The sequence below is a fragment of the Jatropha curcas genome, chromosome 11 (assembly GCF_041381405.1).
Source record: "Jatropha curcas cultivar XTBG-Jc1 chromosome 11, XTBG_Jcur_1.0, whole genome shotgun sequence".
Taxonomy (NCBI): Eukaryota; Viridiplantae; Streptophyta; class Magnoliopsida; order Malpighiales; family Euphorbiaceae; genus Jatropha; species Jatropha curcas.
The window spans coordinates 10221528-10293616 of record NC_143161.1 but is presented as its reverse complement, the minus strand read 5'-3'; the positions used below and the strand labels follow the sequence as shown (position 1 = coordinate 10293616).

At 33.0% G+C, this 72089-nt stretch overlaps 4 protein-coding genes and 2 long non-coding RNA genes across 7 annotated transcripts; 4 read left to right on the top strand and 2 right to left on the bottom strand.

Moving 5' to 3' along the window:
- Positions 1 to 2667: 2667 nt before the first annotated feature.
- On the bottom strand, positions 2668 to 9438 carry NPSN11 (Putative plant snare 11). Its single transcript, XM_012219981.4, has 10 exons — positions 8850 to 9438; positions 8377 to 8469; positions 7973 to 8066; positions 7828 to 7865; positions 6935 to 7026; positions 5648 to 5727; positions 5345 to 5401; positions 5150 to 5242; positions 4985 to 5059; positions 2668 to 3118 (listed from the first exon to the last, which is right to left on the bottom strand). Exons 1-10 carry the CDS (start codon positions 8924 to 8926, stop codon positions 3029 to 3031), a joined length of 789 nt encoding a protein of 262 aa, XP_012075371.1. The 5' UTR covers positions 8927 to 9438; the 3' UTR covers positions 2668 to 3028.
- Positions 9439 to 40439: 31001 nt separating this feature from the next.
- LOC119371003 (uncharacterized) lies at positions 40440 to 41833 on the top strand. Its single transcript, XR_016318767.1, has 3 exons — positions 40440 to 40678; positions 40895 to 41024; positions 41750 to 41833. It is a non-coding gene; the product is annotated as an uncharacterized LOC119371003 (long non-coding RNA).
- Positions 41834 to 47202: 5369 nt separating this feature from the next.
- On the top strand, positions 47203 to 47672 carry LOC149492548 (uncharacterized). Its single transcript, XR_016318902.1, has 2 exons — positions 47203 to 47244; positions 47290 to 47672. It is a non-coding gene; the product is annotated as an uncharacterized LOC149492548 (long non-coding RNA).
- Positions 47673 to 50681: 3009 nt separating this feature from the next.
- Positions 50682 to 57092, top strand: LOC105636961 (SNF2 domain-containing protein CLASSY 3). Of its 2 annotated transcripts, XM_037640354.2 has the most exons (5): positions 50682 to 50964; positions 51149 to 51377; positions 51468 to 52285; positions 53532 to 53693; positions 55009 to 57092. In XM_037640354.2, exons 2-5 carry the CDS (start codon positions 51149 to 51151, stop codon positions 56920 to 56922), a joined length of 3123 nt encoding a protein of 1040 aa, XP_037496282.1. In that variant the 5' UTR covers positions 50682 to 50964; the 3' UTR covers positions 56923 to 57092. The 2 variants fall into 2 exon arrangements, with proteins under 2 accessions (XP_037496282.1, XP_012075760.1); XM_012220370.3 differs by having other exon boundaries at positions 51149 to 52285.
- Positions 57093 to 59771: 2679 nt separating this feature from the next.
- LOC105636669 (large ribosomal subunit protein eL43) lies at positions 59772 to 60911 on the top strand. The gene is made up of 4 exons (XM_012220005.4): positions 59772 to 59817; positions 60301 to 60389; positions 60500 to 60582; positions 60672 to 60911. Exons 1-4 carry the CDS (start codon positions 59772 to 59774, stop codon positions 60733 to 60735), a joined length of 282 nt encoding a protein of 93 aa, XP_012075395.2. The 3' UTR covers positions 60736 to 60911.
- A 1206-nt stretch (positions 60912 to 62117) lies between these two features.
- LOC105636683 (uncharacterized) lies at positions 62118 to 66225 on the bottom strand. Its single transcript, XM_012220019.2, has 3 exons — positions 64994 to 66225; positions 63672 to 63930; positions 62118 to 62683 (listed from the first exon to the last, which is right to left on the bottom strand). The coding sequence occupies exons 1-3, from the start codon at positions 66070 to 66072 to the stop codon at positions 62507 to 62509; spliced, it is 1515 nt and encodes a 504-aa protein (XP_012075409.1). The 5' UTR covers positions 66073 to 66225; the 3' UTR covers positions 62118 to 62506.
- Between the last annotated feature and the right edge of the window lie 5864 nt (positions 66226 to 72089).

Below are 72089 nucleotides of genomic sequence, written 5' to 3'. Positions count from 1 at the left end.
ATCTTCCTTAGATTCTAAATAGAAAAATGTATTATTGCTATTTTGGATTTTATGTCAAATATCTATTTAGTTCCTATAATTATGAAAATTCTATATGTAAGTTACAAATTAGTCACTGGTAAATATTTATATGCTATCAATTATAATGATTTTTAAAATAATATCGAAATAGAAAATTATTATTTTTAAATAACTATAAATAAAATGATAAAAAAAATATTAATTTTAAAAAATAATTTTATTAATAATTATTTTTATGAGGCTAACGAAGTCTAAACATAGCATAAATATATAAATCAACTATTAACTAATAAAAAAAATCCAAAATGTGATTGATGAAATTAGCAGCTGATAGAGACTTTTATCGATTATTAGTTGCTGATTACAATTCAGTCTTGGATACGAATCAGTTATAAGTTGTATGAATTAGCTAAATGAAACGCAAAACTTCGAAATGAAAGATTGACTTTTAATTCAAATTCCATATACATTATCTATATTAACAAAAGTATTAAATTTAGTAATTACGATGAGCCAAAAACAGGATTCAGAATTTGTAACATTAATCATTCAAATATAAATCTCTTTTCAGTTCTATTATATAAGATAAGCATTTAATTGTTTATATTCTATACAGCTCACCAAATGAAACATATATCATTGGATTCTAAGAATGCTTTTGCGTATGACAAAAGCTGTCATCTCAAATTGATTTTCAAAAGATTATTTCTAAACATAAATCGTCAATGATATCCTTTTCAATCTATCAATCTCCGCTTTCATATCTAAGAAAATGCAAATTAGCTAGAGGAAACAGATCATGTGGGAAAGCAAAAGGGGCGCAGGTAAGAATACTAGCACTTGTAATAAAAGGAAAACATGGTATCATTATTTAATTCGCAGGAAGGTTAAATAAGTCGAAATAAAACTACAGACTATACAATAGAGGTAATCCTTTCTTTAACTCATTAAATTAATAAAAATTCTTATGATTGACTTCTCACATACCACATCTAATTGGCACACTAATAATATCATTCAATCTTGAAAATTAAAATTTTTTATATGGTTTTCAGTGTTATCAATCAGCAGTTCATTAAAAAATAAAACAATTATGCGTTACACCTGAAATAATGAAATAGAATTCAAAGAACACAGCATTCTTTCAAACTGATAATAGGTAGGCGGACAAAGCTAATGATGTAAAAGATGGGAAAACTATAAAATGATGTACTTCTATTGTTTTTGTTCATGTTTTCCATGAGCTTCACATATGTATATATAATCTTCCATGAATCACAGCTAAGTTGCCAATATTTAAATAAATAAATAATCAACTCCTACACATGTTTCAATGCCTTCCCAAAAATTTATTTTCAATGTTGTGTTAGGAAAACAAAAGCAACTAAGGAACTGCTTTGGACCATTGATAGTTGACCTTTGGATCTCATTATAATAAAATAAGAAAAAGTTCTTTCAATTTTGACTGGATATTGATATTAAGTTTTTAAATTATGGTATAATTGGTGTGAAAAAAATACATTCACAAGCTAAAAATTATTATATATTGGAGATATGTAACCTTAGTGTTTTGAATGATTTGCGACCACAATCTAATAAAAATACAAACACGTGTGAAAAAATTATGTATATGAATTAAAATAAAGTTTTAGAATTTTGAAGAGACCTGTGTTATAAAATTGCCCATAAACTTTAAGATTTTATAATATGTCACTTATCATACAGTTAAAATTTACACTCATTAATTCCAAAATGCAAAATTATACTACTAAATTATAATTTCAGAGACACGATAAATCTCTCAAAAGTTAGGCCAAGAGTAGGACATGTGACTCATCCATTCAAACTTTTCAAAGGGATAGATATTATTAGATAGCTAAAGGGGTGGCTCAACTCACTTTGAAAGTTGGAATGAATTGATACAAATGCAATTGAATTGAAAATCCCCCCAAAGCTTGATCACTTTCCATCCTTTTTCAGTAATATGACGTTTGAACTAGTTTTTAAAAATTAAGAAAACGTTTTATAAAAAGTTAACGTTTAACTTTTTAATGTTTTATGAAAAACTACTCAAACGACTAATAACTAAACACCACTAAAACAGCTAATACCTACAAAAATAACTAATTTTACTGAACAGATCTTATATACAAAACAGCTCGTTCATCACTGTTTAGAAGTGCTACAAAAGTAAAACCTACAATTCAAGAGCAACTTTATACATTTTGGCCATTTTCTCTCCATCTTTATTTTTAGTTTTAATCACATAATGCTTATGGCACTATTTTGTCTTTGTATCTAAGCAGCTATTATCTGTTATAGTAATTGTTTTAAATTTTAGTAGCTATTAACTGTTCCAGTGATTATTAGCTGTTAATGTTAGTTGTTAACTGGTAGTTGGAGAGAAAAAAAAAAAAAAACAATGGATATGATTGTAAAAAAAATTTATGAGCTCTAAAAGTTATTATAAAGCTATATTACCGAAATCTTACAATCAATAAAAATAGAGTTTTTACTCGGTAAAAATGTTAAAAACTAGTTCAAAAGTTATTGCCCAACATGCCATAACTTCGCTATCTGCTATCAATTACAGCATGCGCCAAATGGGCACCAACTACTCATTCAGTAGCACAAACTGTATGCAAGTTTAACGAATCAATCTCAAAAAGAATATCATAAACAATATGAAGCTGAAACAATTCATACAAGGGCAATTATACATGGTATGAATCAATACACCAAGAATACATATTTAGGTGTCCCTCCTCTCTTGGATTTTTTTTTGTGGCAGGCCTCTTCCATTTTAAACTACTCAATGAACTACAACAATAATTCTGGAGACAAGCATTCGAAGAATTCAACTTCTTTGAGAAAAAAGAAAATGTACCAGTGCCGTCATCAAACTGATTCTGCAATGCTGGATCCTGCTAAATATTGTCCAGTACTCTTGGATTGCAAATTATCCTGACAAGCTCATGAATCGGCCCATTTCAAACTTTTGTTTTTCTTAATTAGGTTTCCAAAGTAATCTACGAGCCTGGGCAGGAGGAGCTAATCCAGGAATATCCCGAATGTCCTTGTTATTAGGGTTCACAAGCTGATAAAAATCAAGGAAAATTATCAGATAATCAAGCAAAGTTACAGAAGACATATATGACAGATCACATTTGGACGAGTGACTCCTGAAAGCAACAACAATTGGAAAATTCAACACTGCAAAATAGAAATAATTTACCAGGCGAAGTATCTATACATCATAACTAGGTAAGTTAAGATTAGCAAATTCCTTATTCAATAAAGACAATTTTGACCAAGGAGTTGTTCATCCATGAAAAAGAAACAGTTGAGAAAGAAACCTGTAGGTGAAAAGATGGAAATTTTATATATATATATATATATATATATATATATATGCAATTTGGATAGTTGTCCTCCGTTCTATAAAGTTTAGGGATACAACTACAAAAGTTTGAGCCATAAACAAGTTCGCGCAGAATACACTTTTTTTTTTTTGTGGTATTATCTTCTTTGTTTCTATATTTTCTGTTGTATACAGTTTGGTACAAAGACAAAAGATGGTCTGTTAATAGCACTGTATTTTAGTCCTTACCTAAAAAAACATAGAGGTGAAACTAATAGTTTGTTTTATGATACTGTAGTTCCTAAAATTAAAACTAGACTGCACCCTAGTCCTTGAAATAATAGAAAGCAAATTTTAATTTAATCCTTAAATTGTTAAATTATATAACACTTTAACCTCTCAAAATTGTCAATTTAAATAGTACGGATCAGAGTTTATAAATGTCAAACCTCATAGGAATGGGTTAAATAGTACGGATCAGAGTTAATATAACTTTGCATTCAACTTAGTAGAAAGTTTGGGATTGCATAAGACCTTAAAAATTATTCTGTTCAAGCCATTCTAATTTAACCTACAATTTACACGGACATTAGACCTGTTCAAAATATGGAATGGGTCCAAGTTAGAATTTTTTAATTGCAATTTTAGTGGGCGCTTTGGACCTCAACCTTTAATAAAAAAACAACCTAAAATAACAAAAAACAATTAAATGCAATCAGGTGAGCTGATATTGGTCATCAATAAACACTCGCAAGTTCCCTAATTACTCCAAGTCACATTAGGCCACGGGACAAAAACGCCACCTAATTGTAACTTTCTAGTGAGTTGGGCCAAGAAAGTTCCCAAGAACAAGTTTTTTCATTTTCACCATAGCTTTATATGATATAATGTGACGTACTGCTTGCTACATTTTATGTTCACAGCATGGCAAAAAGATTTCTAAGACGCTCTGCATTCCTAAAGTGATAACTTAAAATATAATTTCTTGGTTTCTATAATCCTAAAGATTTATTATAATGATAAATATGAGTACTAACTTGAAGCATCAATTTCAACTTTTTTCTTTTTTAGCAAATGAACTCTAACAATGCAATTTATGCACATCAACCCAACATTCATGGCTCCAAGTAAACTTAGGGTAGCCAGACTTCAAGCAATCATCAGCTACTCCGGAGCATAGGTCAACTTTAGCTAAAAGATAGTAAACATATGTGTATGAAACAATGTTAGAATTACCTTTTCTTACTCTATTTCCCCTTTGAGTGGCATCACAATAAACATGAGTTTAGAAGTACAATATCATAATGCCAAATTATGAATATGCATTTATTAAGTCATGCGACCGAGATGACAAAAGTAGCAACCATCAATGAAGCTCATGTTTTCATAACAAAAAAGCAATTGAACTATTAGAGGCACAAATATTGTGGGGAAAAATAATAGGAAAAGGTCTTCCAATAAAAGATTATTGACACTCACTAAAATCTAGATTAAAAAGAAACAAAAAGGAACTAACAAAATTTTAGTGAAAATGGGTTACGAGCAAATTCTAAAACTTCCATGCTATAATTTACAGAAAAAAGAAGCACAAGTATGAAATACCTTCACAATAATGATGGCTACAACCCCAGCAACAATAAGGAAGAGCATTGACATAATGCACCTATCAGTTGCAACCTGAAAGGAAAAAACTCAAGTAGGTAGTGTGAACTATAACTAGGCTTAATATATGAAATAAAAAAGGAAGTGGATTTTTTAGAAATTGACCTGCCTACCAATTTCCTTGACCAGTTTAGAAGCTTTCTTGATCGAGAAATGAATAGAGTCAAGCTCGTTAACAATCCTGCTCATTTGCTCAGTCTGCACATGGAAATACTCTTAGTTTCAGCGCCATTGCATGGTCATAAATTTTAATCTTTTTCTTGAGGATCCATAAAACAAACTGTTATTATGTCAGTGTACCTGAGCCTTAAGAGCTGCTGCAGTCTCTGTTCCAACATTGATGGTCTCTTCAACAATCTAGTAAAAACAGCAACACAAAAATTACTTCAGGAACAGAAAAGGCTGATAATAAGCCCATAAATCTACTAAAAGGCAAGATAGCTTGATTCTACAATTTCCACTTTGTCTTCTGTTATCTCATTCCATTATAATTTTTCTCTTTTAAGCTGAGAGTAACAGAAGGTTTGTCTTTTGGATCTATAAAAACTTCCCATAGCTAAACATATTATTACTTGGCCATTTATATGGACACGTCACACATACCTTTTTACCCCTCTCAATTGCTTGATCAGTATCATCCATCATTTGGTTCCCATGATCCATTAACTGCTGGTTCGTCATAGCTGCAAAATATCAAGCCTGTTAGAATTTAGAAATACTCCAAAAAAGGATCAAACATTATGCCTAGCATCCAATTTGCTCCACACTACTGCTGAATCATATAAAACGCAAGATAAGATCCTGTACCAACCAACTATACAGAATACACTAGTTCGTTGGGACACAAAAGGAAGCAAGAATGCCTATATTACAGAATTTGTTGAGTGTATTAAACCAGTCAATACAGAAATAGAATGATACACATTCCAATAAGGGAGCAAGAGTCCGATCTGCAAGTTGGTATTCCATCCTCACTGAAGCGACATTCGAAACACAAGATTTGAAGAAATTTATTTGTAATACCATATCTGTTAAGTTCAGAAAGCAAAAGGAATTTATTTGTGAGTCCATGATTTTATTTCATTCACTTCAATAGACTTAAAAGATTTTATCAAATTAGTGAAATTTTATGATAAATTTCAGACCACTTGGGTTAAAGACTTGATAGGACTACAATATCAACATGGAAACTCATTACTTGGATCTCTTAGTCTCTCACTCCCAATCTACATCAACCCTGTGTCCCTATCTCTTATTCAAACATGATGTTGAACTAAAATTCAATTGAAAATAGAGGTGTTAATTTATAGTATAATAAACATAAGAAATCATCCATACTGAACTCTATAGTAGAAATGTTTTTTCAAATGAAATAAAATGTTTGTCCAGTTGCTTAAACACAGTATAAAATTAAGTATTTTCAGGAAATACATTTCTGTAACATAACATGTATCGTATCTGAATATATAAGGGAAACATCAGTCATGCAATTAAAGCTTCTCATTTCCAGCCTTCCATTCCCTTGAATACACAATTAGACATTTTACAAAATCCTGTAGTAAATCCATCAATTATAATCAATATCTCAAATTCCTTCCAAAGTAAAAGACGTACAATCACTGGTACCAGTTACCATACTGTCACAGAAGTGTCACCTTAAGCACCATAGACATTGCTATGAACCATCTATAAGGATAATGAAGAGGAGAGGACAAGGAGAGACAAGAATAGGGAAGAGAACTATGGAAAGGAAAGAGAAATAAGACAAAGGAAAAGTTGAGTTATGAAACTCTACTGAAAGTATCGATCAACTTAGAGCAACTTTGTGCTCCCAACATGACAAAAAAAGTTCATAAAAGAGTATGCATACTACAAAAAATGGCAACTCACATGAAGCTAGCAATACATTATCTTCATTTAACCCTTCACCAGGCCCTTCAAAGAGATCAACTCTCTTGTTGTTTTCAAGAGTGGCAGCATATCTGTATCACAATCACAACAGCGTTGAATTAGTTGTTGCAGCAAATGCTACACGTACGAACAAAAGATCTCTAATATTTAACCCCAAAAGGTCAAATGTTATTCAATTAGGTAAATAAATTAATTTACAATAATAATAGACAATTTAACCCTTAAGGCAAACAAGTTCCTTGTCTTGATGATCAAATCACTAAAAAACAAAAAATTTAACCCAAAAAAAAAAAAAATCTTAATATTCATCAATCTTCTAAAGGAGCTGAAATGAATGTCATATTTAGGTCGAGTCAAATACATCAATTAATACCAAGTGAGAGAGTCAGAAGATTAGATCCTTGGGAATGTTATCAACCATGACATATAAAGTCAGTGAAAACTAAGATGCAGGAGGTGGGGGGATGGACTCACCAGATCAATAAGTATAAAGAACTATTCATATATGCTAAAAAAGTCACTAAGTAACTATTACGGAGAAAGGAAGATGTTATTTTTAGCAGAAAAGCCAAGCAATTTTATCATAATTTTTTTAGACATTGCTGAAGAGGATTAATGGAGAATTAACCAAAATACCAAATAGAATTTAAATAGTCAAAAAGTTGAGCAACACAACAAGTACTATAATTTATAAAGATTTATCAGGACAGAGAAAGAAAGAAAGAGGAAAAGAATCAACATTATAAGAAATGTGGGAACAACTATCCTACTGCCAATATAAAAATGACTAGGTTCTTATAAATGCACAACAGGCCTATCTCTTGGTGCCAAATGTATCTAAAATAGTAAATGTTGATAAAATGTTAACTTACTGCTTTTTTAGAGCAACATATGAATTCAACTCTTTTATCTGCATTAAAATGCAAACAACTCTCAGAAACATTGCAAAACAAAAGGTGACAGGTTCAAGAATTAAATTTTTTCTTTTATAAAAGAATAAAAATGAATAAAACCCACCATTGATTGCTTTTTCTCATTCAGCATCCTATTAGTGTTTGGATCATTTCTACCTTCCATGTCCTTCACTTCTCTATCAAAATCTTTGATAAGCCTGAAAGACGAGAAAACATTGAAATAGGTTTAAAACAAAAAAAGAATGAGTGAAAAACATATAATATTTCTAGAATGCTTAATCAATAATGCTGATCAGAAAAATAAAATCTCTAAGCCAACTGAAAAAACAATGAGGTGTTGCCACTTAAATGATTCATATTATTTCCAGATTACAATAATCAGCTTAACTGGGGCACTTTGCTATCACCCAATTTGTATATGCATGCATCCAACTGTTAAACAGTTGACACTACAAACAAGTGCAGCAAAAAACAATGAAGTCAGAGAAAGGTTGATATGCCAATTACCTCTTACATTCCCGCATCTTCTCAGTAAGCTCTTCCAATTGCCGACTCTGCCTATTGACATCCTTGACCTTCTCCAATTTCTGAAACCCATTTCTGCAAGATCAACATATTACATTTTTCACCATTAAACACACCAATTTGACAATTCTCCAGTCTGAAATCCCAGCTGATTCTAAACCCTAACTAAATCTACATTTTTACATTTCGCAATTTCAGAAAACAAATGCAACATAATTATATTTCTCGATATCAATATACATTATTAAAATATGCTAGCACATAAAAGCCGCACGTCAGATGAACATAATACACTCATTTAATTCTTTTTCCATACTCAAATTCTAGATCAACAACAAATATTGCAAATTTAACTAAAACCTGAAAACTTTCATAAATATTGAACAATGCATCATGATCTAAACTGCAACTAGCGATCAAAAGCAACTAAAAAAAAAAAGCCAAAATATTCTTACGATAAAGCTCGAAAAATGTCAGCTATTTGTCCATCGATCTGCCCCAGCTGCTCGCTAACTGCTGATATCGGATCCATCTCTGAAAATTCCCTCCAAACTTCTTAAAACCTAATGAAATCCCGATTCTATTAAACAAAATGCAGATTAAAAACACGATCTAGAACAACACAACCGCAAATTCCTCGATCTGATCCGTACAGCTGCACATTCATTTGAAATGCAGAGGATTTAAAATTCCGAATTTTTGATTCACACTCGCATTTGCTTCCATTACCAAAGAGATTTTGCGCTCCAGATTCGGATTTCGAATCCAGAGATTCTAGAATAAAAAAACAGAATTTGAAATCCTGGATCGGATCCGTTCAATGCAGGTTATGGAATTGATCAAGGAGACCAGAATTGAAGGATTTACAGTGTCTCCCGATCTTGATGAAACCTAAGTAACGTAACGCAATACAAATAACATTTGCTTCTTTGTGATATACAGACAATATTCCAATTTTTTTTTTTTTAAGATTATTTATTTTCTTTCTTTTATTTGGACTTTTGTTTGGAGAGAGGGTTTTTGGCTCTGAGATTGAGAGGTTTAAAAAATTACCGATTTGTGTGGCCGTTCAAACCGCTAATTAGGGGCTTTTTACCTTCCTCCGCGTGGCATTGGATTTGTAAAAAAATTGATTTTTTTTTTCTAAATTTTTTTATAGAAAATTTATTATTTCATTCTTCAAGTTTGACCAAATTATCTAAATACTCCCTGCCATTGGTCGAATATACAACACATCTCTGAGATTTGAATCCGTCGACACAAATAGTCATTTCGTCCAATATTAAAGGGTTTCAACCGTCGAATTAGAGTGAAAAGATTAAAATACCTTTAAATTTTGTATGCCTACTTTTCCAATACAGTGTCATTTATTCATTTGCTCACTTCTGGAAGTACAAAACCCTCTAGTTGCACCTCTTTGCTGGGTGTATGACTGCTTCTGTTCAAATTATACGGTGGGTCATGGTCCGGTGGTAGCCTGTAAAAGTGAATGCTTGGCTTTTGGATCGATGAGCTTTGTTGCTGAAATCATTATAAGAATCCACAGATATGTAGAACATTGAGTTATTCACCGCATGACATATGGAGATGAAGCTCCAAACTTCATTATCTCTTTTTCATACCTCTTTAATACATCTTTATCAATAGCTTCTGCAGTGATTATGAACGTTGAATTGGTAAATCCTAGCATATTTAAAATGGTGTCAATGAAGGCAAAGAGGTAAGAGGTACTTCTTTTATTACACATAAACTTTAGTCATTCAACCATCCAAAGATTGTGCCCGAAACCATAGGAACTCAGTTAAGCTACAAACAAATCTTGCAAATGGCACATGAGCAAATGGTAGAAACCGTGGACTTGAAACTTACCAACAAAAATATAATTTTGAACAATTATAAATGTTGTGAACCACCATTAGTTACTATCATTAAAATGAATGCAATAAGTGACCCCTCTTTTTGCAGTTAAACAAAATTGTAAGACAGTAATCAGTGTCTCTAATGAAGTAGTATGTGTATTTTATGCAGTAGCACTTAGTGTACCAATGATGTACAAATGTAGTAATACACATATTTTCAGCAATAGATGTTCTCGTTCACAGATTTCTCTATATGACCACCCATAATAATAAACTCTTGTCAAATATTTCAGCATTCCAGTGTTCAGTGTTTGTAATGTTATATTGTTGAACACATATTGTGATTTTTTTTTAGATTTGGGCTTCATATTTCGGGTTTGGGCTTATTTAGATATTTAATTAATATAGCCCAATTAATATTGTTTTATGTAATTAATTAATTAAAAAAATATATAAAGATTGTGTGGATTGCAGTTGAGCAAAACAAAGCACTCCTCAAGCGGTTGTTCACGTACAGAAGGTGAGAGACCAAATGAGCTAATGATGGGATGATGGAAATATACGTTAGTGGATCCTTTTGGTAACTGTCTGTGGAGCTTAAAAAAGGATGCAAGGGAACAACGTAGAAGTCTCCAACCAAATTCTTTGACGAATTCAACAAATCAAATCAAACTCTCCAACGAATCAAGCAATTTAATTTTTAAAGTCTTGTCTTTATTTTTCCTAAGCACTATTTATTTACATTTCATGTAATTACAAGCTCTCTTTTCAATACAAGCAAGCAATTTACACTTCAAACAATTAAATTTCCTTTACATTTCAAGCAATCAAATCTTTATTTACAAATTCATCTATCAATTTATTTTAATTGCACAATTGGTGAAATGTCTACTGTGGATCAAAAGCCACATCCTAGAAGTCAGATTGATAGGTGTTACTTTTATAGTATTTTTAATATAATTTTTATTAGGATTTTTAGTATTTTTAATTACTTTAATTAGTTTTATTTATATTTTTGTTCAAAGCTTCCTTAAATTCTATTTTACTTGATCTTGAGGAATTTTCTAGGATTTTGATACAAAAAAAAGCGAAGTGAAGCAAAACTCTCAGAGCGTAGCACACCCAAGCCGTGTTATCTAGCACGCCCATGATGAAAACCAAATTTTGCCTTAGGCAGAGAACATCAGTTCTAGCTCGTACCACTTGCATGGGTCCACATGAGATACTTTCCTAAACGTGCCAATCAAGTTTAAATTCTATTTAGATGCATGGAAGAGTCCTAATTGAGAAGAAATTAAAAGCCTAAACAGTCTCCTATTTCCAAAAGATTTTCTACTCAATAGAGATTTACTTTCCTAAACGAACACGAATATATTACAGAAAGTCTATAGAAAGAGAGAGACTAGCCATGATTGGGGAGGATCCATTCATTGTAAATTCCATCTCTGGTTCTATTATTTTCTCTCTCTCTCTCTCTCTAAGACTTCAAGTGCTCAAGATTTGTGTCAAGATTCAAGAAAGCTGCCCACGTTATTTGGTGACCAGTTTTTATCTCTAAACTCTTAATCTTGTTTTACTTTTCATCATTCATATTGATTATAGAATTATTCTCAAGTTTAATTGAGTTTTATTTAATTACTATGTCGAACTAAATTCTCATACTAGGGATTTGATGTAGCTTAATTTTCTTGCCAATTTATAATATAGATTTGTTTTTCTTTGTTCAAAGTATAATTTATTATTAAACTTAATGCTTCCAGGTAGAGTTTCTCTCCTGGATTGATTTATTTCATTAATCACTATCGGGAGATGGGTTTTTGATATGAAAAAGGTAATAAATTACATTAGAATAATAACTTAATGCGGAAACTATATGGTTTGACTCATGGGGGGGGGGTTTGCATAAGTTAATGACCTTAGGTTATGAATTCACAAAACAAACCATAATTTAATTCATGTTTGATTATGCTATTGGAAGATAGGTAATTAGATCGAGTTAAAATAGCTAACAATACATCGAGAGAGCTTGTTAGTGATTTTAGGGTTGTTTCCCCTACTTAAACAATTAAAATTGATTATCAAACTAATAAAATAAATTGAATAGAATTAAGTGAAATCAAAACGCCTAGTAGCTTTATATCCTTGATTTCTTTTCACCAAATATTCTTGCTTGATTTCTTTATTTGTTTAATTTAATTTCTTAAAATAAATCTTCTTATTGTCGTTTAAATAATAGTAGGTTAACATAATTTTGGTACTTGGTATACAATCCTCATGGCAATGATACTCTACTCATTCTTTATTACTTGTTTGCGATTTTGTACACTTGCGAAAAATCACTGTCATAGATCAAGCACGATATTAATTTTCAGTTTGTACACTTCACACACCTGACACGCCCGCAATTCACAATTTAAGCTGTCAACTAGTGGATTCGTTGCTTTTTTCCCTGAAAGACCAACACATATAAAGAACAATAATGATATCAGCTTTCTAGAAACAATTTTATATTTTGTTCTTTATTGCTTACGGTTAGAGCATTGGATTTTTATTTATTAATTTATGATTTGTCCTAGCATCGTAGACTTAAGGATCCAAATCAATTTGCTTGAATTCAATGGAAAGCACAACACCAAGATCTTAAGAACCTCCACAATTGGAATCAAATGATGAACATCTCATGTTATTAAATGTGAGTGGTGCAGAAGTGAGTTTTGAGAAGTTCTAAAATTACTGCCACATTTTACCATTCTTCCTTCTAAACCTCGAAAGAAAATCAAGAATGGTCTGACTATCTATACAAAAGAGGAATTAGGTATTAATAATTCTAATACTAGATGTACCCCACTTAGCCTATTTGATTACGGTTGTTGCTTCTAATTATTCATATTGATGGGTACAAATCAACTTAACTTTGGTGAATGCACAGAGAAAGGAATTTAAAAGAAGAAGAAAAAGGAAAGATGAAATTGTGGAGAGGACATTTCGCAGTTCGAACTCTCTCTCCGCTTCAATCGATTCCACATAGCAAGAGAAATTTTATTTTAATGGAAGAAATAAGAAGAAGAGATTGAGTATCACTGAATAGAAGCTGGTTTTGTCAAGCTATGGCCTAAGATGAAAGTTGTTGCAACTATAGGTGCTTGAGTTCTCTTCATCAAATCACGGCAACGGGTTGATGAATAGAAAAATTAAGGATTTTAGTTTGGTATATCCACAAGCTTCTATTTGCAATCTTTGCCACTATTAAGCAATTATAGTTGGCTGACTAGATGAGGGAAGGAGTGTAGGTGGCACACTATCGTGGAAAAGAAGAGGAGATGGGTATTCAATCATTTTTGTGATTTTTTCATATGCTAAAATATTAATTTGTTTAATGTGATTCATTTTTATCAAAATGGTTTATTTTAGTCTTAGGTTACCTTAACCAAGGTTATGTTGTGGGTCCCATGTTTATAATGTTTTAAAACCCCTTATGACATCCTACTGAATCGAGTCGTTGCATTTAGCGAGTCGAGTCGAGTCGGAACGAACCAGAACCCGGTTCGAGCCATAAAAATTAAATAAATCAAAGACTTGGACTTAATTGAATGAAACATAAAGATGTAGACTCAATTGAAATAAAAGTATAAGGATTAGGACCTAATTGAAATAAAGTATAAAGTTTACGTATTAAATGGTAAAATATTGAAATTTAGGTACTATTTGGTAATTTTTTAACATACTAGAAGATATATTTGGACCATCTTCTCCTTTGTCTTCTTCCTTCACTTTACCTTCTCCATCTTCTCCTAAATCTTCCTCCATTTTCTACCTTAATATTCAACCTTTCAAGCATTAAATTCAACCTATAACTCTATCCAAGTAAGTTGAATTTCTTGAATTTCATAATTTAGTGAGATTTTGGATGATTAATAAGATGTTATTATGTATAGGAGAGGTGAGCTCAAAGTGAGAAGAAAAAGGAAGCTAAGAAGAAGGTTTAAAGCTTTTTGGTTGAAGGTTTGATATCTCTTTTAGTTTAACAAATTTTCTTTCATGAGAATATGTGTAGTGTGATGATAGTGATAAGATATATTTCTGAATGTTGAGTAATAGGTTTGAGAATGTTGATTAAGCATGGGATGCATTGAATAAATGAATTGGATATTGATTTCATGCTGAAACAGGTTTGTTGGAAAACTGACTAGTAACTGTAACTTCAATTTGAACCTGTTTACCGATGGAATTAGGAAGTGGTATAGAAGAGTTATTTGTTCCTTTATGTTTTAGCTGTCTATGAGCTTTGGAATCACCTAAATTGGACTTATAAATTGAAAGATATGCCCAAAATAGTACAAACTGTGCAGGCTGAAAATCAAAATCTGGGCGGACTGGAAGGTGCTACTTTAGCTCAATATTTGACTACTTTACCAACATATTTCAGAGATGTCATAAAGAAATATTTGTACCCTAATGTGTTAGCTAACCATAGAATTTAGAATCACCTAAATTGGCCTTATAAATTGAGAGATATGACCAAAATGGTACAAACTGTGCAGGCAGAAAACCAACAGCTGGGCAAACTGGAAGTTACTACTTTAATTCAATATTTGACTACTTTACCAACATATTTCAGAGAGGTAGTAGAAGACATATTTTTACCCTAATGTGTTAGCTAACCGTAGAATTTAGAATCACCTAAATTGGCCTATTCGACTACTTTACCAACATATTTTAGAGAGGTGGTAGAAGACATATTTGTACCTTAATGTGTTATCTAACCATAGAATTTATAATCACCTAAATTGGCCTTATAAATTGAGAGATATGACCAAAATGGTACAAACTGTGTAGGCTAGAAACCAACAGCTGGGCAGACTGGAAGTTGCTAGTTTCATTCAATATTTGACTACTTTACCAATATATTTCAAAGAGGTGATAGAAGACATATTTGTACCCTAATGTGTTAGCTAATCATAGACTTTAGAATGACCTAAATTGGAATAAGAAGAAAGAGTTATGCTAGAATTTGTGAAACATGTACAGGCTACCCTGGCAGATTTTAAGGCTACATTAGAAATGTTGTTGGAATGCATATGTAGATTCATTCAGCCTAAGATTAGTACTTCAATTAAAATCAAAAATTTCCTTAATTCGAATGTTCTAAATTAAGATACATAAAGATTAGTAAGAGTTGCGTTGCGAGTGCAACAGTTAGATTAATCTCATGCAAGTTCCTTTACAAGTTATCAATTGTTTGCATTATTACTCATTTGATATTACTTGTAGTTGTCTATGAAATCTTTTTAAAGCATGAAACAGGTTAGCGACGTATAGAATGAGACAGCATACAGGTAAACAGTATGATTTATGCATTTTATGAATAATACAGATAATATGCTCCACTGAGGTTAGGTAGAAACCACGTAGATAAGGCTATTTCGTGACATAGGATAGCAGATCTGTGTCCCATACAGTTTGATACTCAGGCTACAGGCCATTGAGTGGATATAATTTATATACAGGTCATAGCAATTCAACCATACAGTATTCATCCAGTTTCATACAGTCGTTCTTATTACTTCAGTTTCACTGTAACCTTATGGAGCCATACAATTATGAAATTGTGTTATTTATAAATTATACGATGTTTAATAAAAATTGCATAATTCATACAGCGTAATGAATAACATGTAAGACCGTGAAAGTATAATGATATGTGTGCTTACATGCTTATTTATTTAATTCTTATTAAGTCAACAAGTTACCTGTTTTAACTCGCAGGTTTTGGGTCTGGACCGTAGAGAGTCATCTTTACAACTGCTGCCATTCATCTTTTGAAGACCCAGTTTTCAGGGTAACTACTCATTTTGATATTTTGGTTCTGTGGCATGTACAGGGCACATAGTTGGACCCATTTCATTTTGGAAAATAGTGTAATGTATTGTATATATTAAATAAATGTTTATATATAAATGATGTATAAAGCAACAACATGACATAATATTTAGCATACAGGATGATATCAGCATGACAGGACTTAGGTTCAATCAGATTATAGTGTCTCGGCTCTGTTTATTCGGATTCACGGGTGGACCAGGAAGGGATGTTACACCCCTAATATATTTAAGTTTGTATACTGAAGTGGATGGGGTGAAAAGGTCAAAATAGGGTAGTTTCACAACAAGTTGCAAAGTTAGGGGTATTTTTTTGTTAGTTTAGCCATAACCATTTCTATATAAATATATAAAAAGGAAAAAATTCACTATTGCTGTCACAATTTTAAAATGTTAAGGTGTTGAGTTGACAAAAAAAATTATTATAAATATATAAAAACATAAAGAAATTCACAGATGCATCACAATTTCAAAATGTTAAGTGTTGAGTTGACAAGGAACTAATTCAAAGAGTTGAGTTGACAAAAAAATAAATTTTTTAATGTTCATTATTAATAAAATTATTAATGTAATTTCTGCATTCTCCTCTGCTGAAATAGAAGGAGTAATACAATCAACTACCGGATCATCAACAACAACATTTGTAGCAGCATAAATATCAGAGAAATAATTGAAAATAATAGTGGAGATAATATTTTGATCCTCCTGCCAGATTCCATTCTCATCCCGCAATCCATTAATACAATTTTGCCTTAATCTTTTGGATGCAAAAGAATGGAAAATTTTGGAATTTCTGTCATCAGAAGCTAACCACAACACCTTAGCCCGCTACTTACAAAATACCTCCTCCCGCAACAAAACATCATTCAACTGTCGTTGTAAATTGTGAAATTCATCCACACCTTCAGGAGAAGAATCATAACAGATTGTACTGAGTTTTGGCGAATAGCCATTGCCTCTCTCTAGTACTGGGAATTTAATCCCTTCCCCAAATAATTAACCAATCCGAACAAGCCTCCAATTTACCCAAAACATCATCCGAACCTGAGGAAACCCATCCATCCGCTACAACTTCAAACAAGCCCACCTCTTTTAACCAAGCATTTTCAAACTCGAAACGGGAAAACCTAGCTCGCCGAATAGAATTATCTCACTGTAGCCATAATGGCGAATGGTCCAACAAAGCAAGAATTTGATTTAAAAGAACAACATGAGGATATATGGCACTCCAATCATTGAACGCCACTGCCCTATCCAAACGCTCCTCCACCCTATGCTCTCCTCTTCCATGACACCATGTAAAATCATATCCTACCATCCCAATATCATGTAGTCCACAGTCAAAAAGGGTAGCTCTGAACCCCTCATGTAAGTTATTAGGTTAAGGAATACCACTAATATTCTCATCATTAGTCAAAATATTGTTGAAATCACCAATACAAAACAAGGCAATAGAGAAGCATTAGAAAGATTATGAAGTAAATCCCATGTTAAAGAGCGATTATTCATATTAGGATCTCCATAAAATCTAGTAAACCTCCAGTCCACACCACCCGCATAAGAAACAATAGCATCTGATTTATTGAATAGGAAAAAATAGATACAGAAAAAGAGTGGCGCTATAATAAGGCTAACCCACCACTACGACCAATAGAATCTACCACAAAACAAGAGTCAAAAACCTAACTGCATGCGAATTTGATAATTTATTATTATTATTATTATTATTATTATTATTATTATATATTTTGTTAAGAATCTGACATTGGCTAACTAAATCCATATAACTAAGATATAACAAGAAACAAATCATATAAAAAAATTACCTTACAATTTGAATTTCAAAAGTCAATCCCTTTTTCAATTGGAAAGGCCATAATTTAATGAAATTTGATGTTGATGGACAAAAAAAAAAAAAAAAAAAGAAACTAAAGCCAATTTAATAAATGAAAATTACAAAGCAAATCATATTAGGATCCAATATTGATCAGTTAATGAGTTTATTCAAGTGTTTTGTTTCTCTATTGTTCTAAGTTGCAAATTTAAAATAAATAAATAATTTAATTAATTAATAAAAAAAGATTATATAAAAGAAATATTCTATCATCCTCAAATAAACCCTCAATTTTTCCTATGAGCATACAAAAAAAAAAAAAAAAAGAATATACTTTTTTCTTTTTTATCTTTGACCTAGATAAAATATTATGTATATTCTATTTAAAAATTTATTTTTTAAAAAATATATTCAATCAAAACATACAAACATAAAAGAAATATTAAAAAATATACTTTTTACTTTTTTATCTCTTTCCTAAATAAAATATTTTAAATAATAATCAAAATCAAATCAAATACTTAAAAAATAAATATAAAAATTTTCAAATGTCTCGTTATCATATATTTTTTTTAATAAATTCTAAAAAGATAAAACTTAAGATTTCGAAAATCTTATTTATCTATATGCATTTATTTAAAAAATAGTTTTTAAAAATTATATCTAACCGACTAATAAAATATTATTTTTTAATTGACTATGATTAAGGTTATTTTAGGATATTCTAAATTTTATTAGGGCACTATCGAAAATCTAGTTATTCTCTCCTCTATTTTCACATTTATATCTAGTATAGAAGTATAGATATATTAATTGGATAAATTATTTTTCAAAATTTATTTAAATTTAATAGAAAATTAACAACATCTATACTATATATAAAAGTAAGAATGAGAAGAGGATAATGAGATTGCAAATATTGTTCTTGTAAAATTTAAGATATCCTAAAATAACCTTAGTTTTAATCCGTTAAACAATTTTAATGTAAAAATATAATAATATTTCTATAATTTAATTGGATGTTTTTTTTTTGACTTTTTTAATAGATAAATAAATATAGATAATTAAACATTTCAAGATTTTAAATTTTTACTATTATTATCTTATTGTGTCTAATTATATTTTATTTCATTATATTATTATGGAAATTATTAATAATAATTTAATAATATTTAACAATTTTTTATTATTATAATTTATAATTTAGCTTCAATATTATTATTTTAAATAATATATATAAATGAGGCACTTAGAAAATTTTTACACTTTTTTAAATTTGTTTTAAATAAATATATCTAGATGATTCATATTTGATTTAGAAAGGATCTGATTAAATTTCTTTAATTACATATTGCACTCTAATTTGATTCGCCAAAAAATAAGATAAAAATTATTATTTTTAAATATCTCGAAATTAATTAGTTATATTGGTATCTTATATAATTCAAATCCTATTTCTATTAAAGAATATAATTTTATTAATAATTTTTTAAAATACTTTCATGATTTTGATTGGCTAAAAAAATAAAAATAAAAATAAAATATTATTTATAAATATTTAATTTGATTTGTTAGATTGTTTTCTTATTTTATTATTAATGTATATTTATTTACCATAAGAGACAGTGAAAGTTATTAACAAAATATGTAAATTAATACTAAAACGTATAATATAATCTCTATGATGATTTTATAAATCAATTTGGTTTTTCCTTAAAAAAGAAAATGAAAGTAATTAACGTATAATAAAAATTGTATGAATCAGTATATTGACATAAAATCAAAAAAATATTTACTATATATATAAAGTTGTAATACCCTGAATTTTTATTTTCAAAAATTTTCCAATTAAATTTAATGACCCGACAGCTTGGAAATTATATTAATATTTTAGTTCGAATACTGTGATAAACCGAACCGAAAATCGATTGGAAAACTAAAAAACCAAACGAAATGAGACCAAATCACTGAATTGGACCGAACCGGTTTGAATCGAACCGGCCCGGCCCATTTCTTTTCTTTTCTTTTTCTTTCTCTTTCTCTTCGTTTATTCCTTCTCCTTCTCCAGTTGCGTCACCTCCTCCTCCTCCTCCCTCTCCTTCGATCTCCGTCCTCCGGCCACCAAATTCGGCAAATGAACACTCTAAAAACATCTACTCAACGCAAGGAAGAAGATTATAGCTTAGATTTGAACTGAAATTGCGTCTATTTTGAAGGGGAAGAGCTTGAAGTTTCGGCCACCGTGGTTACACTTTTTTTCGACGATTCACGGCGTTTCAGGCAAGCCTAGAGCGCAAGGTGAGTACCAAATGACTCCTCTCTTCTTCCTCTTTCATTTGATGGCCTCCTCATCGACTGTAATAACCGGAATTGGAAAACCCAAAATGGGTTTCACCAAACCTTTCCGGTCAATTTTCGGCCAAATAGTTCATACCCACCTTGATTTGAATACATATTAGTGATCCTCTCATCGAAACGAATAAAATGATATATTGTTTGTTAATTTTGGTGAAGATTTGACTCCTGTTGATAAAAAAATAAATAAATAAAAATAAAATAAAAAAAGAGAGAAAGACTGGAAAAATAATGAGAGGACTGGTTGTGTGAGGATTGAACCGGTCGGCCAGAATGGGGGATTGGCTCCCTGGTGCACACGTGAGAGGATGAGCCATGTGGGAGGACGGCTCATCGGGGTTCGGTGACTCCACTGACTAATTTCCACGTGATGTGATTATATGAAGGTGATAATACTTGTGATTGCTGTTGTATTGCCATTTGTGTGACAAATTGCATGATCATATAATTAAACGGTAATCGGATAAAAATATTTTAGCATCTGTGTGATTGTGTGGGGTGAGAGGGTTATCTAACCCTACTCATTGAGTTTGGCGCTCACCCCTGCCTACTATTTTTTTTTAGGTAATAGAAAGAAAGGAAAGCCCTATGAAGTTGAGACACTTATTGTAGAAGACGGTTAATGATAGAAATAACGATGTAAATATAAAGGTAGAGTTCCGCAATTGTATTCCAGTTGGGTTGTAAATAAATAATAAAAGTCCATATTAAACATATGAACTGTATTTTAGATGCATATGTATAATAAGTAAATGGGCCTGAATCCATAATTATGAATAGAATGTGAGATTTAAATAAGTTAGGCTTATTACGGGCTTCGGGGGCCTTAAGCCCATCCAGGTCCTAGTGCCGGTCCGGCCCACGGAAATGGGTCGTGATAAAGTTGGTATCAGAGCATAAGTTGGGCCTTAGGAATCAATTGCGGAACATAGGAAATTAAACATAGAGCTCCTATGTTGGGATCGGCCGTAACCAACAAAGGAGTTGTAGTCTGGGTTGAATTCCATTTTAGTGCCGGTGGACGCATCGTGCACGAGGATGGAAGGAAATCTATATGAAACTTAGGATGAGAACTGAAGGTACATAAAGAATAGTAAACTATAAAAAGGGTCTGGGTAACCGACGTTTATAAAATAAATATTGAGTTTTGCTAAATCCCCTCCATCTATTTTGAAGCAGAAGATCAGTTGGAAATTGGTGTAATGGCCTGATCATCCAGTACACCTTGATTCGACAAGAGACACTGCTTCGAAAATTATTTGAAATTGTTTAGAAAAGAATTCGGAGTTTTAAAGACTGTAAGAAAGTGAGTTTATTTGAAGTTGAGAAAAAAAATGTTTTATTATTTGCTTACTAGAAATTGTTTTGAAGTTGCAATTAATTGTTTAGTTTTCTTGTTTTGTCGGCATGTCAAAAATTTATCTGATTTTAGAATTTAAATTATTTACAATGATTGCATGTTTGATTAATTTTTATTATATTGTCTATCCAGAGGACTAAATTAGGCCTATAGAAATTAATAATGATAAACTAATAGAGATTAAATTCTAGAAATGTTACTATTAGGGATGCAAACGTGGAAATTGTAATTTACATTAAATCAAGGGTTAGGAAAGGAGGATCTAAGACAAATAATCATAATAGACAAGAAATCTTTACGTATCCAAGATAGAAGTTGTAAATCGCTTAAATATGACATCGAGGAAAAGAGAGACTTATTGGAATCAATAAATGGAGTCAGATGTTGTTTTCGCCGAAAATCCCCCCGAAGGACCTGAAAACATCTTTTTTGTGATTTTTGATGAAATATTTTTATTTGGATGCGATGCCGATAAATCGGTCTTATAAACAATTTTGAGTCGCCACCCATTGTTTAGGCAATGAGACCATTTTTATAAAAATGACTTCTTTTTAAACCCAATTTTGTTTTAAGGCCAAATTATTTTAAAAGACTGGTCAGGCGCAACAATGTGATTCTGGGTAAGGGAAATGGGTACGCCGGCCCGTTGAAAGCCGACGCCCGGAAAAACTGGCCTCTATTATTAACCTATGATTTCTAATTTATTTTAGTTAGAAAAGCCAAATTATTTATTTAATTAAACCCAACCCAAATAAATCGGACCGAGTTCCTATTTGGAAAATTGTTTAATCGTCCCAAACAAATCTAATTATCACATAACAATTATTCAAATTAAAGCAATTAAATCAAAGCAATTAAACCAAATAAATAAAAGACCCGCTCTTGCCTTATGGTTCAAGGCGGGCGACAAACCGAATCAAAAATATTAAATGGAATAAATAAATGACCCGCTCTTGCCTTATGGTTAAAGGCGGGCAACAAACCGAAGAATAAATCAAATAAATAAAATACCCGCTCTTGCCTTATGGTTCAAGGCGGGTAACAAATCGGATCCAAAAATATATATATAAATTGAATCAAAAATTAAATTCATAAACTAATAAAATAAAACCATACATAATTATTACATCAATATTTAACTCATATTTTAATTTTTTATTTTTTCTTAGTTTAATTATATTTTTGCATTCAACCAAAAAATAATAAAATTCGTACGGATAAATATATAATCAGTATGATGAATAGTAATAAACAGTGCGTAAAAAGAATACAAAATATAACTTAGGAAAATATAAAATTACCAAATATAAATAGACTATAATTTAAAGAAACATAAATTACTAAAAGCATAAAAATAATAAAAATACAAGAATATGTAAAAAAAATGTTAAGAAAATTACCTGATACTCAGATTGAGGTTTGTGAATGGATCAGATCTCCTAAAAGCTTTGTTTCCAAGGATTTAAATGTGTTTTCTTTATATTTATTTTTTTTGTTATTTTCTCTCTTTTTATATTTCAATTCACCTAAAATTAATATCTAATAGCAATTTCTCTTCAAAATTAATTCATAAGAATTTTTTTGAGAGAAATTTGAATATTATGAAGTGTAGTAGAAATTGTAGATTATAATTTATTTAGTAGTGTAGTGTTGAGAGAGAGAGAGAGAGAGAGGAAGGAGGAGCCGAGGGAGAGAGCCCCAGAGAGAGTGTTGAGAGAGGTAGTTATAGACAATTGGGGACGCGTGCTACAGTAGCACAGCTACTGTAGCTACACGTTTCCCCCTTTTTTTTTATTATATTTTTTATATATATTTTATTTTAAAGTAAGGGAAAAGCGTGCTACTGTAGCACGCGTTTTCCCTTTTTTTTTTTTTTTTTTTTTTTAAATCCTTGGATTAAAAGACTTTTAGATGATAATGAACCCGTCATCCTCGTATCATCATTGGATCAGGCAGGGCATAAAAAACACGCGTCAACAGTTTGCCCCCACACTTTATCATTAATTGTATAAGCAATTAATGTTAAAGTGGTCCACTGACGCGCCTTCAGTCTTGGGCTGAATTTGGTGATCATCTTCAAAACTCGGTTTGATTGGTTTTGAAGACACCTCCGAAGCACGGTCTGTTTGGCTCGAAGGATTTTGATTTGATTGCCCTGATCAACTTCGCAATACACCATCACTAATCAGGATTTGAGTCAACTTCGAAATACACCATCATTGACTCGAGAAAAATGATCCGAACAGCTTCGAAATACACCATCACTATTCGGTAGAACCTCATTGAAATTGGCCTGATCAGCTTCGCAATACATCATCACTAATCAGGAAAAGGATTGACTCGATCAGCTTCGCAATACATCATCACTAATTGAGAAAAGAAAACCCAAACAGCTTCGCAATACATCATCACTGCTCGGTGGGACCAAACGGCTTCGTGAAATCATCACCGGTTAGTCATTGAGATTGTCCTGATCAGCTTCGCAATACATCATCACTAATCAGGAAAGGGATTGACTCGATCAGCTTCGCAATACATCATTCCTAATCGAGAAAAGAAAACCCAAACAGCTTCGCAATACATCATCACTGCTCGGTGGGACCAAACGACTTCGAGAAATCATCACCGGTTGCCCTGAAAATTTTTCAAGAGAAAAGTGCAATTTCTGTGTACAAACAGATCTTGCCTTTGTTAAATGTTGGAGCATCACATGCCCCCATGCATTAATAATCATGAACTTTGAAATTTGAAATTTTGCATCAGGGCAAAAGATTTTATTTTTGGCCCCAGTCTGGAATTCCGTTCCGAGACCAAAAATATTATCTTTTAAGTAAACCTTGAAAACTTTATTATCATTTTCATTTCATTTTTTTTTATTATTTTTTTTTGTTTTTTTTTTTAAATTTTAGCGAATTTTCAGGTATACCTTTCCTGATGCGGTGTTGAGAGAATACTTACCTGAGGGTAATTTGGTAGATTTGGTAATTTTGCCCCATGTGTGGCGAGCCGCACACCGACTCCAAATTGATTGATTGATTTTTTTATTTTAAATTTGCTTTGTTCCGCTTTATTCAGCTCCTGGATGCCAGTTGTCCGTTTGTTATATCTTAGGATGCTTTCAACGCTAATTTCCTATCCAGTGGGGCCTATTCGCATCCTATCATCACCGAAAGCGGATGCCATCCAGCTGGTGATGAGTATCATTTCAACCTCGTGGGGCCTTTCCCCTCCTATAAGTAGGGATCCCATGCTTCATTCTTTTCTCATCCCATAGCATTTGAAATAATTTTTCTCCCATGGCTTTCAGAAATCAAGTTTCGTCTTTCGTCCAATCCATTCCTGAAGATCTATGGCAAATTCCCCCCATGAACCAACTCGCCTGGCTGAAATATTTCAAAGACTTAAAACCTGACTATGGTTTCTTATCTTGGCTCGTTACTCATTTTAATCCTAGCACCATGGTTTTCCGGTTTGAAGACTCTGAAGTAACTCCGACCTACGAGGAGATGTGTGCCGTGATGGATCATCATCCAGATCAAGACGAAACTCCGGCTTTACCCCCAGGTCCTAGGTATGTCCTAGCTGAAATTGCGGCCTTGTGTCCGATTTACCTTCCTGATGGTATAAACGTGGATCAAGGCCTTCCTTTGGAATCTTTCTTGAGCAGGGTTTTGTCCATTGATCTAGATCTCTCTTGGATTCGAGCTTGCTGCTTCTTGTTGTTGAATGTGTATGCCATGAAGAGTCGTCAACCTGGAATTGGAGATTTTTGACTTCTGACCGTTGTTCGTGACATGCAATTGTACCATCATACTGTCTTCATGATGATCATGGGAGAGACAATGTGTTGGGTCAGGGATATTGCCCTTAACATCTCCGATTTCAATGTTCATCATCGCGGTTGTCCATTGCTATTGCAAGCATGGGCTCTGGACAAATTAAGCCTGATTCCTCCGGTCCCAGCTCGCTTAATTCCAACCTATGGACCTGCCATCTTTCAATCTCGATCTCGGAGACGCTTCGATTTTGGAGATAACCCTACAATTCGGTGGACTTGTCCTTGGTGGAGGATTAGACTGGTCACGACCGAAAGTATGAACCTCAATTATGTGTTGTATGCCAGTCTAGACCGTTCCATGGCCTATTTTCCCGACAGGATCAGCCGTCAATATGGGGTGATACAGCGTGTGCCCAGAACCCATAACTTCGAGAGTGGCCTGATAACACCTCATCTGTTGACCAATTTGGCTGACCGTTGGCAAAATCGAAACACTATGTATTTAAATGAAGGAACGGTGCAGGACACCGTGACACCCGCATATGCCAACTGGTTCTTTACCCCATGATGATACTAGATTCTGTAAAGATTGGCGTCCGATGATGGCCCCTGCTGGAATAAATATTGTTGTTGCTTTCTCTGTCTTCTTTTCTTTTTTTTCTAGTTCCTTGTATTCCCGGGCCATGGGCTCCCAGTAATGTATCTCCTTTCTTTGAATTAATGAATCCGATGGTTCTGCCTTTATTAATTTTCGCTTTCTGCATACAAAGACAACAAAAGACAACAAAACTTTTCTTTCGAAATTATTTGTTGCGTTAATCATTTGGGCCTCCTGCCCCTGGGTTAATAAAGAAATGCTCATAAAAAAATGAATCATTATTTAAAGACAGAAGCTTTACACTAGGAAACAAAAAGAATGGGGTGACTATTTTATTACCTGCACAGATCAAACAAAAACAGTATATGCAACTTCTTTGTGTATGCATGAACCTACATGAGTACTAAGGTTTTACTCATGGTTTTATTGATCCTTCCAAGGAAATCACTAAGAAGATGGTGTTCGTTCTCCTGATCAATGTTTTAAAACAATTCAATACTTAGGCAGGACCAACAGCCAGAATGTTTTTGAACTAGTCCATCTTGATCAGATAAGCAGAGAGGAAGGTCTTGTATTCTTTAACCATGTCCCCGAAACAGAAGGAAGAAAGATTTTGAAATTCAGACCCTTTATTAATCTTACTTCTATCTTACTTCTTTTCAACATTATACAGAAGTTAAGAACTTTTATTTTAATACAATGGTCATTCATCCTAACTATTCATTTATCTATTCTCCTTCAAGTCAAGTTGATGACATTGAGCAACTAATCACAAATCTGTCACGAACGCATGGCATAGATTTCACATTTAAACTAAGCACCATGCGTTAATCCCAAAATTTTTATTATCATTTATTATTTTTTATGCTCTAACTTTTGCCTAGGCCGCCCTTTCGGGTTTTCAACCTAGCGAGCCCATTTCTTGCCTAAGCCGCCCTTTCGGGTTTTCGACTTACCCCCCCCCTTTTTTTTTTTTTTTTTAAACCGAAATCATCATTTCAGATATAGAATCTCTTCATTTAATCCTGATTGACAATCCGATTGACAGGCTTTCCTTCCATGGTGATTAATTCAGCGGCACCTTTAGCTAGTAACTTTCGAACTCTGAATGGTCCGTGCCAGTTGGGTTTGAATTTCCCACCAGGATGATTCTGGGCTTCGTGATCCAACAATCTGATCAACACCAAATCTCCATTTTTTAAAGCCCTCGGATGGACTCGTTTGTTGTAGAAATGAGCAATTCTTCTCTTTCTTATCTGATCCTGGAATCGAGCATTCAATCTTCTTCCATCTAAAAGTGCCAAATCCTCATATCTTTTCTTAACCCATTCTTCCTCGGTCAGACCAACTTCTACAAGAACCCTGAGAGATTTCTTTTCGAGTTATATCGGTAACACTGCCTCCATCCCATATACAAGTTCAAAAGGAGAAGCTCCATTTACTGATTTGAAGGTAGTGCGATGCCCCCAGAGCGCGAAAGGAAGCTTCTCGGCCCAGCTTCTGTATCTTTCGCACATCTTAGACATGATTCTTTTAATCTCCTTATTCGCAGCTTCTACTGCACCATTAGCCTGAGGGCGATAAGGAGAAGAATGATGATGCTCAACCTTATATCTATAAAGCAATTGACCGACATCTGCCTGAAAATGAGAACCATAGCGACAGAAAATGTTCTGTTCAATGAATCTAGCCACATGTTTGGCGGTTAAGGTTTTGTAAGATTGAGCCTCGATCCATCTAGAAAAATAGTCCACTGCAACCAATATATACTGATGACCGTTCGATGCTGCTGGCGAGATTTTGCCGATGATGTCTATTCCCCATGAGGAAAAAGGCCAAGAAGGAACTGTCGGATGGAGTTCAATAGTAGGTAAATGGCTTTTATTATCATGATATTGGCAAGCTTTGCAATGACGTACATAGTAAACACAGTCACCTTCCATCTGCGTCCAAAAATAACCTTGCCTCATGATTTTTCTTGCTAAACTCATGCCGCTCAAATGAGTACCACAAACTCCTTCATGAACTTTTCTCATTATGTCTTCTCCTTCCTTTTTACTCACGCACCTTAGCAGTGTCCCGTCCCCAGCTCTTCTATAGAGTTCACCATCGGCCAGTACATAATTCAGAGCCATTTTTCTGAGAACTACACGGTCTTCTCTCGTTGCATCGTCAGAAAAAGTACCATCTTTCATATACCTCAGAATATCCGTAAACCAGGGTTCTTCCTCCGACTCCACCTGATTCACAAAATGTTCTTGATAGCAGGGGATATTGGCTGCGGTAATGATAAATGGCTTTTTCGGCACTTTACTCAAATCCTGCCAAGCTGATGCTAAGTTTGCCAAGGCATCCGGAATTCTATTGTAGGTTCTTCCTATATGAGTGAAAGTGATCTTATCGAAAAGTATTGCCTTCTTCAACAAGTATTCAACATAGGGCTTCAATCTCTCTTCTTCTACTTTCCATCTCTCATTGGCGTGTTCAATAACCAATAATGAATCCCCTATCACCTCGACTTCCTTAGCACCGGATGCAAGGAGAGCTTCAATTCCCATGATGCACGCTTCATACTCGGCCATGTTATTAGTGACCGGAAACAACAATCTTTTGCACATGGTTGTGACCTCGCCATTAGGTGCTTCTATAACAATACCAGCTCCGGCTCCATTTCTGTTGGCCGATCCATCGAAGTATAACTTCCAAACTCCTGTTTCAACACTCAGCAAGTGTTCATCCGGAAACTCCAATTCCCATGATTCTTCATCTGTTACAGGGTTTTCTGCCAGGAACTCTGCCACAGCCCGACCCTTGACCGTTTTCTTCGTTACAAATTCTGCATCCACACTAGACATCTGGATTAACCACTTAGACAGCCGTCCTTCTAGAGTAGGCGTTTTCTGCAGATACTTCATAGGATCAATTTTGGAGACAAAAGTGACCCTGAAGGAATCAAAGTACGGCCTCAACTTCTTTATTGACCATACTACTGTCATACATGTTTTCTCTACCATGTTGTACTTCTCTTCGATAGGCAGTAGCTTCTTGCTAATGTAGTAGATGGCCTTTTCTACTCCAGCAGCGTCCGGCTGAACCAACATTGCCCCCACTCCTACATCCTCTATAGATAAATACAGGATCAAAGGTTCTCTTGGTCTAGGTGGACTCAGTACTGGTGGATTCATCAGATACTTCTTTATGTGTTCAAAGGCTTTCTGGCAGTCCTCATTCCATTTAACTGGCTGATTCTTCCTCAGTAGCTTAAAAATTGGAGCACAAGTAATGGATAGTCTTGAAATAAACCTGCTAATGTACTGAATTTTGCCCAAGAAGCTCCTCACCTGACGTTCTGTTCTTGGCGGTTCCATATCCTGAACGGCTTTTATTTTGTTGGGGTCGACCTCAATCCCGTTAGGTCCTACAACAAAACCTAACAATTTCCCTTTCATTACTCCAAATACGCACTTCTTGGGATTGAGTCTCAAGTTATACTGCTTGACCCGTGCAAAGAACTTCTCCAGCATCTCTGCGTGTTCTTCCTGTGTTCTTGTCATGATTACCATGTCATCTACATATACTTCTAACCCTTTATGGGTCATATCATGAAATAATGTTGTAGCCATTCTCTGGTATGTTGCCCCGGCGTTCTTCAATCCAAACGGCATCACTTTGTAGCAAAAAGTTCCGAAGTCCGTGGTGAAGGCAGTCTTGTGCTTGTCCACTAAGGCCATCAGTATTTGATTGTATCCGGAGAATCCGTCCATGATGGAATAACATCCCATTCCGGCAGCACTGTCGATCAAAACATCTATGTGTGGAAGTGGAAAGTCATCCTTAGGCGAGGCTTTGTTTAGGCCCCTGTAATCAACACAAACCCTTATTCTCCCATCTTTCTTCAACACCGGGACTATATTGGCCAACCATTCCGGATAATGTACTACTTCTAAGAATCCTGCATCCAATTGCTTCTGGACCTCGGCCTTGATCTTATCCTGCCATTCTGGTCTGACCCGTCTTCTCTTCTGCTTCACTGGCTTCATATTTGGATCAGTAGGAATGAAGTGCTCTGCTATTGATCTGTCGATTCCTGGCATTTCAGCGTAGCTCCAGGCAAATACCTCTGAATTTCTCTTGATGCATTCTTGAAGATCCTGTCTAAGTTCAGGTTTAAATTCTGATCCGATTTCGATTATTTTAGGATCTTCTGTGGTGCTTAAGTTAAATGCAAAATTATGCAATGCATTTATGTCAAATATGCGTGTGGTATAATCAATGCCATGAACATGACAATCAGGAAAACAAGAAAACAAATAGTCAAAGTTCACTTCCATTAATTGAAATAAAAGAGGAAAACCATCCATATTGTTCTCAAAACAAGCATCAGAAAAGCAAAACACAGGATTAATTGCCTGTTCAATACATTCATTACAAGTATCTTTTATTGCCAAGATCACTTCATCCTGATCCGTATCTCCTTCATCTTCCGGGGTAGCTTCTTTCTCGGTCTCTCCGTGCTCTATCATCTTCTCCGCCTTCCTCTCCGCCTCTTCGGCATCTTCAGCAGCTAGAACAGACTGGAGGATCCTCGCCTTGGCCTTTTGCTCTTGTATAAGCTTGGAAGCTTCATCCCCAATCCCTAGAAAGTCTTCGAACTCGGATATCTTCTTCAACCAATCAGATTTAGTGCTTGCTTCTGTCATACCTACCATAAATTCGGTTCCATCCACGAGCTGTTCCAAGGAAGGTTCGGGCGACTTGATTATCTTCTCCTCATAATCAGTCATAAATATCTCCAAACCGGGATAGGTTTTTCCTCTACTTTGAAATTCCCCCTCAGCTTGTGGGACAAAGAAGATATGATTCATATTTGGCCCTCTAACTGGAGACCGAATCTCATACTTTTCCTTTTTTCTGTTCTCAGAATATCCCAATCCGCGCTTGTCTTGCTGCCCAGATGCGGATGAGAGAGGCTCAAACCTTCCTTGCAGTTCCCGACCTAAACCTCGGACATACTGCCATTGCATTCTCTTCATCATCTTCCTAGAGAAAGGACTCATCCGATTCACTGCACTCTTGCTCTCGGTGGTGGGCGTATCAATTACTGCCACCTGAAATCCTGATAAGGGGACCGCCAACTCTAGACCTTCCACTGTAGCCACATTCAGATCTTCTTGCGCATTAACTGTCACCACGTCCGTACCCCATGGAATTTTTACCTTTCTGTGCAGAGTGGATGGAATTGCACCCAATGGATGGAGCCAAGGCCTACCCAACAAAAGAGCATAATTGGCTAAGATGTCGAGCACAATTACGTCTACCCAACTTTCCACAGTTCCGGTGGATATCTTTGCTTTAAAGGTCCCTTTCGCATTCCGCATAGTATTGTCATAAGCTTTGACCACCATATTTGATGGCTCAAGCTCTGACTCTTCAATCTTGAACTTAGAAAGCATCTTCAGCGGGCACACGCACAATGCTGATCCATTATCAACCATAACATTCCGGGTATCTCGTCCATTGACGGCAATTTGAATGTACAGTGGCTTACAGTGGTTTCTTCCTTCCGGTGGGAGGTCTGAGTCAAAGAAAGTGACTTCACCGATTCTACGCTGGAGCACGTTGATCATATCAACACTCTGGATCCGAGCCGCACTCTAACAAAAGTCATGGCTTCAAGCAAGGTCTCTCTATGTTCTTTAGATGCTATCAGCAAATCCCATATTGAAATGTCTGCTCTGGTTCTTTGTAATTGACTCAGCACCGAACTAGCGGTCACTCCACTAGGTATCTTGTTTTGACTGCTTTCTCCAACTTCAACAGTCTTCTTTTGCCCTTTTACTACCTCTTCCTCTTTCTTTTTCTCTCTCAGCTCCTCTCCGCCTTTTTCTGTCACCTTCTTCTTTGCTCCATCATCAACAATCTCTTTTCCCTTAGCCTGCATACTGCTCTCGGGGTTGTATACTCGCCCACTGCGGGTCAAGCTCTGAACACCTACTTCATTCACTTCTTCTTCACTGCTATAGTACCATTGTTCCTCTTGGTCGGTTAAGCTCTTTTGAATGGCTAGCTGGAGTTGCTCATCCTCATCTTCCGGCACATCACCCACTTTCACTGTAATGCTTTTCTCGATTTCAATCTTCACTGGCACCTTTTCTTCTTCATCACTACTGCAATCGTCCCATATGTTCAACATGGCGCACATCCGCTCTTCCCATTCTGCTTCCGCTAACACAAACTCTTCCGGTAAGCCACTTCCTATCGCATTGATTGATCCACCCGACTGAGACTTATGGGGCAGATAGTTATACTGGTATTGGGGAAGCGGGTTGTTCTTAGTGCTGGGCTTGTTCTTCTCTGAAGGCTTGGTAATTTTCCCGCTGTCAATCAAATCCTGGATATCGTGCCTCAATTTGAAACATTCGTCAGTCGAATGCCCCTTGCACTGATGATAATCACAGTTTCGGTCCATATACCTCCCACGCACGGGCTTAGTCGGATCGACTGGCAGCTTTGAAAGTACTCCATTCTTAATACATGACCTCAACACTATGCTCAATGGTCTTCCCAAATCAGTGAACTCTCTTCTGGCTCTTTCATTAACTGCCCCTACTGTATTACTGCTCCCTGACTGATTCTGGTTACTACTTCCAGCATTTCTGTCACTATAGGAAGTTCGATAATTGCCGAACCCTCTGTTCTTCTTCTTTTCCTCCTTGTACAGCTCTTCTATATTCAAACCAGCTCTTTGAACTAGAGCAAAATCGGTGAGAGGTTGGGCTAACATCCTATCTTTGAAAAAGGGTAACAAACTCCTACAAAATATTCTGATCAATTCCTGGTCCTTCGGCCTCGTCTGGACCCTGTACAGCTTGGTTCTCCACCTCCTGTAATAGTCGGAAAAACTTTCATCTTTCCCCTGTCTTAGGCTCTCCAAATCACGCAAACCAAAATCGTCACTTTCATCAGTCTTGAAGTGCTTAAGAAAAGCGGTTTGCAACTTGACCCAGTTCTTCTGAATCTCCTCATCTAGACCATCATACCACCTCCGATAGTCCTTATGTAGTGTTTGTGGGAATGCTCGTAAAACATCCATTTCATTATAACGGTTCATTTGAGCGACCCGGATGAATTCAGATAAGTGGGATCTCGGGTCATTATCTCCTTCAAACAAGGTATGCTTGAAAGTTTTGAAGGAAGTAGAATTTGTGGGACTCAGAACATATTCCGTTACATGGAAATTGGTAACAGGGTCCTTCTCTTTTGCAACAGTCATTTTCTCAAACTTATCTTTTAGTTCGGCCTCGAACTTATCTTTTAATTCGGCAAATTGCTTACTTAGATCATTCTCCACTGGAGCAACATTACCAGCAGATGCTTGGTGACCCGAGGTGGGTTCCGGAGACTCCCTTTCCTCCACTACAGGATGATTACTTGAAGTGGGCGGAAGCTGATTCTGGGCCCTATCTTGGGCAAGGGCAGCAGCTATTATCTCAGTGATGGTCCTTATCTGGGCTGGAGAGAAACCTGACTCATTCACAATATTATCACCCATCTCAACTAAATCTGAATCAAAAACCGAATCCGGCGAATTTGAACGATTCACAGGACTAGTTGGAGCAGACTCGGGGATTGGGGACACTCTGACCAAACGTTGACCAGGGCGTCGGTGCCAAACTCTCGAAGTGATTTCCCGGGAAGGATCAATTCTGACTGATAGAGAGAAATACCTGAGTTAAAGTAGGTTCTGCATGTATGCATGGGAAATAGAAGCATATAGAATGAGGAGTGCAATTCTAATGTGCTAATGATCGGTATGGAAGTAAGATCTCGATTTCGACAACTGGACCCAAAATTCGGCATGAATAACATGATAATAACTTATTTTGTATTTAAACATTTATGGCATTATCTGTCGTCAACCGTTCCTTTTGGATTTTACGGTCAACTATTTTCTTTCAAGTCCCTAACTTTTGCCTTGGAATGAAAGAATTTCCAAGCGGGATTTTTTTCTTCATATCCTTACTTTTTGCCTTGGAACATATGGTCCCAAGCAGGATATCATTTTGTTTTGTAATCTCTTGCTCACTTATTTTCAGATAATGCGAGAAATGTGACAATACAAAGGAATCGCAACCCCTTATAATTCCCTTTTCTTTTGAGTATTGATTCACTATAAGTGATTGCATTATATTATTCAAAATGAATTTGAGGTCCAGTCTCAAAATCAAGGTCAAATGTCCATACTGAAAATCAACTCTTATTAATGTATGGCTGAAACAAAAAGTATTACGTGGTGCATGAATGTCACAACATGTGTACAATTTATAACAAACAAGGGAACGGGAGTTGGGAAATGCATGCCTTCCAACCTTATTGCTCCCACACACGGATTCCGTTGGTATAAATTCCAACATCTGTTTCCTAGGAATTGGTCTAATCTCGACAACCAACAGGGGGTTTTGAGATTGACGATACAAACTCTCGGAAATGAATGCGGCATAACAACAGCAGATAGAATCGGGTGTACCTTAGAGGAAGTAACTAAGGTTTTTCAACTATATGCATTGGCTTCAGTCTTATTGGGCTTAACAAAGTCTGGGTTCCGAAAACAGGATTCAGGCTTTGTTGGGCCTACTCCTTTTGACGCACCTTTAAGGTACTAGGCTTGCGGTTGGTAGTAATGTTAATTCTCGGATGGATGCACCTAAATCGCATGGTTTAGGCTAGATCCACCGTCAAACTTAACACCAGTACCGAAGGGTAGCATGGGTAGAATGAGGTGAGAAGAGAGAAATGCGAATGAATGCAAAAATCCTAGAAAGAAAAGGAAAGCAATTAAACATATTCGGACGATTAAATAATTTTCCAACGGCTTTCTAACCAATTTTATTATTATTATTTTTTTTTTTTAGAAAACATAGGTTTTTAGAGTTAATTCCTAATCACAACCATCTAATTAAAAAATAATCGGGGACTAGTGGTTGTATCCCCAGTGAAGTCGCCAATCTGTTTTCGCCGAAAATCCCCCCGAAGGACCTGAAAACATCTTTTTTGTGATTTTTGATGAAATATTTTTATTTGGATGCGATGCCGATAAATCGGTCTTATAAACAATTTTAAGTCGCCACCCATTGTTTAGGCAATGGGACCATTTTTATAAAAATGACTTCTTTTTAAACCCAATTTTGTTTTAAGGCCAAATTATTTTAAAAGACTGGTCAGGCGCAACAATGTGATTCTGGGTAAGGGAATTGGGTACGCCGGCCCGTTGGAAGCAGACGCCCGGAAAAACTGGCCTCTATTATTAACCTATGATTTCTAATTTATTTTAGTTAGAAAAGCCAAATTATTTATTTAATTAAACCCAACCCAAATAAATCGGACCGAGTTCCTATTTGGAAAATTGTTTAATCGTCCCAAACAAATCTAATTATCACATAACAATTATTCAAATTAAAGCAATTAAATCAAAGCAATTAAACCAAATAAATAAAAGACCCGCTCTTGCCTTATGGTTCAAGGCGGGCGACAAACCGAATCAAAAATATTAAATGGAATAAATAAATGACCCGCTCTTGCCTTATGGTTAAAGGCGGGCAACAAACCGAAGAATAAATCAAATAAATAAAATACCCGCTCTTGCCTTATGGTTCAAGGCGGGTAACAAATCGGATCCAAAAATATATATATAAATTGAATCAAAAATTAAATTCATAAACTAATAAAATAAAACCATACATAATTATTACATCAATATTTAACTCATATTTTAATTTTTTATTTTTTTTTAGTTTAATTATATTTTTGCATTCAACCAAAAAATAATAAAATTCGTACGGATAAATATATAATCAGTATGATGAATAGTAATAAACAGTGCGTAAAAAGAATACAAAATATAACTTAGGAAAATATAAAATTACCAAATATAAATAGACTATAATTTAAAGAAACATAAATTACTAAAAGCATAAAAATAATAAAAATACAAGAATATGTAAAAAAAAATGTTAAGAAAATTACCTGATACTCAGATTGAGGTTTGTGAATGGATCAGATCTCCTAAAAGCTTTGTTTCCAAGGATTTAAATGTGTTTTCTTTATATTTATTTTTTTTGTTATTTTCTCTCTTTTTATATTTCAATTCACCTAAAATTAATATCTAATAGCAATTTCTCTTCAAAATTAATTCATAAGAATTTTTTTGAGAGAAATTTGAATATTATGAAGTGTAGTAGAAATTGTAGATTATAATTTATTTAGTAGTGTAGTGTTGAGAGAGAGAGAGAGAGAGGAAGGAGGAGCCGAGGGAGAGAGCCCCAGAGAGAGTGTTGAGAGAGGTAGTTATAGACAATTGGGGACGCGTGCTACAGTAGCACAGCTACTGTAGCTACGCGTTTCCCCCCTTTTTTTATTTTTATTATATTTTTTATATATTTTTTATTTTAAAGTAAGGGAAAAGCGTGCTACTGTAGCACGCGTTTTCCCTCTTTCTTCTTTTTTTTTTATTTTTATTTTTATTATTATTATATATTTTATATATTTTTTTTATGCTGCACAGCTGCATCACACAGCTGCAAAGCCATGATGCAACTATGATGCAATTCCCTTTTATTTATTTTTTTTATTTATTTGTTTATTATTATTTTTATTATTTTATATATATATATATATATATATATATATATATATATATATTTTAAAAAAAAAATCCTTGGATTAAAAGACTTTTAGATGATAATGAACCCGTCATCCTCGTATCATCATTGGATCAGGCAGGGCATAAAAAACACGCGTCAACAGATGTAGGAACGATAAATTGTATCTAAAAATAATTAAAAGTATTAATTGAGGTGAATCTCGACATGTAGAATTTAAAGGGAGTATTGAAAACAATATAAAAGAAAAAGATAAATTAATTATGTGATTGAATGTGAAGAACGTAATGTTAATTGGATAGGTCAAATTACCTAAAACAGTATAAAATAATGTTTACATAATAAAGAAGCGTGTAAATTTTCCTTTGGAGAAATTAGTGTGAAGGGTAAAATTTTAGTGTTTGTAGTAGAATTACAAGTGGCTAGTGAAAATTGGGTAAAAGTTTGGATTTAACATTTGATTAATATGGAAAAGATTGATTAATAGTTAATAGAAGAAATTACAAACCATGAACTAATTAGGAATCTATTATGATAAAATGAGCAATTAGATTGAATCGATAATAGATTTATGGAACTAATGTGTAACTAAGTGATAGTTGGTATAATCTAACAAAAAAAAAAAAAATTGATAAGGTGAAAGTTTAGTTCGTAATAAATTTATTAGACGTTATATAATTAAGATCCTAGCACATGTAAGATACTTAAAGGGCTAGTCTAAGTTCATAAATCTATTATAATAAAATGAATGTAGAAGATGATGAATAACTTTAAATCACAAATGGGGAATGAATGGGGAAAGGAACGTAGATGCTGTAGGAAAACTTAATAACTTAAGGGAATTTGATGTATCTAGGTAGGGAGTTAACGTAGAAAGGACTAATAATATTTATTAATCTAAGTTAAGTATAAGCAACTTATATAAAATCTGCTTTAAAGAATTAAGTACGCAATTAGATTGAGGTGCTAAATGAAATAAATATTTTAATAGCATTTGGAAAGGGATAAAGGTCAAAGATAACTTATAATAATTAAGTAGAGATTGAAAAATCAGAATAAGGGAATCTAAGAAGCAATGACTTTAGGATGGAATTAAATTTTGTGCAGAATGATGGTTTTACGATTCATGTATCCATAATTAAACTCTTTTACGAATAAGACTTAAATGAGGAAACAAGGAGGATAAAAGAAAGACTAAAACGAATCAAAAATCTAAAGAACTTGGAGAAAACTAGGGAATGTTAAATAGTTAAAAAAAAATTTTAAAGTGTGGACCAATTTAGTAACAGCGAAAGGAATAATAATTATGGAGATTAGAATGTTCTTGGAATGAAATATGAGATAGTAGACTTGAACTAGATGACTTAAGGATTGTCCTCGTGGAGATAGACAATTCATTTGTGTTGAATACCAAAAGGTTTAAAAAAAAAAATTTAATAAATAATACAATGAGTATTGATTTTCAAACTTCACGAAAATATTTTTATACCACGATTGAGAATGGGTTTGAAATGAAATAAAAGTAACTGTGAATTTCTATTAAAAGAATTTCAAGGTTTTGTGTGAGTGACATGCCGATGTTTTGTTTTTTTTAGGTGGAAAGGGAAAATTATTTTGAAAGTTGTTAAATAGCCAGTTACCCATAGGATGGTCAACCTAGGCTGTAGTTGTCAACCCATTAGTCGAATTTTTAAATAAACGATTAATCTAACAATTAATATCGGTGAAACAATATATAGTAGAACTATTAGAAAATGAGGACTCTTAAATTGCTCAAAAATCCTTAGTTAGTAGACACATTAGGTGAAATTCACATGAGATAGCTAGTATTGTAGACTATTAGTACGAATGAATCTAATGAGGTAGAAATTTCTCAAGAATAAGAAATAAAAATCAATAAAACTTAGAGATAGATACATTAAAAATTGAAATTTTAGTACTATTCCTTTTTTACTATAGTGAATTGTGACAAATCAGAACTAGAGAGATTTGATAATTTAAGCTTTTGGGTAGTTTGTCATATCATAAGAAAATTATTCAACTCTAGGGGACGTTTTAGAGTTAAAAGATATGTTAATAAAATACAGTTTAAACATGTGGCAATCAAATTCTATGGGCTCTTCGATAAATATTAAACTTAATTAATTTAAATCCTGACAGGATGGTTGTCGGTAAAGAAAAAGAATATTCGAAGTTGAATCTTCTGTGAGACAATGCTTTGACTTAAATTGATTAGGGGGCTATTTGAAAATGATAACAGTAGTAGATGTAAACAACCCATAAATGGATTAAACAATTAAACTTCAAGAGGAAAGTTCTAAAATAATTATTAAATTAGTGAAATGTACAGTTATTAGTTGATATTACTTGAGGTTGAGATGATAACAGCAGGTGGCAGTGTGCTAACCTGAGAAACTAGAAATGATAAGGTTAAATGGATAAATTTAAGGAAGTTGTAAATACCTTGCTAGACATAAATAAGAAAGGATGAGATAGATAAATTGATACTATATTTTAAAACTTGGATGGAAAATTAAACAATTAGCTTATGTATTATAAATGTGGAGTAGGACCTTGCTATTATTTCATAATTAAGGTATAAACTGAACTTTCATATGGAAACGAATAAATTATTTAGTTGACGCAGAGTTGGGTGAAATAAATTGAGTTAGTGATGTGCACTTAATTGGTGTGTCGGAATTGTAAGACAGCGTTAGGTCGGCATTTAAGAAACTAAGTGGAAGTAATACTTAATAAGTAGGCTTCAATATCCTTAAGATGAATTAACAAGCAACATAAGTGAAATGAGAGGATATTATGAAAGTCAACTTTTAATGATAAATGTTCAGATAATTTAATGAATAAGTGATAGACATAGGGATGGCGATTAAATAAAGAGTGTAGAAATTCCTATAGAGTGAGCTCGAATAACCCTACGATATTATAGATAACAAAAATTACAAGAAAATTTTTCTTAAAATTTTGGATTAAAGTAACAATTTTTTTTTTAACTTTGATTAAGAAAAGATTTAGTGCTAACATATGGGAATTTAATGAATCATTTCTTATTATAGGTAAATTAAATTTCAAATTGTTTTGTTTTTGCAAATTATATATTTGGTTTTCATAAAGAAATGCGTAATAAAATTTAATATATATATAGTAAGCATTTTATTGAAAGGCTGGGTTAATTATAAGATTTTTATTTAAAGAAAGATTTCCTAGCAACGGAATTTGCTTCAGTTAGGTGGTACTATGTAGTTTGAACGGAATTTTATTCTAAATATGACAATTGGCGGTAGAAATACAATCAAAATACCCCACTCACTTTGTTTCCTCGGTCTGTATTTTCGCTGTTGAGCTGTCTCCTTGGTATTGGAAGCAATTTCTTATAACTTTACAATTTTCCATGCGTCCATTCTTATTCTGTCCCACTAGATTCAATTCGAGGACGAATTGTCTTAAGGGGGGAGATTGTAATACCTTGAATTTTTATTTTCAAAAATTTTCCAATTAAATTTAATGAACCGACAGCTTGGAAATTATATTAATATTTTAGTTCGAATACTGTGATAAACCGAACCGAAAATCGATTGGAAAACTCAAAAACCAAACGAAATGAGACCAAATCACTGAATTGGACCGAACCGGTTTGAATCGAACCGGACCGGCCCATTTCTTTTCTTTTCTTTTTCTTTCTCTTTCTCTTCGTTTATTCCTTCTCCTTCTCCAGTTGCGTCACCTCCTCCTCCTCCTCCCTCTCCTTCGATCTCCGTCCTCCGGCCACCAAATTCGGCAAATGAACACTCTAAAAACATCTACTCAACGCAAGGAAGAAGATTATAGCTTAGATTTGAACTGAAATTGCGTCTATTTTGAAGGGGAAGAGCTTGAAGTTTCGGCCACCGTGGTTACACTTTTTTTCGGCGATTCACGGCGTTTCAGGCAAGCCTAGAGCGCAAGGTGACTACCAAATGACTCCTCTCTTCTTCCTCTTTCATTTGATGGCCTCCTCGTCGACTGTAATAACCGGAATCGGAAAACCCAAAATGGGTTTCACCAAACCTTTCCGGTCAATTTTCGGCCAAATAGTTCATACCCACCTTGATTTGAATACATATTAGTGATCCTCTCATCAAAACGAATAAAATGATATATTGCTTGTTAATTTTGGTGAAGATTTGACTTTTTCGACCACCGTGCACGGCGGCGGTCCGGCGACCGGCCGGCGAGGCTCCGGCGAGGACTTCAAAGGCAGAATGTTCTCCTCTTTGCGCGGATCACGGAAATCAAATCCGATTTTCGATCGGTACACTCTAAAGCTTAATTTGCAATTTTTGAATAAATCCCGAGATAATTAATTAATGAATTTAATTAAGTAGTTAAATAAATTAAATTTGATATTGTTAAATATATTCCATGAATATTAATTATAACTATAAAATCGGTGTTGAAATATAAATTTCTAGCTAATAATAATGTAAGTAAAATTTGGAAATTTTATTAGTAAGTAAATAGTTATAGCATAATTAATTATAATGAGAATTTAATTTGATTAAGAATATGCCCGATGAATAGACTGTGAATTGAATGAAAGAATGAATGATGGTTATGGCGGACGAGATGAGTTAATGTGAATTGTCCGATGGATGGGCTGTGTGTTGACATATGGTTTATGTAAAAATTTGGATAGTCCAGTTTATAGAGGAAATGCTGCCGAAATTTTTATAGAACACTTAATGAAGAATTAAATTAGTTATATTCTTAATAAGTAGTGACGACTAAAATTTTAGGTATTAAGAAATATTATACAATATTATAATTATCATTATACAATATTCCTCACCGAATAATTAGAGATTTTATCTAAAGGTTATAAATTAGAATAATTATTTATATAAATGAGAGAACCTAGATATATATGCATATATAACAAGTGAACTAAATGACCAGTAGCCAAAATAAATAAACGAATGTGAAATATAAGTTTTTGAATTAAAATTCTTATTTAGAATTTTCTTGTTTATTTTAAAGGTTTATAAAATACAAAATGCGAGGACAAAAGCTGGAAGCATGTGGCTAAAAAGGCAGTCCTTTTAAAGGACAATAAAGAACTGTGAGTAGTGTTAGATAACTATTATCATCCACCTGCATTCATGCATTCACGGCTAAATGTTATCATGCATTATTTTGTTGAATTGCCATATCGTGCTGCCCTATTTGCATTGCTTGATTAGCTATGATGTGATATTACTGTGCCTTGGTTGTGTGGAATTGGGATGAAGTGGGTCACCATGGGTTTGTGAGACTGTTTCTGTTATATGGATCCTGATTATGATTCTGATTCTGTTATATGGATCCTGAATTTGATTTCTGTTAGCCGGGTAAATGGGAGATCGGCGCCCCCGTGTGCACCTACTGTTCTGATCTGTATGATATGGAAAACCACGGGTTGGTCTCTTTGGGCGCACCTGATAATCTAGATCTGATCGCAGCCCGCAGGGTGGCCTCCTGTTGTGAGCGCTTGAAGATCTAGATTTGATGGAGACGACCGGGTTGCCTCCTGTTGGTATAAAAAAAAAAAAAGAAGAGAAAAGAAGAGATTATACTGAAATCACAGGTTAGCTTCTTTATTTGGGCGCACCTGATAATCTAGATTTGATCGCAGCCCGCAGGGTGGCCTCCTGTTGTGAGCGCCTGATGATCTAGATTTGATGGAGACGACCGGGTTGCCTCCTGTTGATAAAAAAATAAATAAATAAAAATAAAATAAAAAAAGAGAGAAAGACTGGAAAAATAATGAGAGGACTGGTTGTGTGAGGATTGAACCGGTCGGCCAGAATGGGGGATTGGCTCCCCGGTGCACACGTGAGAGGATGAGCCATGTGGGAGGACGGCTCATCGGGGTTCGGTGACTTCACTGACTAATTTCCACGTGATGTGATTATATGAAGGTGATAATACTTGTGATTGCTGTTGTATTGCCATTTGTGTGACAAATTGCATGATCATATAATTAAACGGTAATCGGATAAAAATATTTTAGCATCTGTGTGATTGTGTGGGGTGAGAGGGTTATCTAATATCTAACCCTACTCATTGAGTTTGGCGCTCACCCCTGCCTACTATTTTTTTTTTTAGGTAATAGAAAGAAAGAAAAGCCCTATGAAGTTGAGACACTTATTGTAGAAGACGGTTAATGATAGAAATAACGATATAAATATAAAGGTAGAGTTCCGCAATTGTATTCCAGTTGGGTTGTAAATAAATAATAAAAGTCCATATTAAACATATGAACTGTATTTTAGATGCATATGTATAATAAGTAAATGGGCCTGAATCCATAATTATGAATAGAATGTGAGATTTAAATAAGTTAGGCTTACTACGGGCTTCGGGGGCCTTAAGCCCACCCAGGTCCTAGTGCCGGTCCGGCTCACGGAAATGGGTCGTGACAAAAGTATAATATAATTTAACCACTAAATTTGAATAATAATTTATACTTTAATATTATATAAATAAAAAATTAAATGAGTATCAAGAATGAACATATAATGAGCATGGTCAACGTACAACGCACATCATAAAAAAGAATAGTATTATTAAATAACTAGATAATTATTACTTTTTGTATGTTAATATTTAACTATAAGTCTAACTATAAATCTAAATATGCTTTGCACCTAAATTAAAATTTATTCCTTTATTTATCTATATATTTAATTGGTTAATTTATTTTTTGAAATTTATTTAATATTAATAGAACTAAACAATTAATATAAAATAATTAAAAACAATATGTTATATATATCATCTCTAAGCAAAAATTGAAGTAGAGATTCATACTTTGTACCATTACATTGTCTATTTTGCGTAACAATGTAAAACATGAATTAATTTCCGATAAAGACAATTTAATATCCATTTTTTTACTATGAAATTCATTTCAATTTAAGTTTTACTTTGTTGTTTGCATTTTAACCGGTTAAACAGCCGTCATATTTAAGAATTTTCTCTATAAAATTCTATTCGCAAATTCTCCCTTGCTCTTAGTTAAATTCAATTTCAAATACCTAAATGTCTTTAATAATGAAATTTTCCATGTTTTATTTCAACCATAATCTTTAGCCAAATTTCAACAAGTGATTAGTTCCTCTGCTATGAGCTTATTTTAATAAAGAAACTTGATTATAATGTTAACGATTTATAATGTCATACTATTGCAAACAACATCATATTTCTCTTTATTACAAATCATTCTGAACTACTATTAGTTATTTCAAGTAGGATTTTGATTGTTCTTTTTAACAATTTGACAATTAAAATTAATTTATCAAAAATAATAATATAATCAACTACTATAATTAATAAAATAATATCTAAACACTCGCACATAAAGTCAGGGGGTGCAAACGGGTGGTTTGATTTTGAACCGAACTGAACCGCAAAAATTGAAGATAGAAAATGAATTTTCTTTGAAATCAAATCAAACCGAAATAATTTAAAAATCAAAACAAACTGGTCGGTTTGGTTCGGTAGACATTGGTTCGGTCAAATTGTTCGGTTTTACTCAGAAAATAAATATTTTAAAATAACCGATCCAAAAATCAAAAACCGAAAATATGAAAAATTTTAGCCGAAATCGAATCTAAAGACTGAATAACCGAATCAAAACCAAAAATAATTTGGTTCGATTCAATTTTTGGTTTTTTTCAAAATTTGCTCACCCCTACATCAAGTGCGGTTTTTCGACTAATTTTTGTATAGAAAAAAAGCCCCTCAAAAGTCTCCGTTGGTTATTAATGGCTAAATATTTCCTCCTCCTAATGGATGATAATTCATTTTTCTATTAAGAGAAAAAAATACCGAATGCCATTTGAGTTGCTGACCAAAACGGTTCATGCACGAAGCACCTTATCAGACCTTCCTGCACGAGTTGAAGAATAATAACCATATTAAGTCTCATAAATATTAAATAACACATAACAATAAAATCCCAACGTACTAACGCAATCCTTATATAGCAACGTATCTGACAAAGAAACTTTGTAGATAAGTTAAGTTCTTGTGTTATCCAATTGCCACTGGTTGTTCGGTTTAATTACATAATTTGACATGAGTTGTCTGGTGAATGATGAAATGACGTTACAGACCCATCAAACATAGTTAATAGTCATAACTCATAAGGGTATTAATGGTTCGGTTTGAAACTTTGAAAATTTTTATGAATTAAATTAAATTAATAAGGGTAGTTTATTGAAAATTTGAAGAGAACCAAATTAAAATGATTTATGAATCTAATTTGGTTTGGTCTAATTTGATTGGTTTAATTGATTTGATTCTATGATCATTCAAATAAAAATTGAGGAAATATATGATTTTCTAAATAAATAAACTTCTTAATTGGAAAAATCTATAAACCCTTCTTAATTTAAAATTTTAAAAATAGGAATTTCTTAATTAAATAAGGAAATACAGGTAAATTTGACGTAAAATGAGAAGTATATAATTTTCATATTTTTAAAGGTATTTGTGAAAAATTAATTTTTTAGATTTACTATAAATACCCATTTTCATTTTAAAAAAAATTAAGTTCAAACCTTTTTCTAAAAAAAGAAATTAAGTTCAAACTCTTTTTCTAAAAAAAAAAAATTCAAGCCTTTTTTTAATAAGTAAATTAAGTTAAGCCTTTATTAATTTTTTTCTTTAAGTTTTTTCTAAAAATTGTTTCATAAATATTTATATTTTATATTTTCCACAAAAAAAATGTCCCCTAATTTTTGAATTTATAATGCCAGAAAATCAATCAGAGAACTGGCCGAGAACCATTAAAGAACCGGAGTCGAAACCGTAACTGTTCGGTTCCAAATCGTAACTAGAATCGTCAATTTTCGATTCGATCCGATTCTAAATTTTTTAGAATCGAAACCGTCAGTGCAATTCTATATGGCGCTATGAAAATTTTGAGAATCTTACATGACACCATCAAAAGAGAAGTAAGAGAAACATTTTTGTAGTAACTTTTTTTTTATTCAAGGTTTTCTTGCTATGAAAGACAATATCCATATGGAACTTATTGTAGATAACAATGTAAATTCTAATTCCCAAAAACCAGGTAAAATTCTAAAAATTGAACTTTTGAGTATTGGTTAATAATGATTTTTGAGGTTTTTGCGTTTAATTTACTAAAAACTTAAAATCTTGTAATTGTGAGTGATATCATAACTTGAAGAATTGATGATTCTAAATAAATGTGTAGTTAAGGTGTTTGATTATTTGCCTAAATATCATGATGGAAGGTTTGTCACTAACGAGAACAAGGATGCCTTTGTAGATTGAGGGGAAAATTTTTATGCTATTTATTACAATTAAGTGCATCGATGGTTCCAGTAATAAAATTGATGTTATGGTATTGGTGTTTTTAATGATGATGGTAATCAACGCCATAATGGTATCAGTAGTGATAGTAAATATAATGATAGTGGCAATTAACGAGAATCAACAATAGATCAAAATAATTAATTTGGCAGTTGTTACTTGTTATATTAAGTGATTTTTGCAAAATAAGAGTTGAAAAAAAAATGTTATTTTTTTTAAAAAAAGTTCTAAACATTATGATCTTAAGTGCTCAATCAATTATCTTGTGGACATGGACGATGCCCTTTTCTTTTTTGAGTAGTGTAGGAGTGGGATTCTACTTAGGAGGTTCTTATACTTTTTTTTTTCACTTTTGCTAATGAATTAGTCTTAGGTAATTGGTTTTATTTTAGTTAATAGATAAACATATATAGTTTAACCCTTGTTCTCTTATTTTGGTAAGTGGCCTAGCTATTTTAATCCATTTGCATCAACATATATGTATATTGCCATGAGAAAATGAGCCTGACTAAGATTCTAAGTTTGTCTTATTAAATTATATTTAGACTATTATGATTATTGTTTTCTTACTAATATTATTTAAATGTTTTTTTAGATGCTGCGCAGGATAACTCGCATGTTAAACTTATTATGAATGGAAGCTTAAAATGTAACTCGAAAAATTCAGGTAAAAAAAATTTTAAAATAGAATTTATTAAATTTTCTCATTTATGTATTATTCATTAGTAATTTCTTTTATGCTTATAAATTCATTTGTCTATTTTTCTCTACATAGACAACATGGAGGAGAATATAAATGATAAATTTTTTGAGGATGGAAGCTTAACTTGTGAATTGCAATAAGTAATCTATGAGCATAATAATAAAAGTGATGAACATGAATCAATCGAAGAACTGCTCAACCAGAAATTTCAAACATGCTATGAACCTCTAGATTATGTTCGAGCTTTTTTCTCCATGTAAGGATATGCAATATCCATCAAAAGTTCTAGGAAAAATAGATATGTGTCTATTGGTTGTGATTTGGGAGGCTATTATCATCATAGAAGTAATGTTCCAATTGAGTTTCGAAAAAGAAAAACCTCAAGTCGTCTTATAAATTGTCCTGTGTCTTGTCTCCTCGTGATGTCCGAGCAATGGCAGAGTCCTAGGCATCACACATTTTCGGGCGATGCTGAATCAAATGGCGGGGCTAGGCATCGCACCTCTATCCGGTGTCAAAGCAATGGCGCAGACCTCAGGCACCGAGCGCGTATTTCGGAGCATGTGTTTCGGGGGCAGGCATGGCTACATAAAGCTAGAGAAGTGGGTCGAAGTGGGGCGTAAAGCAAGGACGGTCCAAGGGCGAGTCGACCTCTCCATCGGCACGAGGACGTGCCTGGTTTTGAGTGGGGGAGGATGTTACGGACAAATTCCGTAACCGTGTGAGGCCAACATCAAAGATGCGTACCTAGCTGCGTTTCAACCTGCGTGGGTTGAGGCGGCTTAGCGGATTAGGGCGTTCTGCCCCAGTGGTACCATTACCCTATGCAAAGTCTGCATGCAGGCAGGGTAGTGTGCTGCTCGGGCACAACTGGTCGAGAGCTGGGCCGCTCTCCTGATGAGCCCATGGCAGGGCGAAACCAGTGTGGTACGGTATGGCGAGGCTTGTCTCGGAGTCATGCGGGAGGGCTCTCGGGGCGCCGCACGGGCGCAGTGCTGCGTGAGACTCTATGCCCGTGACAGAGTGGTATCTAAAGGAAAAAGACAAGATGAAGGTATTTGGAAAGTTGAAGTAAAAATTTTGTCCCATAATCATAAGCCTTCTGAAAATATGTCTGGACACACTTCTAGTCGTCGTTTATTTAAAGAAGAAATCACAAGTGTTGAAAAAATGACTAAATCAGGTATACCTCCACGCCAAATTTTATCATCTCTTATACAAAAAAATCAAAGTTTCTTGGCAATTTCTAGAACTGTGTACAATGCGAAGGTTAAAATTTATGAAGAAAATCTAGGTTCTCGTACTATGCTTCAAGCATTATTTGAGAAATTTGGAAAAGGTGATTTTGTGTACAATGTGCAATGCAATGAAAATGGCCAAGTAACCCATTTATTTTTTGGTCACTCATCATCAATTACTTTAACTAGATATGATGCAAATGTGTTTGTGATGAACTGTACTTACAAGACCAATAGATATAAAATGCCATTACTTGATATAATTGGAATTTCTAGTTTCAATACTTCTTTTTATTCTTGTTTTGCATTTTTGGAGAAAGAAAGAGAAGACGATTATGTGTGGGCTTTGATGAATGCTATTAAAATTGTTTTTCCAACAAATGTAAAATTGTTATGCATATGGCACATAGAGAAGAATATCTAAGCAAACTGTAAAAAATATTTTGAAGAAGAAGATGATTGGAAATCTTTCTTGTCCTTCTGGAATATACTGATATACTCTCAAAGTGAAATTAATTATGAAGAAAATTGGAAAGGAGAAGAAAGATGCTTTAATTTATATTCAAGAGACCCATTGGGGAAGCATTTTATTAGTGCTTGGACTGAAAATTATTTACATTTTGGAAATCGTGTCTCCTCAAGAGTAGAAGCTGTACATGCAAAACTTAAATGATATTTGCTAGTTTTTACAGGTGATTTTCTTCAAGTAAAAGATAAACTTTGTCTTGCCATTAAGAAAGAATTTCAAGAGATCAAAGCTCAAATTTCAAGTGAAAGACTTCGAATGCCTCATTATTGTAGTTCTGTTTTCTTCAAGGAAGTAATTACTCGCATGTCAATACTTGCAATGCGAGAACTATATAAGCAATTTGAGATGATGAAATATGGAAAAATGCAACCTTTATGCACTGGTAATTTCATGGCAACTATGGGTCTTCCATGTGCTCATAAGATGATAGATTGGAGAGATGGAGTGGTTCCTCTTGATGTCATACATTCACAGTGGAGGATTGACACAAGATTACTTTCTTGCATTGTTGGGGATAATAAATAATAAAGAAGATGAGTTCAAAGAAATGCATGATAAGTTTCAAGGTAAATATCAACAATGGCCTCTTATTGAAAAAGAACATGCTCGAGAGACTTTATCTCAACTAATAAGTGCAACAAGTCTTCCATATTGGGAACCAAAAATTCATTCTCATAAAGGTCGACCATTAGGTTAAAAAACCATTTGGATCAAGCTCTACAAAAGCAATCCTTCAAGTTTTGAAAGGATAGAGAATGCAAGAAAATGTAGTATATGCAAGGCTACTTGGCATAACAGTCGTACTTGTAAAAGCAAAAGAAACTATGATGGTAAAAAAGAAACTCATATCCTAAATGAGGTAATTTAATTTTTCATTCTTAAACTTTATGCCAATTTAGTAACATATTATTATTTCCTAAAATTGTTTTGAATTACCATAGTTTTGGGACTGAGAATTTCATTTTGCTATGCATATTATAGTGGTCAGCTGTTGTTTAGCCAACATTTTAACTTCACTAGTTGTCTATCTTGGTGAGATGATAATTAAACTTTTAAGCTCTTAGGCACTTGTGCATATATTACACAAAGATAAGTAACTGATTGTTTAATTGAGTTTTTGGTTCTTGCAGCTAAGTTAGATGTTCTTCGTTCAAATTCTGATAAACTAAAAAGAAAAAAGAAATTGTTGTCAGGATTAGTAGGCAACCCAAATACCCAATAATTCAAGTATTTCTCGATTATGGTAAATGGAAAAGAAAATAGATTGAACTTTTATTTGGAGTTCAACAATTTGTTGTTAGCTCTGCTATTTATCCATGATCTCATTTTTCTTTTTAAAAAATATTTTGGGTCGTTGGCTGCAATGAGTAGATCTCATTACAATGACATTCAATTCTTGCTTAAAGCATCCTTGCATGAGCGGCATCAACTATCTCCAGTCTATCTATTTGTCTTAATTTCTTTCAGTAACTATTTTATGCAAAAGATACATCCACTGTTAGATGGCTACTTACAGGACCCTTTTTGTTTCTGTATGTGTGTCTATGCACAAATGTATCCGTTGCTGAAGTGTTTTTGAGTTTCTTTTATTTTCATTGGGAGGGGAACAATTCATCTAGCTTGAAACCAAAGTTTACCATGTTTACATGTGAACATTTTCTTGAATTTTCATTTGTTCCTACACCAGGCAAGTGTTCGCGTTGAAGTTTGGTTGGAGTTAACGAGGGAGAAAGAGAGAGGGATTAGAGATTGGAGTTTTAACAACTTAGAATCTCTATTAGGTTAGTAAGCGCAAATAAGTCATTTTGATGATATAAAAAATTATATGCTCTGTAATTAATAAAATTTGCTCTGAAAATGACGGCACCCTAAATAAAAATACAATAATTTTATTAGAATTCAATTTAATTAGAATAAAAAATATATTAAAAAGAAAAGCTCCAAAATCAAATATTTTTTTCTTTAGCGCAAGACTCGATATTTGTCATAATATGAAGTGGCAAAATCGGTATTCAAAATAAATAAATATTATAAAATAATATAATATATCGTTAAAAGACAAAACCTAGTACAGTACTGAGTTCGCCTTTTTGCTACAGGTTAAAGTAAACTAAAAACTCTTCACAAGTCAAAAACATGAAAACGACAAATTCTCTTCTCTTCAGTGGAGGCATTCGCGCCCTTTTGCCTTCCCCTTCCCCTTCCCCTTCCTTTTGCTCTGACTGCTCTCTACCAAACTGATTCTTATCTCAACAAATAATTGAAGATTATATCTTCCAAAGCCCAATAATAACCTTATCCTTGTAATCTTCGGGAGGTTTTGAATTGAATCGAGTAAGGGAATAGGAAGCAAGCAACCAGAAAGGTCACAGTGCTTGAATTTATCTGCAACTCTTTACAGGTACCTATCTCTAGAGATTTCTGTCTCTTTTTTTTTTCTTTATCAATGTATTTGAATTTTGTTTCTTATAAATATATTTGCATGTGATTTTCTTGTGTATTCTCAATGTCTTCTTTCTTGCAATTTCTTCTTGATTCTCGCTTTCAGATGTTGTTTTTTTTTTTTTTTTTTTTTTTGGAAAAAGATGAGGGACCGTTCACCTATTGCTAGAAGGACTCGTAATAGGGAGGATCAGAGGATCCAAAAATTATATGAAGAGATGAAGAAAAAGAATACACCTGGGTTTGGTAGATCATGTGAAAAAGATGATGTAAGTGTGAATTTTGGGTCTAAGGATGATAGTGTAGAGACTATAGATTTGGGTATTTACGATACTGTAGAGAAGAGCAATGCGGGTACTTCTAGTAATGTGGGTACGTCTTGTTGTGAATCTGATGAGATAGGTAGTGATTATGATCATATATCTATTTCAGATGGTGATTATGATCCTATATCTATTTCAGATGGTGAAGTTGAAGAAACTGGTGGTGAAGTTAAAGAAACTGGTGGTGCAGTTAAAGAAACTGGTGGTGAAGTTGAGATAGATAGTGATGGAGTTATATGTATTTCAGATGAAGTTAAAGAAACTGATATATCTTCTAATGGAGAGGATACTGATGACCCAGAATATGAGAATGTTGAAGAAGAGAAATCTGATACTTCTGGTGATGTTGAGGGTTCAAGTAGCGAGAGCAAAGAAGAGGATACCTGGGTTCCAGGGAGGGAAATTGGGAAAAAGGGTAAAGGAGAAATCGATGGTGGTGGAAAGGTTAATTGTGTTGCGAAACGTACACGGGCAAGAGGTATTTCAGAATCCAATAAGAAGAGAATTAAGCCTGGAACTATTGAACAACCTGTTTGTGTTGACAAGGAGGATGTTGAGGACAGCAATGACAGTGGTGATGCTGCTGTCAATTGTGATGACAGTGGTGATGATGTTGAGATTGCAAATGATGAAACTTATGCACCTAAAGATGGGAATGATGATAATGAGCATGTGCAGGAGTTGTGTGGGGGGCAGTCCACAAGGAAGAGAATCCGTGCGTATGAAGATAATGAAGTTTTTGATATTCTTGCAAACTCCATATTTGATAAGGATGAATTGCCTTGTGAAGAAATGGTTGAGCAAGTCATTGTTGAGCCGACTCTTCCACTAAAATTCACATTTGGAATTGAAGAATCGGCACCAGTGGATATATCTGAAGAAGATAAGGAATTAGAGAAGCTTTGGGCTGAGATGGGCCTTGCTCTTTGTGCTAATGATGGAGTTGATGATGCACCGGTATTCTTTCCTTTGACTTTTTAGATGTTGCTGATGCACTCATATTACACTAATTTTCTTCACATTTCTGCTTGAAATTTTAATTCAATGTCAGCTTGTGGGTAAAGATTTAGACTTGGATTTTCCAACTGCTTTGTTGTTAATGATATGTTTAATACATTTCTGGCATTATATTCATGAAGTCTTTGGTTGTGAGTGTTCAATAAAATTGTTGACTTATTCAGTACCAACTGTTTGGATTTTCCATTCTAAGAAAACTCGGCTTGTGAGATTCACATTTTAGCGTTATTGTGACATGGATCATAACTAATGTAGAAGCTAAATTAGTTCCTAACATCATAGATATTATATTTTAACCCAGTGTGCCATCTTAAAGTTTATTCTTGCAAGTTCTGATGCATCATGTCTTATGAAGAATGTATGTGTATGTGTGTATGTGTGACTGAATTTTGGACAATCTCAAAAAACATGCAATGATTTTTAACTATCAATTTGATGTATCTTTTTACTGCTGATTGTATTATGTTCTTATTGATTTTACCGAACTTGAAGAGAGACAGGAAGAGGTAATGCCTTGTTGAGCCGTTTTATTGATATAGTACTGCTTTGCTTCGTATTGATTTCAAGTCCTGTTGTCAGCAATCTTTGCTCTTCAATCTTTCTACTCTATTTGTTTCTGCTTGAAAATAAATGTCAAATAAAACAACACTTAATTTAATTACTATATCAATTTTAAAGGAGGCAGGGAAGGATTAAAAGGCAGTTATAACAAAAGAATTAATTTTTCTTTCGATATAGAATGTAACTTTTTTTAAAAAAAATTATTGTTTCTTGCTGTCCAACTAAATGCAGCAATTTTTTTAATATTTATTTTGCTTCTAAAATGGATAAGTACAAAGAAAAAGGAAGGAAAAAGCTAAGTGTAACGTAAAGGTTCACAATTCTTTTTATTTCAGATAGAAAATCATGATGAAGATATATAAGGTAAGATGGTTATACACATATAGATACATGTATGATTTATAGCTGGTTATTTGTGTTCAATTATTGTTTGTATCCATAGTCAGAAATTGAAGTAATTTTTAGCTGATAGTATCTTACACAATTGATGATTGGAAAACCAACTCAAACTTTCAGATTGGGTAAATTCTATAAGCATTGATGAGTTCAAGTAGTCTCATATTCGAGAAGTTACGTGGTCCTTTCCCTAGTCAAGTGAAACTAATGTTGTTTTATGTTTGATCAGGTGGCCAAAGATGAGGTTGATGTTGCACCTGATGCTGAACTTGATCCAGCTGTCCTTTGCAGTCAAGGGAAGCATTTCTTTATCCTTGATGAAGAGATTGGAATCAAATGCAAATTTTGCTCTCTTGTAAATCTGGAGATAAGATATTATACAGCACCTTTTGTAAGTGTCATGTTCCTCTGATACTCATGCTTCAGTTCATGTCTTTAGCTTGTTAGTTAGTTTGTTTTAGTTCTACATTGTATAATCAATGGCATTGAACTCTGTACATGAGAGTTTCACGACAATGGAATCCATCACATTTACATGTTGTTTGGTCTGTTATAAATTGGAAATGTGATTAGCAGTAGTCTAGCAATCTGATTGTCATGCTTCAAATTCAAGTATATCGCACAAGCAGTGTTATCAAAATCTTATGATCACGATATGAATCTTCGATTCTATTCAATTTTCATGCTAAACGATTCAAATCTTATGGGTGAATCGGTATTGATCCTGAATCTTACGATTCATGCAATTCGAATCTTACAACTTGAGTCAATTCTCATGTCGCACAATTATCTTAGCCAACAACACCAGTGGAAAAGTCAATATAGAGAAAAGAAGAGCAGGAGAATATAGTTATATTAGAAGATGAAGATAATGAAGGGCTTGAACTTGGAAATGATAATGAATAAATATGGATTTGGATAGGAAATTTTAATGGCTTGATAGTTTTACTTTGTTTTATATTAAAATTTTAACTTCATAGTTTGATATTTTGAACTTGACAACTACATAAATCATTAAGTTCTCTTTCATTTTGTGTTTAGTAAATGATTTAGAATTGAAATTTATGTAAATACATTATTTGCAATTAATTTTTAGTATCTTTTGACAAAATTAATGGAAATATATCCATAAATATATATGTATTTATTTTTAAATAATTTTGAAAAGTTCTACTGAATCTTACGATTCGATTCTCGATTCTAAACTAAAAATTTTGATTCTCGTTTTGGCAACTATGCGGACAAGTTAGTTAATAATCAGATTTCAAAAAATGACTTGATAATGCAAAATATGTGGCCTCTCAATTTGCAATTTTATATGGACTTGGCAAGAGAGGATTTTGGATGATTAATGTCAACTATCTATTGCATTTATTTTGTGGGGATTTATAGCGACAAAGCATGGATTACAATTTTTGGGATCAAAGTTAAAGAGCAAGATAAATTTTTCTACAAATATTATTTTATTTTAATGAATAATTTTAAAAGAAAATTCTTTAGTACCAAAAATTGCTTCATGTGATTTGATCATTTGAATAAAAAATGGCAATTCAAAACGCTAATCGCATATTTCGTTAGCAACATTACCTTGAATGCTCTCAAGATAATCCTTCTCTCTCTATATATATGTGTATGTGTGTGTGTGTGTCCAGTTTTCTCATATACATCAGAATCTGATTTCTTAAACTTCATTTTATTCATTGCAGGATAGACGTCCTTTGCAGTATTCAGAAAGGAGGGACTATTATGAAGAGCAACCTAACATCTTTGACAAGCTTTGCAATCAGGACTCCGGTCATGATTCACAGGCTGGCTGTGGGTCCTGCAATCATATGCAGGGCACAGTGTGGAACATCATTCCCGGTATTGGAAAGGACCTGCATGCACATCAACGTGAAGGTTTTGAATTTCTATGGAAGAACATAGGTGGTGGAATTCACCTTGATAAGTTGAAAGAGCCAGGCAGCTCTGATGGTGAGACTGGATGTATAATATCACATGCTCCTGGGACAGGGAAAACCCGTCTGGCTATAGTCTTTCTTCAGACATATATGAAGTTTTATCCAAAGTGCAGACCATTAATTATTGCCCCTTGCAGCATGCTGCTTTCCTGGGAAGCAGAATTCAAGAAGTGGAAAGTTGACATTCCCTTTCACAATCTGAACCAGTCCAAGTACTCTGGCAAGGAAAATCCGGCCGCCATAAAGCTAGCTAAATCAGTGCACAATAATTTAAACTATATCCGCATGGTGAAGTTATATTCCTGGAAAAGTGAAAGGAGTGTCCTCGGCATCAGTTATAAACTTTTTGAAGAACTTGTTGGAGAAGAAAAGAAGAGAAGTAAGGGGAAAAGGAAGCATGAAGATGATGTGGTGCGAAAAGTTCTTCTTGGGCTTCCCGGTCTTTTAGTCCTCGATGAAGGACATACGGCCCGAAATGAACAGAGTCTTATATGGCAGGCTCTATCTAAAGTCCAAACAGAAAAGCGCATTATTCTCTCAGGAACACCTTTTCAGAATAATTTTGCTGAGCTTTTTAATATACTAATCTTGGTGAGACCTAAATTTGCTGTTCGGATATCATGCAACAAACGACGAAAAAGGCGTGGTCGAATGCAGGGTGCAAGACGGGATTGGGCTTCTCTAACAAGTTCAATTGGCAAAGTTAGAGATGATGCTGAGCGATTGGCAGAGGTTAGAGCAATAATTGGACCTATGGTGCATGTACATAGGGGTAACATTCTACAGCAGAGACTTCCTGGTTTGGTAGATTCTGTAGTTATCTTGAAGCCAGTCCATTTGCAGGAAATACTCCTTGATAAAGTTCAAAAAGCAGGGGGCACAAATTTTAATTTGGAATATTTGGTGTCTGTGGTTTCTGTGCATCCATCTCTGATGCGTGAGCAATCAATCAACATCGAAGAGCCTTTTGCATGGGATAAATTGAAAAGACATCGGTTGAATCCTGAGTTTGGAGTCAAAACAAGATTCCTGGTTGAGCTTATCCGTCTTAGTAATGCAATGCATGAAAAGGTTTTGGTGTTCAGTCAGTATCTCGCTCCCTTGAAATTGATAGGGAAGCAACTCAAATATCGTTTCAAATGGAGGAAAGATACGGAAATATTGCATATGCATGGCAGAGTTGATACTGACAAGCGCCAATCATTGATCAAGAATTTCAACAACAGAAACAGTGATTCAAAAGTGATGCTTGCATCGACAAAGGCTTGTTCCGAAGGAATAAATCTTGTTGGTGCTTCAAGGGTTGTTTTGCTCGATGTTGTATGGAATCCATCAGTTGAAAGGCAAGCAATAAGCCGTGCATATAGGCTTGGACAGGAGAAAGTTGTTCACATCTATCATCTGATAACGTCTGGAACGATGGAAGAAGAAAAATACTGCCGGCAGGCAGAAAAGGACCGGTTATCAGAGTTGGTTTTCCATTCGTCCGGAACTGAGCATGGTTTGAAACGAAATTTATCAAATATGCATGAAGCTCAGCATGATAAACTGTTGGACCAGATGGTTGGGCAAGAAAATCTAAAAGACATATTCAAGAAGATAATCTACCAACCAAAAGAGTCGAATTTGGTTGATTCATTTGGTTTGGCCAATTTGTAGCCAACATTATGGTGAAATTCTTTTTGTCACGATATTTTGATATCTTAGAAACTGAAATACTTAAAATTTTTTTGGTCTAAAAGTTACAGTGGCTTCTAAAAGTGTGGCCAATACTCGTGTATATGCAAATCAGTATACTATGAAATATACTGCACTTTATCTTCGCTCAAGTTTCATATTCTGGTTTTATGGGATTGCTGATTTCTTGTTTTTCAAATATTTTGGACCAGAAATATTTTTATTTCATAAAATGGATTAAAAAAATTATTGCCCAATGCATAAATTTATCCATGTACTTTACGTAAAAAATTTTATGAGACCCTTAAATTTTATTAAAAAAAATATTTTATTGAATATTCAAACTTCTAAAATTAGATCAATTAAATATTTATTAAATAGTTAAAAAATATGAAAATTATTGTTCCAAAAATTATACTAACCACATATTAAGTGAATATTTTGCATATAAATACCAAAAACATCAAAAAAAATATTATTATTAGTATAGAGAGAGATACAATATTAGCAAAATTTATAACTTCAGTGACATAATAGGTCACTCGCAAAATTCAGAGTGCCATAAATTTTTTTTCATAAAATATAAGGATATATTTATGCATTTGGCCAAATATATATATATTTCTTTAAAATAATAATATCTAATAGCGACTCTTTTGGATCATGTCAAATTGCTTCTACTTGCAGCATATCTTCTTGCTGTAATAATTGTTCTTATATCTTGAAACCTGTCATTGTGTATTTGTTGCTGAGTGCTCCACTAATTTTTCACTTTATGCAAAATTGAGACCCCTCTTTTTAAGTCAAAAAAAATTATATTTTTCTAAAAATCTTTTAAATTTTTATTTTATTTTTTCCAAATATTTTAATATAAATAAAATAATATTGAATTTAATGGTCCATCATATTAAGTCAGAGTAATCTAATGCAACGATCCTGTTTATTTTGATCTCATAATTCTAAATACAAATTTATCTTTATAATTAATTTAAATAATATTATTTTTTTCATTTATTTTCTTCTATTTAATCCCTTTACCTTTATTAATTCTTTTTTTTTATGCACATATTCTTTTTTGATTTTCATGTGAGGTCTAAAAAATTATATTTCATCTCAAAAAAGTAATTAGGTAAATTTAGGTAACTATGTACTATATTTTATCTCTCAGTATATACAATTTAGAAAGCATGGAGACAATTTTAAGCAAATCATATATGTGTTTATATATTATATAATATAATATAATTCTTGAACAATTTCCTATGAAATCATTAAATTTTGATAATTAAATTAATTTTATGGTTTAAACATTATAAATGCATTAGAAATCAATATTGTGAAAATTAATTAAATCCAATGTCATAAATTATTTTTTAGACAAGTTACTCTGTGATAAAGAACGAAAATGTATAAATTCTTATAAGAATCAAAATAAAGAAAAAAAAATCTTGTATCGATAATTAACTAAATAAAATTTAATAGGCATATTTTTTGACTGGAAATATGGATTAATTATTATTATCACCAAACAAAATAAAATAATAGCCATATTATTAATTATTTAATTGATATATTTATTAATAAGGTAAAGAGAAATCAAGTATGAATATAATATCCATCGTAATTATATAAATTAAATAATAACCATTATAATTAAATGGTTTTAATCCTAAATCTTGGTCTTCTTGATATGGTTTACTAGCATTAACAAAATGTTACATAAATTTCAAATAAAAAATATTTTTCGTGAATCTATAAAATCATATTTTAGAATTGGGATTTGAGCAATTGGGATTTTTCAGTAACCTTTTTTTTTTCTCAATTTTTTTAAAAGAAAACACAATAATAAAGTGATAAAGCCTAAGTGGCTACGGCCCATTTGGTTTTGGACCATATTGCATGGATCCGCTTCAAACTCAGGGTCCGTTGTGCCATTTCAAAGCTTCTATAAAATCCTGGTGAGAAACGAAACCCTAGGGTTTCTTAGCAGCTCTCGCTTCAATTGCCGCTTCTTACAGGTCCACCAGCAGAGGTCCTTCAAGCCAACAACCATGGTACTCTCCCTTTCCCTACGTAATGTTTTATGATGTTTCTATCAAAATTTTGATCTCCTGATTTTTTCAACCCTAGGGTTTTCTAGGAAAATGGTTTTTTCATTTAATCATGATTTAGAATAGGCTCATTTCTTGTTTGAGTAAGGATTATTTGCTTAATTCATTAGCAGAATTGAATCATTTAGTTCTTGGGGAAAATATTATTTTGGGATTTAATTAAATATGAGTTTTTTTTTTTTCATATTAAGTGATCTAAGTTCAATAATTTGACTTTTAATGATTAATTTGAATTCGGTATAAGATGATTTGAAATGTGTTGAGAAAGAAAAATGAAGTCTTGTAGCAATATATCTCAGCTTGAATACTTGCACAAAATAATGAAGGGAAAGTCAGAAATATGCTAGAGGTTTCCCTCTCTGCACTGAAGGCAAAACCTTTGTCACATTTTATCTGTGATTGCCTAAAATTCTGGTTCCAGTTCTATTGGTTTTGCTCGAGTATCCGATTTGTTGTTTGTAAACTTCATTTTGTAGTAAGGAGTTAAATCTTTCCTATCTCTCAATTTATTGTTCCTTGTACTGTTTTTATCGTCATTATATGGTTGGACATTTATGAATTTGGAACAGTTGTACAAAATTTCTCACATATATGGCCTTACCTCGTTTGGTCTGTTCTTTATGCTGGTTTTCTTGTTCATCCTCTGGTAATTATAAGTTATTGCAATTCATTGTTTGCTATTTGGAGTAACTTCCTAAGTTGTATGCACTTTTTTGTGTGATGCAGACAAAGCGAACAAAGAAGGCTGGTATTGTTGGAAAATATGGTAGGTGTCTATTATTTTCTCGACTCTTTCATAACTATATGTGGTCAAATTGGTAAATAGTCAGTTATTCATCTAGATTGTTGTATGAGATTCTTAAAAAGCATTTCACACTTGCACTTTTTGATCCAACCTCTATAGTCTGTTACATATTTGCATTTTTTTTTTTTTTTTTTTTTTTTGGTGAGAAGCATATTTGCATGATTTAGCATGTGATTTTATTTATTAATTTGTTATGAAGATTTTTTTTGTAATGCATTATGCAAGAATGTTAACCCACTTAAGTTGTGTTGAGCATTATTGAAACTATTGGTAATGCAATTTAATTGAATTTGTTATTGACTGCATGTGGGAGCATAGAATTTTTGTATGATTCAAAATCTGAATACAATGACTTCTGGAGCATCATTTTTGTGATGACTCAAAGCTTGTTATTCTGATCTTGAAATGTCTTTTTCTTATTATTTAATTTAATTTGTAATGCAGGTACCAGGTATGGTGCAAGTCTGCGTAAACAGATTAAGAAGATGGAGGTCAGTCAGCACAGCAAATACTTCTGTGAATTCTGTGGGAAGGTAAGCCATTTGTAATCATGGATTAACTTTAGTCTGTGTCTTTTGCTCAAGCGGATGAGGATTTGTTCGATTCTGTTGCCTTTTGTAATGATCTTCTGCACCTCTTGCAGTACGCTGTGAAGAGAAAGGCTGTGGGAATTTGGGGCTGCAAAGACTGTGGTAAAGTCAAAGCAGGCGGTGCCTACACTTTGAAGTAATGAATCTTGACCCTTGTTGACTATTTTTTTTTAAAAAAAAACATCATCCAAGAGAGTAATTATTGGTGGTTTTGTTTTGTAACAGCACCGCCAGTGCCGTGACTGTGAGGAGCACAATAAGAAGGCTTAGAGAACAAACCGAGAGCTGAGCTACCATTGAACCTATCTGCTGCTGTTTTGGTTATTTGCATTGTTATCTTCTTAGTAATTGACTTTTTTGAGGATTTTAATTTAATTTTTCTTACAAGTTAAAGTTCTTCCGTGTAGTGCACTTGTGTTTTGAAGCTTAGGTTATTAAGGCTTTAACTCTATCGTTTGCTTGGTTTTTCCTCGTCTCCAACTGTTTTCCTGTTGTGGATGTTCTATATTATAAGCTGGTATTTGAAGATAGACTTGGTTTGTATGAAACGAAATGTCAGAAACTATTTTTATAGTGAATTTGATACATTTTAATTATAAGAATTAGAAAATAATTTAAAAGAAAGATAATATTGAACTGTTTAAAATTACATATTTAAAAAAGTTTGTTCCAATCTTAATGCCATGCAATTAATTTTTGTAGCCTTAAAATTTTCAAATTTTTCCAAAATGAAAATTCCTCAACTGTTTTCGTGTTGTGGAAGTGAATTCCTCGAGTAACAAGATTTCTAAATTGGCCTAATTATTATATTCAATTAAAATTTTCACTTTTTGGATTTAAGATGCTAAAATATTTTCTTTTATTTCACACGAAATAAATAGGCAATTGCCAATTCTATTAGTATTTTTTTTGAACTGAATTTTAATAGTATTAAGAACATTGTTGATGCATAAATATATTTTCTCAAGTCAGAACAAGCTATTTTCTTCCAACATAAATGTAACAAGAAGCTGAATGTTGAGAAAGGAAAAGGAACTAGCGGCCAGTGGACAAACCATTCAAAAAACTCCTCAACTTTGCAGATTTTTTTAATTTTATCCTAAATTTACCTTTTTTTTTTTCTTTACCCTAACATTTGAAATTCAAATTCTATTCAATTTGAAGAATAAAAAATTATTTTTATGGGATCCACAATCTCTCATACTTTAATCTAAAGGATGGGTTCGACGCAAATCACATTTTTAAATTATTATGACAAAAATAATTTCATTCACCCAAATTGTAACCGCCGTCGAATTTTACCATTTAACATTTTAACTTGCACAAAACTTCTCATTCACCAAAACCACAACCCGCGTCGAATATTACTTTTGAGCCAAATAAACAGCGACGGTCTTCTCTATTCCTCTCTACCAAACAGCGACGGTCTCCTCTATTCCTCTCTACCGTAAAGTTTTGAATCATAAAAAAAAAAAATGCATTTTAGCTAAACAATTATATTTTAACATTACTGTTGATTTAATTTGAGTGTCAACTGTAAACTAAGCCTATTAGAATGAAAAAAATAATAGTGTTATTACTTGATTCAATACCATTAATGAATATAAATTTATAAAATAAAGCTTTAGCATATTCACAAGCAGTAAAACTCTCAACATATACACAAGCATATATGCAAATACTCTCTTAAGCTTTTCTTATGATAAGAACAGTTGCAACAGTGACCGCATCATTTCATGCAGACATACAAATAACTACAGAACATTTACAAGCAGCAAAAGGGATAAGCAGACCCTAAGCTAAAAATTTAGGCACCATATCGCCATCTCCCATAAACCTATTACTCAACCCATGTACATATTATTTAGGCCAAAAGAAAAGGTTGGAATCCTTCTTGCTCCACAATCAGTCATTTCCCTCGCCGGTTGAATGTGGTTCCAAGTAGGTACCTTCTATCATTACTTACAACAGGATACAAATATTAAGCAACATGAATAATCCGAAGGGTTCAAAATCTTTTAGTCAGTTGACAGCAGAAAAGTACCCAATGACTGTAAAGATTAAACAAAGGGATTTCGATCGTCATCGCTGTTGTTATAAGGCATTTGTTTTTGGACAGCTTTTACTGCTGCAACTCTGGCAGCATTGGCTGCTTTGTTAGCTGCCGCAATGGTTCTGTTCACCCTATCTTCTACCCTTGCAACATCATTCGCTTTCTCAGCAGCTCGCCGTGCTTCCTGCTTATAACACAATTATGAATCAGATGAAAACGTTTTATAATCAAGTCACCTATGGTGTGCCAGTAAGCAATTTATCAATTTCAGTATCTGCAGAACTTGTTGGAAGTTCCAACAGCTAAAAATGAAATATTGGGTGGAATAATATGAAAAAAGCTGGTACCATCTGCAAATGTGGGATTGATGTCATCACCAATCCCTAAAGTTATAACTATGTTTCATCATTTACTTTAACTTCAATTTTGCAATATAAGAACCATTGAACTTCTAAAACGGTTTAGAATAGGTCACTCCAGCCACAATTCAATTACCAATTCCCAAAACATTAATGTTATCATACCTGCATATTTTAATGAAAATTTTATCTAATTAAGTAAATCTCTCTATATTTTTCTCTCATCATATTACTCTCTATCTTTATTTGTAATGTGATAAGAGAAAAATAGAGTATTTGTTGATGAATAAAATAGAGCAATTGTTAATGAGAGAAAAATGGAGTATTTCAAAGCATATGACTCAAAACTCATCAAGTAGACAACAGGTTCTTAGAAAAAGCAACAAAATGCAATCATACAAGTTAGGAAGTTACTCTCTAGTGGAACTACCAAATAAGTTTGATATACTCTCAGCAGCCACAGAGAGAGCAGGTTGAAGCTTGACTAAAAATTGAACTGGCCTACACGCTTGTTTTGAGAGTTTCATGGTTTCCAAAGTATTTCCACAGTACAAAAATACAATTAAAATATGAGTGAAATTTGGCTGGTTCCATGGCCTATATACTAAACAGAAACTAACAGCCCTTCAATATAATCCTATTATAATTTGCACACAATTCTTTGAAGTTGAGCTTAATTTATCTCACACCTTATTTTCTACACATTAATCACATACTATGGTTTTAAAGTTGCACTTTCTCATCTATTCTGCTTTTCACCTCATCTAGAAAATAACACTGACAATGACTTTTCACATCTGAATATGTAGTTACCTGGACAGCATTAAGAACTTTGGAATGACTAACAGCATATGGAGATCCAGGCGGGGTATTCTCCGAGCTAGAGACATCAAGAATGCCACTTTGCCAGTGACCAGATTGTGCTTCCCCATTTCGGAAAGTATACGTGCCAAGACCTTGCCTCCTTCCCTCATGCCAGGCTCCTTCAAAGCGATGCCCATTTCCAAACTGATAAACTCCAAAACCATGCATCTTGTCTGCAAAATACTCACCAGCATATGTGTCCCCATTTCTGCATATTTAGCAAAATCAGAAGCCAGGTCATTAACATCACAATTCAAATGAGCAATTGCATTGTAATAATTGGCCCTAGCATCTAAATATCTCCAACTACAACAATTTGTTAACTCTTATCTTCCATAATAAACGTAGAATGAATAGCAAATCCAGGTATCACATCATTCACTAGATTATGTTTCGTTTCAATTTTAAAAATGTTTTGGCGCAAATTAGTTTCACCACAAGATATCATATCTTGATTAGTTTCGAAAGGCAATCTTGGAAATATCTCAGATGATACTTTGAGTTTTCTGGTTTCCTAGACTAACAAGATTGATTATTTAACTAAATTTTTTGTATCTTTACAAACTAATCAAGAAAATATCATTTATATTACATCTAAATATATGTATCTCAATCATGCATGGAACTTATCTAATAGTTGTTATAGTGTTAGGATTGTTATGATTTTTCTATAATAAGGTTTTATTTATGAATTTTAATTGTCTTGGTATTATTATATGTGTTTAGCCCTCCTTTTAGAACAAGTAAAAACAAGAATAGAAGACAGAACAAGACATTTAGTAATGCTAGTGCTCTCTTGCTTGTGACAAAGTCAAACCTGATCTGGTAATTAATTGTTGATATTAGCATTAGCTACCAGCTGAAACATCATCATTCCACATTATATAGGTATTGACTGAATATCATTGACCAATACCAGAAATATAAAGCATTGAAAATATTTTTCCTTCCCAATGCCGAACAACATAGTTGAGCATAGAAAAACCCATTCCCTGACCATTAAAATGAGAAACTAAAGTCCAAAGCTCCATTCAATTCCAATTCCATCTTATACAGAAACATAAAGAAGAAAAAAACCCCAGCTAGTTTGGCTTTAATGCCTAATTGAGTAGGAGTTGTATAAAAACTTAATGTGTCCTCTCATCTCAAACATAAAATAAGAAACCTTCAAGAATGATGACATATATGTAATTAAAACTGAGTAAAATTCAAGGGTATATATCACTCCGAATAAATTAAAATAAAACAACATAAAATCCAACGACTTTTACCTGAAATGGTATCGTCCAAGGCCATGCTTGACACCCCACTTGAACTCTCCAATATATCTACTTCCATCCTCACATGTATGAATTCCACACCCATGGCACTGTCCATTAGACCATTCGCCAGCATAAACATCACCTGTATAAAACCTATAAACTCCAATTCCATGCCTTAAACCCTGCCTATATTGCCCTCTGTATCGACTTCCTTTAGCCCATGTTTCAACTCCATAGCCATCATACTTTTCATCCACCCAATCACCCTCATATCTTCCACTCATATAATAATAATAAACTCCACTACCTGAACACTTCCCCCTATGAAATTCACCTTCATAAACATCACCATTGCTATAAACTTGAACCCAAGACCCTGAATTTAGCTTATTTTCCACTTTTGGGTTAGACCCAATTGACCATATTACAGGTTTTGGAGCATTTGCAGGTAAATGTGTTGAATTGAGATTATTAGGCAATGAACGAGCAAACAGCAACCGAATAGAGGGTAAGCGAGGACGGGCAAGATTAAGAGAAACCAAAAGGGTAATTGAAAAAGCAATAATAGAAAGCAAATTTAGAATAAAAAAACGGTGAGGATTGCATAAGAACAAGTAAAGAGAAGGCAAAGAAATAAGAAACAAAACCTTTAAGTGTACAAAAAGCAAACGGGCATGGCTTAAATGGGTAAAGATTTTATAAGCTAAAGTTCTAATTGAAACTGAACTTACAAATGGGTTGCCATTATCCACGTTTGATTTTGCGCTAAAATTAAAATCCGATTGGTGGTGACTGTGGAGAGAGGAGAAGGAAGAAGATGGCAATAGACTCATCATGGGTTTTTCAGTTGTCGAACAATGATTGGAGAAGATGGGTTGATCATAGTGAAAGAGAAACTGAGGTGGTTGGTGGGTTAGTACTGTTGGCGGCTGCGGCTGCGACGCTGGTGAGTACTGGCTTTGGATTTGTTCCTGTGGGTGCCGTGTGTGGTGGATTGTATTGAAACCAAAAGAAACGTCTCTGCCTCTGCCTCTACGACCGATTTCTTTTCTGATCTGCGTTTCTTGTTTCTTTTGACGCATATACATAAAGAAAGGGCCTTTTTCTATAGTCTTCTTATGGATTTGTTAAGCAATTTAAGCAGTTTGAAGGTATTAGAGAATAGCGAGAGAGTATTTAAACAAAGAGTGAGATAGATGTTGGTTTTGTTGTTTCTGGCTTTGGTCTTTGGGTGAAGGATTAGATTGCATTGCCAGCAAATTGACTATTAGGATGTAAGTTCTTTCTCAAAACAACCCCTATCTTCTACCATTTTTACTAAAATGCCACTACCCCTTTCTTATTTGTTTATAAAAATGTACTCACTCCTCAATTTGCCTCCAGAACTTTTCAGCACTATTTAGTACAATTTGTTAAAAATTATCAATTAAATCCATTTTTAACAAGTGAACATCCCCACAAAAACGAGCGAAATACTTAATTAAATGGTAATCCATATTAAACTAAAAAATTAAATACTCAAACATACAATAAAAATATATTTTTTAAATGAAATAACTAAATCGTATAATAGGATTAAACTTCATGAATTAATTAGCGTATTAATCAAATATGGGGGACAAAATTATAAATATGACCAAATATAAGGAGCTAGATAATTAGTTATACCACATATATTATAAAAATAGAATTGTGCTCCTATTTATTTATTTATATATATTATTATTATTATTATTATTATTAAAAATTTACATAATGTAAAATTTCTTTTTTAAGCCGTTTGAAGTTTTTCTCATTAATACTTTGTTCTTAAAAGTAAATATTCGTTTTTTATTTTATTTTATTTGATTACAATGTTTAACATTAATTAGATATAAATCCATCTAACATTGCATGAGAATATTTATTTATATCCAATTAAAATCCTAAACTTGTGGGTAATAAAAGTGATCAGCCTGACTCCTAAATTTAGGTAAATAAATACTTTACTCCTAAAAGTAAATAAGAAAATTCACTAACCAATAAAATAAAATTTAAAAATTTTGGAGTTCGGAACCTTGTCAATGAAACCTACGCATTGTTAAAGAAATATTTACTCATTGGAACAATTTAAAGAAATATTTTAAATAAATTAAATGAAAATCTTGATAAATAATTCTAGGTATAATAATGCTTAGAATAATATAGGTGTTCTTATTGGAGTTTTTAACAAAAATAATACTATTCAAAAAATTATTTTCCCATCTAATATCAAATTAAAACTATTTACCAATTTAATATTATCTTGCAATGGATAGAGAGTGTTGGACTAAAACCATCAACTCAATTAGCGGTTTCAGCGTAATAGAAAAAGTAATTTGTGCTGACAAGCAGTTGACAAAATATAATTATATGAATAAATAATAATTTTTATTTTGTATTGAGACCCCTAATTCAATTGGTAATTTCAATACAAAATAAAAATTTTAAGTTGTCAAATTACTTTTTCACTAAAACACGTAGTTCATTTAGTGGTTTTAGTGCAACTATGAGATGTGACTACTAGTTGACAAAAAGTACATGCAAGAATAGTGTTTTGTTAAGAGTCCACTAGGTTAACTAATGGTTTCATTTAAAAAATATTTATTTACTCACCAAAACCCACACATCATCTAGTGGTTTTAATTCATAAATATTTCAAGTTAAGTAATAACAATATAAGTTTCCTTACACAATTATAAATTATCAAGAGTAATAAAGTGTTTTGAATTGGACTTATATTATATTAAAAATGTCTTAATAACTAAAACATGAAAAAACAATCATATTAATATCTACCCACATGTTCTCTCGTACCACATCTTAGAGGCCTCCTATCACAATGTGGGTTTCGCATCTTCTCTAATATTTTGATATTCTTCCATGCTTAATATTTATATCGACACTCATATAAGGAGCTTGAACTATATTCACATATGGTTGTTGTAGGATAGGAAATTGCAAATGAGTTTGTTGATCGGGTGTCATCATTATCTTAAAAACATCATTAAATAAGTACTTAGCAAGAATCCATCACGTATGTCGAAAGACGCTGCAAAAAGTATTGGATGCATGTACTGTATATTGAAATGGTGTTGCCTCTCTTATTTCGGAGAAAGAAGTATGGGTTTGTTGGTTTGCTATCATCGAAGTGTAATGGGTATTCGATGAGATTTCTAATGCTGCAGATGGTACACTCCACTCAGGTTGTGGTGCAGAAGATGACGTATTGGGCATATTAGCGCGATAACCTTTGTAATAATCATATGTTATAGGGGGAGGGATTTGAGGTATATTGTTTACTGACGAGGCTTCAACTGGAATACGTCTAGATGTCATTTCACGCCTCCTTCGTCTCTGTAGCTCTTTTGGTGTTTGAACACGAGGAAACTCTATAGATGAAGGGGCAAGTTGAAGCATATGATGAGTTTCAATATGAATTATTTCGTTCATTGCACTGAATAGACTAAATAATCTTTGATGTAATGATGGAGTTCTAAGTGATGGTGATGTTGATGTTAAACTGTGATATATATGTTGTAACTCATTTGCTTGTATTAAAAGAAATTATGAAAATATGAGCAAAATTTATTATTCAATTAGATTAAGAAATTATAAGATAAGATAAAATGATATTGGCTAGTTACCATAGCTTCAACTTCTGCACCTCGAAATAAAATCCAACGTCTAGTTCATTGCACATAACATTGGATATATTCTGAGTAAGGGCTTAAAGGTGCTTGGAGTGGACGAGATAAAACCGCATGAGAGAAACGATTGTTCTATGCTTTAATGAATGTTTGATTTTTGTGCTCCCGATCATTATCAATGTAACCTCGTAAGTCAATTAAATGCAGCGTATCATCCTAGTATGGTGCCATTGATAGAGATTGATCTAGCCCAAACTGTTGGAGGCAACGATCAGATTGATGCCATTCTACAATGTGGAAGCAAATCAATGGTACTAATGAGTTTCAAGTGCGTCTCCCAGATAAACAAAATCGAGAAAGTAGTCCTTCAACCTCTCTATATGGCTGCCAAGACATATATAAACAAGAAATAACTTAACATAAATTAGTTAATATATTTTTGAGTGAAAATAATTTAGGTTGTTATTACTTAACTTGAAATATTTATGAACCGAAATCACCAGATGATATGTGGATTTTGGTGAAAAAATATTTTGAGTAAGTAAATATTTTTTTTTTATTCAAACTATTAGTTAACTTAGTGGACTTTTAACAAAATACTATTCTCGCATGTACTTTTTGCTAACTAGTGCTTACATCTCATAGTTGCATTAAAACCATCAACTAGATTGTATATTTTAGTGAAAAACAATTTGACAATTTAAAATTTTTATTTCGTATTGTAACCACTAAGTGAAGTATTGTAACCACTAAGTGAATTGTTGGCATCAATACAAAATAAAAATTATTATTTATTCATATAATTACTTTTTACTGATTGCTTATTAGTACGAGTTACTTTTTATATTGTACTGAAATCATCAATTGAGTTGGTGGTTTTTGTGCAACACTCTCTCCATGACAAGACAAACATTAGATTGGTAAATAATTTTGATTTGACATTAGATTGGAAAATAATTTTTTGCTGCTGTTGGCTCGCCTCTTCTCAATACTTGTGGGAAAAAACAGCAGATGAATAATAACACTTCAAATGCTTGTTTCTTTAGAAACAAAGCATAATATTAAAAAGAAAAAAAGATTTTATGTGTATATTTATAAAAATCAAAATAAAAATTATACTAAAATATAATTACAAAAATTAGCTAATTTATGCTAAATCAAGAGAAATAAGATTTGATTAAGTAACAATATAAACAAAAAAAAAAAAAAAAACCTAGTCATCTCTTCTCTTTTTTTTTTTTTTTGTGTGTTTTTCTAGATTTTGTTTCTAAATTACTGCCGATCATGTTTTTTTTTCGTCCCTCTCTATTGTTTTTCTTTATTTTATTTATTTTTTTCTAATAATTTCTAAACCTTTGATCATTTTGGACAAAATTTGGATTAATCTCTCAGATGATAGTTCTTGAGTATTCTTGGTACCCTCTTCTTGGGTTATTGATTTCTCTCATTTCATGGAGTTATTCCTCGTTATTAAAGAGTTTTTATTTGGATCTTTTATTTCTTTGGTAGTTCGAAATACAAGATGGATTGTTGGTTACTTGAAGTTGAAACTTCAGATCTTCAAGTTTAGGTAAATTTCGTTTAAAAATGTAGCCTCGTAGTGCGGCATGTTTCTCCATTAAAGTTTATTATATTAAACTCTTCTGTGGGTGTCAGTTGTAACGAATTTTCAAAAAAATAATGTTTGGAATAATATTGTGGAAGGTTTCTTTTGTCGTCCTATTTGAAAATAGACCAGTTTTTATCCAGAAAATTAACCTCTTCTGTCAAAATTAAGAACATTTCCAAACAGAAGATTGTTTGGAATAATATGATGTATTCAACTTATATTCATTATTAATGAATTATTAAGTTTTTTTTTAAAAAAAAGAAAGAAAATCTAGAAACAGAAGACTTCAATTTTTTATATTTGTATTTCTTATTCACATAAGAATATTATAATGTATTCAACTTATATTTATTATTAATGAATTGTTAAGTTTAAAAAAATAGAGAGAAATAAGATTCAAATCCTCAATAAAAAAAAATTAAAAATCAATCTAATTCCACGATTTTGAATCAATCCTAATTAATATTTAATTTAATTTAAAACCGTGAACTCGTAAAACTAATTTTTAATTTATGTAATTGAGATTCTAAATAGATTTGTGAGATGTTTACTCATGAAATTTTATTAATATTTTTTGCATTATTTAACTGAATTAAGATAGCTAACAAATTAAAAATACAAATTCCTTAGGTTATAAGTTGATGATAAACATTACCCTAATTTCTCCAAGTCAAACTAAAAACTTTCTGTCATGCTACCTTAAAAGAGAAAAAGGGAAATAAATTGATTTAATTAGAAGATAAAAAGCACACCAATAGATTAAAACGAGTGTGCTAGACACCAGCTGACTCACTACATTACTCATCATGTGTGGCAGTCAGTATCTATCTTGAACTTATTTGTGTTTTCGCCGAAAATCCCCCCGAAGGACCCGAAAACATCCTTTTTATGGTTTTTGATAAAATGTTTTTGTTTTGATGCGATGCCGATAAATCGGTCTTATAAATAATTTTGAGTCGCCACCCATTGTTTAGGCAATGGGACCGTTTTTATAAAAATGACTTCTTTTTAAACCCAATTTTATTTTAAGGCCAAATTATTTTTAAAAACTGGTCAGGCGCACCAATGCGATTCTGGGTAAGGGAATTGGGTACGCCGGCCCGTTGGAAGCCGACGCCCGGAAAACCGGCCTCTATTATTAACCTATGATTTCTAATTTATTTTAGTTAGAAAAGCCAAATTATTTATTTATTTAAACCCAACCCAAATAAATCGGACCGAGTTTCTATTTGGAAAATTATTTAATCGTCCCAATCAGATCTAATTATCACATAGCAATTATTCAAATTAAAGCAATTAAATCAAAGCAATTAAACCAAATAAATAAAAGACCCGCTCTTGCCTTATGGTTCAAGGCGGGCGACAAACCGAATCAAAAATATTAAATGGAATAAATAAAAGACCCGCTCTTGCCTTATGGTTCAAGGCGGATAACAAACCGGATCCAAAAATATATATACAGATCAAATGAAAAATTAAATCCATAAACCAATAAAAATTCATACAAATAATAAAATAATAAAATTCATACAAATAAATATATATAATCACATTTTTATATTTTAAGCTCAATTAAATTATAATCTGTTCATAGTTGGGCATTCTCAGATTTATTGAAGAAATTAAACTTTATTTTTGTACAAAATTTATATTTTTTTATTTATTATTTCTGGAAAAATTGATGAATAGTACTGTTCATCGATGGACAAACAGTTACTATTCATCGATCATTTCTGGAAAAAATAATGAATAGTGCATGAATAGTGTATGAACAGTATCAATTTCTGGAAAAATTAAGAACATTCACTGTTCATTGATGAACAAACAG

Excerpts from the sequence above, each read along its gene's own strand:
- LOC105636683 (XM_012220019.2), bottom strand. The coding sequence starts at position 66,072 with ATGTATATGCGTCAAAAGAAACAAGAAACGCAGATCAGAAAAGAAATC. Across the intron at positions 63,931-64,993 it reads CTTGGACGATACCATTTCAG|AAATGGGGACACATATGCTG; the intron begins GTAAAAGTCGTT and ends CTAAATATGCAG. Across the intron at positions 62,684-63,671 it reads AAGTTCTTAATGCTGTCCAG|GAAGCACGGCGAGCTGCTGA; the intron begins GTAACTACATAT and ends TGTTATAAGCAG.
- LOC105636669 (XM_012220005.4), top strand. The coding sequence starts at position 59,772 with ATGCAGACAAAGCGAACAAAGAAGGCTGGTATTGTTGGAAAATATG. Across the intron at positions 59,818-60,300 it reads TGGTATTGTTGGAAAATATG|GTACCAGGTATGGTGCAAGT; the intron begins GTAGGTGTCTAT and ends TTTGTAATGCAG. Across the intron at positions 60,390-60,499 it reads TCTGTGAATTCTGTGGGAAG|TACGCTGTGAAGAGAAAGGC; the intron begins GTAAGCCATTTG and ends CACCTCTTGCAG.
- NPSN11 (XM_012219981.4), bottom strand. The coding sequence starts at position 8,926 with ATGGATCCGATATCAGCAGTTAGCGAGCAGCTGGGGCAGATCGATGGA. Across the intron at positions 8,470-8,849 it reads GACATTTTTCGAGCTTTATC|AAATGGGTTTCAGAAATTGG; the intron begins GTAAGAATATTT and ends TTGATCTTGCAG. Across the intron at positions 7,027-7,827 it reads TATGTTGCTCTAAAAAAGCA|ATATGCTGCCACTCTTGAAA; the intron begins GTAAGTTAACAT and ends ATTGTGATACAG.
- LOC105636961 (XM_012220370.3), top strand. The coding sequence starts at position 51,149 with ATGAGGGACCGTTCACCTATTGCTAGAAGGACTCGTAATAGGGAGGAT. Across the intron at positions 52,286-53,531 it reads ATGGAGTTGATGATGCACCG|GTGGCCAAAGATGAGGTTGA; the intron begins GTATTCTTTCCT and ends ATGTTTGATCAG. Across the intron at positions 53,694-55,008 it reads GATATTATACAGCACCTTTT|GATAGACGTCCTTTGCAGTA; the intron begins GTAAGTGTCATG and ends TATTCATTGCAG.